This window comes from Asterias rubens, chromosome 21, assembly GCF_902459465.1.
Source record: "Asterias rubens chromosome 21, eAstRub1.3, whole genome shotgun sequence".
NCBI lineage: Eukaryota > Metazoa > Echinodermata > Asteroidea > Forcipulatida > Asteriidae > Asterias > Asterias rubens.
The window spans coordinates 8431625-8503713 of record NC_047082.1 but is presented as its reverse complement, the minus strand read 5'-3'; the positions used below and the strand labels follow the sequence as shown (position 1 = coordinate 8503713).

The following is a 72089-nucleotide window of genomic DNA, read 5'->3' as shown; positions in this document are numbered from 1 at the left end:
TGAACTAGGGACCTTGGGACTGTGTTGACCTAGTGACCTAGGGATAGTGTTGACCTAGGGACCTAGGGAGAGTGTTGACCTAGTGACCCAGGGATAGTGTTGAACTAGGGACCTATGAATAGAGTTGATCTAGGGACCCATGGGAAGTGTTGTCCTAGGAGCTTAGGGACAACGTTGACCTAGGGACATAGGGACTTAGGAAAAGAATTGACCTAGGGACCTAAGGGACCTAGGGAAAGTGTTGACCGAGGGACCTATAGGGATAGTGTTTATGTAGGGACGTAGGGATAGAGTTGACCTAGGGACCTAGGGAAAGTGTTGACATAAGGACCTAGGGAAAGTGTTGACCTAGGGACATATAGGGATAGTGTTGACCTAGGGACCTATAGGGATAGTGTTGAACTAAGGACCTAGGATATAGTTGAACTAGGGACCTAGGGACTGTGTTGACCTAGTGACCTAGGGATAGTGTTGACCTAGGGACCCAGGGATAGTGTTGAACTAGGGACCTATGAATAGAGTTGATCTAGGGACCCATGGGAAGTGTTGTCCTAGGAGCCTAGGGACAACGTTGACCTAGGGACATAGGGACTTAGGAAAAGAATTGACCTAGGGACCTAAGGGACCTAGGGAAAGTGTTGACCGAGGGACCTTTAGGGATAGTGTTTATGTAGGGACGTAGGGATAGAGTTGACCTGGGGACCTAGGGAAAGTGTTGTCCTAGGGACCAAGGGATAGTGTTGTCCTAGGGACTTAGAGACAGAGTTGACCTAGGGACCTAGGGATAGAGTTGAACAAAGGACCTATATAGGTATAGTGTTTATCTAGGGACGCAGGGATAGAGTTGACCTAGGGACCTAGGGAAAGTGTTGACCTAAGGACCTAGGGATAGAGTTGACCTAAGGACCTAGGGAAAGTGTTGACCTAAGGACCTAGGGATAGAGTTGACCTAAGGACCTAGGGATAGAGTTGACCTAAGGACCTAGGGAAAGTGTTGATCTAGGTACCTAGGGATCGAGTTGACCTAAGGACCTAGGGATCGAGTTGACCTAAGGACCTAGGGATAGAGTTGACCTAAGGACCTAGGGATAGAGTTGACCTAAGGACCTAGGGAAAGTGTTGACCTAAGGACCTAGGGATAGAGTTGACCTGAGGACCTAGGGATAGAGTTGACCTAAGGACCTAGGGAAAATGTTGACCTAAGGACCTAGGGATAGAGTTGACCTAAGGACCTAGGGATAGAGTTGACCTAAGGACCTAGGGAAAGTGTGGACCTAGGGACCTAGGGATAGAGTTGACCTAAGGACCTAGGGAAAGTGTGGATCTAGGTACCTATGGATCGAGTTGACCTAAGGACCTATATAGGGAAAGTGTTTATCTAGGGACGTAGGGATAGAGTTGACCTAGGGACCTTGGGCAAGTGTAGACCTAGAGACCTAGGGATATAGTTGACCTAAGGACCTATATAGGGAAAGTGTTTATCTAGGGACGTAGGGATAGAGTTGACCTAGGGACCTGGGGAAAGTGTAGACCTAGAGACCTAGGGATATAGTTGACCTAAGGACCTATATAGGGATAGTGTTTATCTAGGGACGTAGGGATACCAATGGATAGTGTTGAACTAGGGATCGGCAGCTATGAATAGAGTTGACCTACAGTGACCCAGGGATTGTGTTGACCTACGGACCCAGGGATAGAGCTGACTTAGGGACCTAGGGAAGGTCTTGACCTAGGGACATAGGGAAAGTGGGGACCTAGGGAAGGTGACCTAGAGACATAGGAAAAGAGTTGGCATAGTTAGGGAACTAGTGATAGTGCTAACTCAGGGACCTAGGGATATTGTTGACCCGGGGACCATGGGGGTAGTGTTGACCTAGGGACCTATAGGGATAGTGTTCACCTATAGGGACCTAGGGATAGTGTTCACCTAGGAAGAGTGTTGACCTAGGGACCCAGGGATAGACATGACATAGTGATCTTTGGAGAGTGTTGGCCTAGGGACCCAGGGATAGCGTTAACCTAGGTACCTAGGGGGTAGAGTTGACCTAGGGAACCATGGAGAGTGTCTAACTGCCTCTAGTTGGTAAGACACTGCTCTGCAAATGGTCGTGGTCTCGAATCCCACCCGAGTAGCTATGCCTATGGTGATTTTGTTCACAGAGCTCTGGAAAGTATACTGAGTGTACAGTGCTATTAGCACACATCGGTTTATATCGGTCAAACCAAAAATAACCTACAAGGGAACAGCGTCCAACTTTAACTCAGAAAAGCAGATACTTCTTTCCCAATTCAAACCTCATTTTAAAACACATCTATTTCGGAAACCATAGGCCTCGAACTTTTGCTGTATAGTCTTGTGTGTTAGCAGAGTTCTTGTTTCATTGACGTCAGACATGGCTCACTAGAAATCATCAACATTATTATTGTTATTACATAGTCGCATAAAATGGTAATTATGCAACAGCCGTCGGGTGAAGTTGATCCAGCATGCGTGACTCAAGACCCGCTCTCTGCCCGCGTCGTTGTCTTCGTATTTTTGCACCCGGTTTTTCTTCTTCTTCTCCTCTCTTCTCTCCCCTTCTCCTCTCTTCTTCCCTGGCATCGAACTGGGTCCATCTCTACATCCACTCTCAGCCATCACACCCTAGCGTTTCTACACTCTCCCCCGTCTCTTTCCCTCCACACTGAGGCCTAAGGGACGATTCGCCATGGATTAATTTAATAGATTGTACTTAATTAATAAGATCCTTGCCGGGCCGGGGCACTACACTGCGGGGAGAAGGTTCCTTAACAGAACGTCGACCCCACTTTGGTTTGGATTTCTGTTAGTTTTTTTCCTCGATTTTTTTGTTTATTTTTTATCAGGGTCCGGCATTATTAAATCCTCGGCGGTCATAACGCAAGGAGAGTCTGGAACGTCCCAATTGCTGCTCGCTGACTAGGGGTACCAGCGGATATTGTTTTTCCCTAAGCTCCGGGAAATGTCACTGCGATTTTTTTTGTCTTGCTCTCTTTCTCTCAGACTTTCTCTCTCTCTCTCTTTTATTTTGTTTAGTTGCTGTCCTTCTCTAGCTCTACAATTAGGTCTGTCACCAGTTATCTTGATAAAAGGTTTATTTCCGTAAAGTAAAGATTGATTTTGAGCAATGGTTGTACACAGATGATCGTGATCATCCCCTCATACTGAGACGTCGATCCAGCATGTTACTGACCCTACGGTACATCCGTACGATTGCCCCCCCCCCCTGCCCCCTTACCCCCCCCCCCCCGATAACGATCAGGAGGACAAATCTCAATATTTGGGCCAGAGTCTTTGAACTCTTTAAAATCGAATTCTTTCCATCGACTAAGCTTTCTTAAACTATCTCAAATTATTTCTGGCTCTTTTTTCTTCTTCTTTGTAGCCCCGAAACAGGCCAGAGGAGGGTTAGTTTTGCCGAAATTAGGAAATACAAATTAAAGAAAATTGCCAAAACAAACTTACGACGAAGGAGATTGTATCCAGATGACGTATCGATAACGTTCCGGCTACCTTAATGGAATTACTTGCTTGGTTAGTTGATTACTATGCTGGCAAGATTACCGACAATAACCGTCGCGCAGTTCTTAATCAAATATTTTAGAGTATGTTATCGGAAAGAGATAAACTTAATTTGTGGATGACCTCTCATGTTAAAGACACTGGACACTATTAGTAATTGTCAAAGACTATTCTTCACAGTTGGTGTATCTCAACATATGCATAAAATAACCAACCTGTAAAAATGAGAGCTCAATCGGTCGTCGCAAGTTGCGAGATAATAATGAAGGAAAAAACACCCTTGTCACACGAAGTTGTGTGCTTTCTGATGCTTGATTTCGAAACCTCAAATTCTAAACTTGAGGTCTCGAAATCAAATTCGTGGAAAATAACTTCTTTTTCAAAAACGATGTCACTTCAGAGGGAGCTGTTTCTCACAATGTTTTATACTATCAACCTCTCCCCTGTACTCGTAATCAAGAAAGGTTTTATGACGATAATTATTTTGAGTAATTACCAATAGTGTCCACTGCCTTTAAGGGTATTGTACATTGCTTAGCCACGTAGATTTGTATTTATGCTAAATTAAAACAAATCAATGTTATAAAACTAAACAATCTGAATTCGGGTATTTTGCAGCATTCGAATAAAGTATAGATCTACATAAAGATACTGGCAGATGTATTTTGAAATCCTCAAGTAACAACACATTGACAACATGTTAAGTATATTGAAAAACATACGATGTTGTAATCATAGCAATAATAAATTATTAGTTTTTATTTAGTATTCAAAGAATACAAATCTGCGAAATAGAATTTTTGATGTATATCAAATTGATAAAATTTTGGATTATGTTGAAAAATACATGATGCTATTTTCTTAAAGCAATAATATTACCAGCTTTTATTTATAATAAAAAAAATACAAATCAGGGATTGAAATAGATTCTTTGAGGCAAAACAAAATTGATAACATTAAGGATAGTATGTTGAAATATACATGATGTTATTATTATAGCACTATTATTTCATTTGATATTCAAAGCACGCGACATTTACTATTTTTAGATATTCGCAATTTATCAGAACCCCACGGAGCAATCAAATTTGCAAACGTAGTATTTAAAGAAATCTATATTTAACAAAAGTGTTTATTAAATTTACAAGCAAATGTTGTATCTATATTCGAAAGCAGAAGACATGGACTGTATGCAGCAATAGTTCCCTTACTGACCCTCAGAAATATCGGTGTATGGGTAAAAACCAAAATTAATATTCTTTATCCCCGATGCAAATTTACATCTATTACAAATAAGACCAATTGAAACGCAATTAGTCAAAACGAATATTAAAAGAAATACCATTTAAGATATTTTGCATAAGTATTTATTAAATTTACAAGCAAATGTGGTATCTATCTTCAAAAGCAGTAGACATGGACTGTAATATGCATGCAACATTGGCTCCTTTACTTGCCCTCAGAAATAACCAAATCAGAGCAATTGAAACGCACTTAGTCAAAACGCCCCAAACTAAATTTACAGCTCCCGAAAATGACACGCGTGCATCTCGAGTGCATCTGTGTATGGACAACACTCCCGACATTAACAACGCTTGCTGAGTTATTTCTCTAATTTAATATGCAAATTGGCGAGATTTGTAATTTAATATACGATGTGCACATGATAATGTGGTGCGTGATGCATCAGATGTTGTGTACAGACACGCGATACTGCGTATGTATCATCCACTGTGATTTAAAGGAACACGTTGCCTTGGATCACGATTTGGTCTATGAAAAGTGTTTGAAATTGTTTGTTATGAAATGCAAATGGTTGATAAGTTGTTTTAAAAGTTGAATACTATGCCTCGAAATTGCATGTTTTCCGTGCTACGTCGGTAACTAACACGGCCGCTATTTTGTGGAGTCAAATTTTTTACTCACGACCGAGACAATGTCCGACCGCGTAAGTTCGCAAAGTAAAAGGAAAATCATGCAATTTCGAGCCATATTAAATGATGTGGATTGTTATATTCTACTTTTAATACATCTTCAACTATATGCATTTTATAACAAACGGTCACGGATCATCTCACCCGATCCAAAGCAACGTGTCCTTTTAATATACGGTGAAATTTCAGATGAAGACAGACAATGGCGTAGTGCACATCATTTGATTATGATAACGCAGTTGAAATAAAGATAGTTGAATTTTGAGATAAATAGTTTGACGGTAGAGGTAAATACTTGTAGAATCCATGTTTCTATGCATTTGTGTTTAAATAAAAAATGGATAATTCGTTAATTTTGTATCAGATGAATCTAACAGCAGAACGGTATATTTCAAGTAGAGATACGAATTTAATTTCGGTGTAGCAGTTTTGGTTTATTCGAAACAAAGTTTACCAAATCTTCCAAATGTAAATGATTATCAACAAATTTTGCATAAAGATTAACTATTTTAAACTTATACAACTCATTTTACTGTAAATGAAATCATAACAAAATACGCAGGGACCGGTGATATACAAAGTTTTTCACTTTTTTTTTCTTTTCTTTTTCTCCAATTTTAAATAATCATCGACGTTTAAAAATAAAAGTGGACTCGGCAAACCTTTAGATTGATTCTACTCCCCCGTTATGCAATCTTCCACTCCGATGCTCGCTCACCATCTGAGTAACAACCCAAGTAGCACCCTTTGACACAATTACAGAAGCTTTTTCTGCTGCTAAAATCAACATGAACAGATTTATCCCGGCCAAACCAATATTTGCAAACTTCGCCATTCTTCTTAAAGGGTTTAGGCACTAATATGTAGGACACAAAACCCAAAGTCATCAGATTTACATTAAACTTACACGATTTGAAGATCATGTTGAAAGAAAGATTCCCTTAAAATATAACTTGGTGAGGTGCTGCAGTTTTTCTTTAGAAATGAGTAAAACAATGTTACAAAAATGTTTAAAAAAAATCGTACTACGTATTATTACGCGACTCTCCTAAAAACATCGCTCTGTGATTTTCACTTGTTTCCCTCAATAACTTGACAACTATAAATGAAGCTGAAACTTCTACCGGTAAATAATATTACTGCATCTTTATTCACAGTGAGTATGGATTCATTTAATGGCAAACAAATTGATTTACAAAAGGTATCAAGACCCTTTGAAGTGTCAATACGACAGCTTTCTCCCTAGCTCCTTTTCGCACTAGTTTTTGGTTATGTCAATTTTTGGAACAGCGATCACTGTTCGTTTCATTTCATTTCATTTTCATTTACAAAGTCGACCGGAATATTTCTTGATTCGTTGGTACAGGTTTCAGGGTCAACTCGAAACCACTCGACTGTAATTCACTGAGAAAAGTCGACTTACAGTTAAATACAAGGAAGGAAAACAGAAAAAGATAATGAGTTTTCTGTTTGTTAAGTTGAGAAAGGTAGAATGTTATCAGAAGGTAACCATGCGAGTAAATCTATGATAGCTCAACCATGCAAGGACGTCCAGAAACTGGACTTATTGGACAGTGTTGTTTGTGCAAAATCCAAGATTGGTGTACGGTCATCGAGACAACTATGATTATGCTCTTTTCCAGTCTTTTAAAAATGGCAATGTTTTGTGATTTCAGATGCATAAGAAAAGGCTTCAGGCCTGAAGTATTTTAATTGAGTGATCAATTACCTCTGTCTCAAAAAATACGTTACTTCATAGTGAGCCGTTTCTCACAATGTTTTATATTACAGCTCTCCATTGCTCGTTACCAAGTAAGGTTTTATGATAACAATTATTTTGAGTATACCAATAGTCTCATATATCTCCAGTTAGGACAAGTTACTCGTCCTAACTTAGGGTTAGCCTTAAGTTCTCTTAGGACTAGTCATAAGTTAGGACTAGTCCCAACGCTTTGTGAAATCGACCCGATGCCTTTAAGATGCCAGAATCAATGCACATTCAAATCCTGAAGAAGCACATGTAAGACTGGAGGGAGGAAAGTGTTCTCTTTGTTTTTGCTCAGTGAAGTTTTCTTGTGATGGATAAGAAGCTGGAATGACAGACTATCCCCCAATAACACCCTGACGTGTTCACATGATTGACGAGAACCAATATTATTTCAAATCACATCGGGTGCGATGCGTAAACACCCGTCCAATGGATATTTACGTTAGCCTCAGTACCTCGTCAAAACCATACATGCTGTCTAGATCACATCCGACGTAGGGAGGAATATTTCAGGTGCCAGTGTCGAGAGTTTTAATATTGCTGCCATAAAGCCAGCCTTTACCAAACCGGTTCTGAATTTGTCAATCTTTGAAGAAAATTATTATTACAAAAGTCACAGCTCATAATTTAAAACAATACATGAGTATTGTTTCAAGTATACCAAAATCTTAGAGTTTTCGGTTCAGGTTTAAACCGACAAAGTTATCCGCTAATAATAACTGTCAGCCAAATTGTTGATGTAATCCATGTGTGATGGGACCCCCCCCCCCCCGCCCCCGCCCACCCAAAAAGTCAGAATATTATTATAACGATAATAATAATTATCTGTGAAAATTGGCACGAGAATAATGACATAAAAAACTCCCTTGTTGCACAAACAATAATAATGTGCTTTCAGATGCATGAAAAGGGCTTCAGGCCTAAAGTCTTTTATTTGATTCAAATTGAGTGAGATGTTACCTCTTTTCCCATAAACTACGTGTAATACTTCAGAAGGAGCCGTGTTGGGATACACCAAGTGAGAGTACTGGTCTTTGACAATTACTAAAAGTGTCCAGTGCCTTTAAAATCACTATATCTTCTATTACATACAAGTCAAACAAAGTAAGCTGCACTTCAACTCCTTCTACAATATAACCAAGTCACACGTAGACTGACAGTATTGATGACCTACGACTTGAGGTGAAGCATAGTCTCTAATCACAACACACCACAGCGACGCTTCTTATATCGATTGGTAGATTTAGGGTCAGGTATCAGTAGGGATTTTCACACTTTTCTCATGAACAAATTTCCGTTTTGCGATGCCGTCAATTTTAATCCGGAAGACAATTTTGGTTGAATGCAAAAACCCTCAGGAGTTCCACGACAAACTGAAAAACAAATGTCGATTTTACAGTGGTTGTTTTTTAAGTTTTATAACAGAAGTACGGTCACGGGACACGTTGTGTTTTCTTCCACGGGAAGCAGGGGAAGCACGTGCCCCTATGGTACCGCTGTCTCGTGCCCCGGTGCCCCGTCTCCGTTCAACCTCGTCCCCCATCGTACAAATCGACTTTTGTGTTGTCTGTTTATTGACACATGTTTTAGAAACGTGTTTAGGTATATGTGTTTGTTAACGATGAGAAAAAATTTTTTTTGAGACGCAAGAAGCATCACGTGTGATTTTGTTATGGTGCTAGCACAAAACAAATCTTTAAATACCAAACTGGTTCTCAGAGTTACTGTCAGAAACAATTGATCCGTACTGGAACTTCTTGCCTGGTTTATGCCCCCCCCCCCGCCCCCGTCCTGCAATCTAGACGGTTTTAAGAGGAATATAAATTCCTAACTTCACCTCCCTTGAGTTATTTTCACATTAAATAATTTGTTTTTCTTAAAGAGTGGATTTTTAGTTGTTTGGGACGAACTTGCATAACAAAACTCACGAAAAAATACTCACAAAGCACCAAGAGTCAGACGGCTTATGGCACCGAACACAAATTCAAAACTCCCGCGTCAGAATTTACCCGATTTCAGGGTCAAAGAAAAGGGGTTTTCAATTAAATAAAAAAAAAAAATTGCGAATTTTGCGACATTTTGGGCGATATTTATATTATGGATAATAATTTTTACACCGAGTCCCGTTCAAACTGGAAAAAATGGTCAGGCCGCTCAAGACAGGACCTGGGATCAATTCTACCTGGAAGTTTTTAGAGGGTAGAAAAGGTTGCTCCTTTATAGGCTATAGTAATATATGGCCGGATGATTTCGATCCTTAACTAATGTTCATTCCAAAACTACACGGCTATAGATGCTTGAGTTTTTAGACATTACCTTGTTTGTAATAGATGAGCGTTCTATATTTAGTATGTCGTGAAACAATACTGTTTGCAAGTTATCATAATCTTCTAGGTTTCAAGAAACACATCGTACAAAGGGGTGGTATACTATTAATCAATGTGGAAGAGTACATTCATTCCAATCGTGATAGTGACGTCATTGGTTTATGGACGACTGCCTCATCAATCATTTAGTTAAGAAAAAACACCACAAAGGGATATTACATCCTTTGGTAATTCATTGCAATCTTCTAGATTATAAAAATTGTTTTAATATTGGTGATCAGACGACAAATGATTCCAATCACGAAGAATCAACTCGTGAGATGATAATCTTATAATAAAGCGAACTACTCCACGTCTAGCCAAGTTTAATGACGTTCCATCAGGGAATTTTAGCACTGATTATTCCATCACCCTATATTCGATCCGTTTACACCTACTTTCTCAATTTACATGTCATGCATAAAAACTTGATGCATAATCCATCGACTAAAAGGTTGTGTACGTATACACTGTACACCTTGATATAATTCAAGATTTGTTTTTCAAGGGTTTATACCCAAATCAGTTATCGAATCCTTTGGCGAAATCTCTACGATGACACAAACCCAAGTCCGTTCTTCGCCCCCCCCCTCCTTCTACCCTGGTTCAATAACACTCCCAGGACTTGATACATGCAAGGTTTTCTTTTGCAATACAACAATCCGCATACTGTGATATCACCAGGGGTACCTGTTACAACATCCAGGCTGAGATGAGGGCATGGATATACAAACGCGGTTAGAAATATTCATGAGCTGTTTTTCCCCCTACCCTAGCAGGCTTTCTAGATCGTTATGGATTTGTTTTCCTGCCCCTCTACCCCAGCCCATTTCATTATTAAACGAGATGCAGCTACTTCCCACTAAATAGGGACAGTTTCGTGCAGTCCTCGGCCGAGGTCCGAAGGTGTGATATCTAGCGATGGAGCCGTGAAATGAATGCATCAGGGTTTACTGTCGATGAGTGGACCCAGCCCCCTTATTTCCAATTCCGTCGCTAGTGCACTTGTCCCGGCCATCCATCTCTGAGGTTTTTGAAGGGCGTGGAATGCTCCTGGTCATTGAAATTCATCTGATTTGTCCCTGCGTTGATATAAAATTCAACCCGGCGAATTGTTTTTTGTTCTTTTCATTTCGTCCTTCGGATGGGACCATAAAGGCCGTTGGTCCCGTGTTTTGTGTTAATACACGTAAAAGAACCCGGTGCACTTATCGAAAAGAGAAGGGGGCTCGCTCCGGTGTTCCTGATTTGATTGGTAGCATGTTGCGCCTCATCACCTTGTAAACCGATACATGGCACGTATAAAGGATAAGGTCTCATAATTCAAACGTAGTCCCACATAACTTGCAGGACAATACTGAATGTTAATAGGCCTGGAGCATCACTGAGTGACGGATATGAGCTCTATATAAGAAGCCATTATTATTACTAATATTATCATTTATTTTTAGTCTATTCCCTTCACCACTATCCCAAGATGCGTATACGTTTACGAACTCGCCGAGTTCCCGCCAAAACCGCATTAGTCGGATGAATTTCCCGCCAAATCTGATTACTATTCAATCGCGCGTGGTATGCCCGCGTTGTTTGTTCTTGCGAGGCTATCTTGTTAATTGGAATAGTGTCCTGCATGGTCCCCGCCATATAGGAGCAGCCACCGAGAAGGGTGGGGAAATGGGTCAAAGATATTACCTCTTGGATCCCTCCCTCTTGACAGATACCGTCACACACACCCACACACATCCCACGACAGTAATCTTCTTGGCCACAAATCCCCCGGTGCGTGATCAATATTTACCCCGGCTTCTTTCCGAGCGTTAATCAACGGTAATGCTTGACAATGCCCAACCGATCCGATTAGGGGCCCGGATGATCTCATAACACCCTCGGGTGAATCGCGTCGTAGGACGGTATGGGACCGACGACCCGACCGAAGAATTGGAGACACACCGGACCCTCAAGCATAAACAAACCATGAGAGCAAATTGGGAAAGTTTGATAAATATTGGAGGATTTTAAACCTTGCCTGGATTATAATCCACATTTTAGATTTGTTTTTTGGAAGTATCCAGGTATGTAAAGCAAGATGCTTGACGCTCTTTCCATGTTTACTCTTTTGTTCTAGCGGGTTCCTTGGAGCAAGATGCTGGATGCGTTTCCCATCCTTGGGATGTTCTTCTTTTGTTCCAGCTTTCCTCAAATACAAAAGTTTACCATTGGTTTAACTTTTATCAAACCACAGCCATCTTTCTCTGGTTCCATGTATGCTTATAAACTTTGCTAGTTCATATTCCTATTATAACAATGGGGCCATACTTGTTATTGTCTTCTATTGTCTTGGTTATAATTGCTTTTAATTGAGTACATCCGTCTATTTATCAGTCTCATGTAACAGTTCTGGTTTCACCCATATACACCGATGTGTTTTTAGCACTGTATTACTCGGGTTGGATTCTAACTCACGACCTTTGCAAATCTAGAGCAGTGTCATACCAACTAGACCACCGGTTATGCCCGGTGGCTAGAGGCAGTTCGAGTTCAGTCATTATAATTTTAGCAGCGGGTACTGCAACGATTTAATATGTATACACAGATAGTTCATACACTTCAATTTTGTTCTGTCACCATTTTAGCTGTTTCCCAGACGTAACTTACATAAACTCAATCGTACATTGCAGTGGCCTGTCTAATTTGTCCCCAAGCCTCGTTCTGACTGCACGAGCTTAACAGAAAAAACAGGATTGCCACAAAGTTATAAAATAGACATGCTCAATTCTTGTTACACTAACACCGTTCCTGCAGTGAGACTTGATCTATTTAAGAAATCCACGACACTTTTTCAAATAAATATTTTACCCAACTTGCTAGCTTGTCATGTTTGAGACAGGTTTCTCGGTCATTTTTTGTTCCACTTTCATACATTTGTGATAAATGGTATGTTCCTCTTCAGGGGAAGCTGTCATTCAAAACCACTTTGAAGCAAGTGAATTTATAAGTAGCAATATATCCAATTAAATGCATAATTTTGAAGTTCTTTCTCTCCCATGCATTTGAGTTAAAGTGTTTTGCCTCTTCAGCTCAAAGCGTTCTTTAATTTCACTTTGAATCATTTGAATTGTTGTAGCATTATATCCAATTCATGTATTATACGAAGCTCTTTTAAAAAATGCGAAATCGGCATTAAATTTAGCAGAAGGCGCAACTTGACATTTCTATGAAAAGCTGCTACGGATTTGAATGTAGCTCGAGTGGTTCAATGACGGTTCCGAGGACCTTTGAACTTCGCGCGAAATAGAATAATGCAATGATTAAAATTGCCACTTATTTGCTCCTAAATGACCGTATTTGTTCAAGCTACTTGTTGAAATATATTTGGTTGGAGTCAAGCCAAATAATTTCCCAGCATTGTCACTTTGATGTTGAAACAAAAATCCATTTTCTGCTAGATTGCCCATTAAACAACGTCCTTATAGGAATATCATGTTGGTCTTATTATTATTAATCAATGCAACGACTTTGAAATTCTTGGTAGGGAACATGAGTCTATTATTAATTACGTTGCAAAATACATCTTTCTTTTTCTCCGTTTTAAAAGGAAATCAAACCGTGTGATTAGCTTTAGCCAATGTTTGTTTTTGTTCTGAGTTCTTAAAACCACATGAGGGTAATAACAAATAAACAATATGCGCACATTATGCAAAGAAAACAGCAGTAAAGAGTTGCAGACCCCCAGCAGAAAACATTATTAAACAGTATTAATAATTCAGTATAAAAAAAGTGTTGCGAGTACGGTTGGAGTCGGCTCTGTTCACTCATATACCTTTATCATGGTGCAGCCATCTCCCATTGATATCAATTTTACCAAACCGAGGCTGGAAGAACAAAATAGTCTGGTTCCTATTGTCAAAATGACTTTTGGCATTTATTATTGTTATTCGATACGAGGAACATGACCAAGATGGAGGTAGCATGATAAAATTAAATAAACCATTCACAGGGTGAAATTCATCTGACACAGTAAGGTTGGAAATGAATATATGCTCTCACCTTTGATAAGGTACCCATCAAGACTAATTATAAGACAGGAAACCTTCTCTCAATTAAGACGGATTGCTACTTTAAATAGTTTGAATATTCATGAGCGTATCTTTCGGATGGTACTTTAATTCCCCCGCAATCTTCTTTCTTCGAATCCGTGCAGCTGCGTGACGTCATCAGTGTAGCTTCAAGTTTTTTTATACGCAGTTTTTTTTCTTCGGAGATTGTCGCAGAGGTTGCCTCCTTAAAGGAACATTACATAATTGGTAAGAAGAAAAAAACTCGTCTTAGATCACAGATTTACATAAAACTTACACGGTCTAATGATGATAGAAGAAAACATCTCTTGAAATATTTCTGTATGAAATGTCTCAATTTTATGAGAATTAAATAAAACTATAGTTTCCCGTGTTGAGTGTATCGCTTGAATGTATCGCTCAGTGAGTGTTTTATTAAAGAGTCCCCTCTATTTATTAGGGCATTTAGTGAATCGATGATAAGACAGTTTTGTTGATTTGCTCCGGAATCTACGCCGCTCTGTCGAGAGATGGGGAGGGTAATACAATGACGTCGGCCATCTTGGATTTTGTTGCTTTAGTGTCTGACAACAACTACATGTAACTGTGGGAAAATGTTTTACGTGAACATGTCGATTTGTCATGTTTTATCACCAACAAATTAAAATGTCGTGATTCTTTTTTTTAACAGCAACATTTAAATTATGATTGGAAGCTATTTTAGCAGATTAAATGTTTTATGACGTTTTTGAGGGTCTAACAGTTAAATGGCTAATTTTGACGTGGTTTAATATGCCACAATGAAGTGTTTTTTTGTGCCTTGTTCGGTAATTATTATTCATGGTTTATTTATTAAAACACTGCAATACAGCGGCTAAAAAGCCGAAATTGACGTTTACAATAATACAAATGTGTAGATTATTAGTTTACACATTCAACGATTAAGTAAAGTGGTTCGGCTGCACATTGTAATCAACTTCTAGACGAATTGCTGTAAAAAAAATAACTCGACGCTTAAGTTTTCCTGCCAGGGCACTGTTATCTTTCAGATGGGTATTTAACTGGCCCCACGTTGCCTGAAACAAAATCATTTAACGTTGCTTTACTCCTCCCCATTAAAAGCTTATCTAGAAAATGTAGATTCGTTGAAGAACATTAAAGCAACGAATACAAAGAATAATACTGATGCGTAAAGGCAGTGTTTCTCACCCAGTGACTTTAAGCTTGTCTCTCGCGCACCGTTATTAGCAAAACATCCTTAGGTTGTAGATGGCCCTTTGTGTCAACACATACGCCATGATAAAGATATCAAAACTACCAGCTAGCTAACAGGACACTCTGAAGAACAGCCACATATATGGAGAGCATTATGAGCCCATAATAAAAAGCTTCTGCCTGTGTTTTTTAAGGGAGTTTTTTAGTGTTTTTCTCGGCACCCTTCGGGCGAGGGAAGAAGGGGGATTCTTAAGCGAGTCTGCGCAGCAATTAAAACGTTGTTGCGGTACACCTTCTGAGAGACTTGAATGTTATGCTTTGATGAGGCCATATAGACTCCTACAACCCGTGGCACTCTTTTGCCTTCCGTCGAAGAAGGGTGGTTTTTCTGAGACGGTTGTCGCAACCAATTAAGAGATGTCGAAGCCAATCTTATAAAAACGGTTTGTGTTTTTGTAGGGGAGTTTGGGAATACATCGCCCGGCAACCAGGCTTCTTGTGTCGTGTGCATAGACTCTCTTTGGCCCCATTTGTAATCGTACGTCAACATATGTTTTGAACAGCTAGCTCTTATAACATTGTATACTTTAATCATTGAAGTAGAAATATTTGTGAGGTTTGTGTGATATCCAGAAAGCTAATTGAACATGTTTAATTACGCTGCGCAGTTTAGAATCTTGGTAAAGATAAATCCTGTCGAACTTGAAAATAATTCCTGGATCTTCAAACAATAATTATTTGCTTTAGTTTCCAGATAACATTTTATTTCAAAAAGATAAACAATTAATCAATCAGATATGTTGATTTTCCGCAAACTAATGGTTTGTAAAATATGAATATATTTAATAATTTAAATATTTCGGTGGTTTTTACTGTCTTGTTGAGTATATGCCTATACAAATGATATTCCTGTTTTGTTTATAATTGTTTACCTCCCCTCTCTCTCTTTATTTATGCTTGTTCATTACTTTACCTGGCTTTCAGTATCGTAATATTATTATATTGATTTGGAAACAAATGAAATCACATTGTTAAACCAATACTTTGTTTTCTTCAAAAACGCATTCCGTATTCAGATCTTTGAACAAATTAATATGTTTTCCGGTCACGTTTTACTTTCAGGAAAACTAGAAGATTAAATTAATTCGCTCTTGACATCATAATGTTACTCATGCCCATTGAAATCCTATGGCATGACTGACCTCAAGACGACAGTGACAAATAAGACACCGTTACAGGTTTTGTTCTTGTTGTGTTCTTTCTAAATCCGAATGGGGGATTTCCAATCAAAGCTCTCTCTTGAATTTTGATTAAAGGGATGTACACGAATCGTATTTTTAAAAGCTGTGGAAATTATAGTTATCACTAATATCTGAGAAGAAGTGACAGGTTTAACTGAAGAGTTCTCAAATGGTGAATCAAGCTTAATCCCTGACGGGGCTCAGAATCTGTCAAATTAATGTCATTTTTTTGTCTTCTCTCTCTTTTTTGTGTTGACCGGAGAGCCTTTCCACTGTATTGTTAATTTCAAGGTTGCGATTTCTTTCCAATCAGTGATTGAACCTGGCCAGGATTTGACGATGTGAGAGAGATTGTCAGGTACCAATTGATTAAACAAGACAGGTGCGGCCAGGCAGAGCTGACACCAGTCTCCATTCTTTTCTTTTTTCTTTCCTTCTTTTTTTCTCTTTTTATTTCTTCATCTCTGTACCAAATCAGTCCATGCGCGTCTTAAAACAGAACCGCAATTCTTTTTTTTTTCAAATGAAAACAACAACTCTACACTCTACAATGTTTGAGATGCGTCGTACACATTGTGGGTTTTTATGTTAATTTTTCTCCTCGGACCCTTGACATACTTGTAAGGCAGCATAAACAACCGTACACTGCATAATGTCTACATACAAATCACAAATCCACACAAATAATGGCTGGGAAAAAAATTAAGTACAATACAAAAAAGAAAATACGAGAAAAGACGAAGAAAAAAAAAATGAAGAGGAAAACGCACTGTGCCGCTACTTTATTTAATGAATATTCGTTTAACGCGAAGAGGAGAAAAGCAAGCAGGCTAGAAAAGAGCAAGGCCATTTTATATACTCGTCCAGCGAGTGCCCTTACGGGATCCAAGAAATCAATACGTGTAGATCGTAAGTGCACCATTTGCAAAATACCCCAGCACTTGGGCAAAGCAGGCATTGTAACATTTACCAAGAACCCATCGCCGACTTCACTTAAGAGTACCTTGTTTTTACAATGATCATACACTATAACCAATCCATCTGTAACCATCTTACCCTCCGGGGATCAAAGTGCTGCGCCTCTTAGCGGTTTTTTGTTAATAGCACTAAAACAATTTAAAAGTCCTGTTGATTTTTATTTGCCCATGGATATTATAAACGCTATGTAGAGAGGGCTCGTTTTTGCTGTATTTATTTTATATTTGTCAGTAATGGGGGAAACGCCAAAGGTGTTGACAAAATTTAGTCCTGTTTTGTGGACCCTAATGATTCATATTTAAGCTTTGGATTTCAAATGAGTTACATCGAAGTGCTTTCTTAGTCTACTGCTAATATATGGACGGGGGATGAAAGACACTCGCTGACCACTTCTTGGGGGACCGAGGATTAAAAAACAATCGCTAAACTGTCGACAATTAATCGGTTATTGGACGGGGGAGTTTGTGGCATCACTTCACTCGCAGAGAAACTAGGGCAGTTATTGACTAGACCAAAGTTCAGTTACAAGAACTATAGTAAAGAACAACCTCTCTCTACACCCGGTCCCTGTTTTCCATTATTGACATTGCGTGAAATAAGTTTGGTGACACTCTCTGTTGTCGGTCTCGTTGGTGATATAGTTTACACTCTTTTCTTGTTGCAGAGTTCAGAAGGCCTAAATAAATAAATTTGAATGTTAAGTTGCCCCCTGAGCTTTTAGCTGACGACGTCAACAACTGAAGTGTAAAAGTTTAAAAATCGAAACGATTTGTTTAAACTTAGAAATGTATATAGGCCTAGTACTGTTTTTTGCCTGTGCCTCAGTCTTCTACCGTGCAGGACCATATTAAATCAACTTTCGTTTTGGCCAAATATAATTTTAACATTCTTTTAAAGGCAGTGGACACTATTGGTAATATTACTCAAAATAATTTGTTTAGCATAAAAAACTTACTTTGTTACAAGTAATGGAGAGCTGTTGATAGTATAAAACATTGTGCGAAACAGCTCCCTCTGAAGTGACGTAGTTTTCGAGAAAGAAGTAATTTTCCACGAATTTGATTTCGAGACCTCAGATTTAGAATTTGAGGTCTCGAAATCAACCATCTAAACGCACACAACTTCGTGTGACAAGGGTGTTTTTTCTTTTATTATTATCTCGCAACTTCGACTACCGATTGAGCTCAACTTTTCACAAGTTTGTTATTTTATGCATAAATGTTAAGATACACCGAGTGAGAAGACTGGTCATTGACAATTACCAATAGTGTCCAGTGTCTTTAATTTAAAAACGGAATAACCATAAAACAATGGTTGTATCAAAGCGCTTAGGGTTTTGTTTTCCTGCAAAGTATTCGTATGTACGGTTTTGAAGTGTTTATGAGACATAATACTAATGGTTTTACAAGGTGCTATGGCGCAGTATGCTGCTAATATGAAACCAGGTACAAATATTGCTGAATCACAGACATAAATTGTGGTAAATTATGTACCCAATGTCATCACCTTGACCCCAATTTTGACATAGAGACAGCACATTTTATTATTTACATTTGGGAACGCAGTGTGTTCAATCGTATAGCGCCCTCTTAAGTTCGTACAAGGGAGTCGTTACTACATTGGTTTATCCCAACATCATGCACGAACTAACCAATCTGTGACAATTTGGACTCAATATTGGTCATCGAAATTGCAAGAGAATAATGAATTAAGAAAAAACACCATTGTTGCACACATTGTTTGTGCTCTCAGATACCTAATAAAGGGCTTCAAGTCTGAGGTCTTCTAATAATTGAGTGAAAATTACCTCTTTCTCAAAAACTACGTTAGGGAGCATTTTCTCACAAAGTTGTATACTATCAACAGCTCCCCATTGCTCGTTACCAAGTACGTTTTTATTCTAACAAATTATTTTTGAGTAATAACCAATAGTGTCCAGTGCCTTTAAAGCTTAACCTTAAGAAGGTAGACTGCTCCGGGTAACCCACATCTTATAAGACGAAGGAACAAACTTTCATCATCGGCTCGTGAGAGAGGAAGCCGCTCCCCTCGCTTCATTACTACTCTGAACCCCGGGGCTTTCCACCGTAAGTTCAGCGGTGTGATCCGGCAGATGAATTGCTCAAACTCACATCCACTTTTGCCGTTGGCGGGAATTTCGCTTAGATGACCTGGGGTTGGTTTTATAAGACTCAGATTTACCCGTGAGCAGTTTTTTTTCCCCGATTACCGATCACGATGATAGTAATAAAGGCGACGACTGCATGCACGCCAAGTAGGTTTTTTTCTCCTTTCGTCTTCAGAGCTCCATCTTGATTGAGAGCACTGTATGCTCTCCTTAAATTGAGGACACACACGGCTACTGACGTACGTTGCTGACTGTGTCAACAGACGTCTTAAGCCTCGTCTCAGAACTAAAAAATTGTGATTGAACGTTAACGACAAAACGCCTCTACACTTCTCTCCAGCGTTTGTACTGCATTGCCAATCCTCCCCATGTGAAATGAACGTGCTCTTATACACTTAAAATTCCATTAAACCCGGGAAAGCTTTTGTATTAAACCAATTTGAGAGATTCCTGTCGGAGATAAATAAACAAATCTTTGAGGTTATACCTCTTGGCGTTGCCCTATGCTCGTGTTGTCTTTTCACATGTAGGTTCTGTCCGTTTAAATTTCCCGCGTTTTTATAGCAAGGTCTTGTCACTGGACTTAACGTCCGGTGCTTCGCAGATAATCTTACATCTTATCGGTTACACCACTCTATACTAATAATCAAACAGTTACGAGCATCTACTGCAACAAATGTGTACACATTGGTTTCGTAGACATAATGGCTTTTTCTTTTCGTTTAAAGGGTTTGTGTACTTTTTGTACGACACATACTACAATATCCACGTATTTACATTAAACTTACACAGTTTGAAGATAATGATGTTAGAAAGCTTTCCTTAAAATAGCATTTGTTGAGGTGCTGTAGTTATTGAGAAATGAGAAAAAAAAAACAATGTCACAAAAATAATTTTTGTCTCGGGGAAACGTATTTTTCTCCTGAAAACGTTGCTCCGTGTTTTTCATTGCTCCGTGATTTTTTCAAAAAAAATTGACGACTGATGAAGCTAATATTTCTCCAAGTGAATATTCATTCACAGTGAGCAGTAATTCATCTCGCGGACAAATTATTCTTATATAAAATATATCAAACGCATTTAAGGCCTAATATATAACTAGACCGTTGTCTTGTTTCTGCCCATCTTGCGGTAATTTTTGGGTGAAAACTGCGAATTTACAACTGACCAAAAAAACACATTCAAACTTCAATTCATCGTATTACAATAAAGTGTTGTCTCAACCTCGCACGAATCGTGACAACCTCGTATTTGTCGCATCTTTTCAGGTGCTTGTATTTAGCATAATTTCCAACCATCGCTGTATAAAATCAATGGCTTTTTTCCTTGTGTTATTTTTTTCCTTCGTTTTTTCTGAAGCTTTTTCCTCTCCTTTTCTCACGCGCTAAATATTCCGTCGCCCGAAGCCAAAACTTTGCACCGTTGGGACTCTAATAGGCTTCAGCGTTCTTGTTTTAGGAAGGAATCGTTCCGAGATTCAACGGCTGTTACATGTGTGCTCACAGATACTGAAGAAGCTCAATTATTGGATTTGTGTTTCCATTACAAAGAAAAACCATCCAGATAACATTTAATTGCACAGTTACCGTACAATAAAACAGTGTTTTGTGGTTTTGTGACCTGAAATTGTCCCTTAGGAGTGGGGGTAGATTTGTAATTGCGTTTCACGAAATAGCCGTTGATGAATAAACTCAGAGCTGCCACCCTACATGCGAAGTAGCAACACCAAATAGCGCTATGATCGATCTTGCATAAGAAAGTCATCCTTTGCCTGCATCACTCTGAGAGACACCAAGCAACAAAATACAAATTGTGATTATTTAGTTTAACTCTTTATACACAATGATTACAAGTTAAACAGCTGTCAAAGTTACAGAAGTATACAAACTGTCATGTTAAGATGTGTACAACCAGACCCCTGCCAACGATAAAATTTAATTATTTAAGTATACAAAAAAAATGTTTCTTATTTATAATCAGTCAAATAAAATGGACGAAGAAAGCGAGACATGGACCCCCACTACATCGAAGTGTCTGGTTTTTTTTTACCAAACGTCAGCCTATCAAAGCTGTGCATCGTTGTGCATCGAGGGTGTTCATCAAAGTTGTGCATCAAGAGTGTTCTTTCTTTATTTTCTTGCGACTTTGATTACCAATTGGGCCCAAATTTTCACGGGTGATTTTAAGCATAATTATGTTGGGATACACCAAGTGAGAAAACTGGTCTTTGACTATTATTGAACGTGTCCAGTGTCTTTTAGAAAATTATCACGACGTATCTCCAACCAAGATGAAATTGACCTTAACAACGCCATCTTATTGTCCGAAGCCATTGTGTGCACTTCTCCCCTTAAATCACCAACTGCTTGGTCAATAAAACTGATTGTTTAGTTGAAAATATCAGCCCTGGCACTATTGAATCTCATCTATACATAAAACATGCAATTTATTCCTAAATGGATGGTTATTGTCTCCTTCTAAAATCATCTTTGCTATTTTCGACAGAGAAGGGAAAAAGAAGAGGATAATAAACCGCCAGTAAACAGCGTGGTATGAATATGTAATAAAGTGGTGTAATTGTGTGTGCAAAATTTTTCCTTACGATAAATCAAATACTGGTGAAAAAAAAGACTGGTCGTAGTGTAGCCCGAACTGAACATAACACAAACACTGCACTTAAATGTATTTCGAACCGAAAACAAGCCCGAATCCTGTAGTTAAATGTATCACTAAAAGGTGCAATGAAACCATTCAAGGTTCTCATGCTTCCCTTTGAATTATTGTGATTGGTAAATACACAGTCATTTGATCTGAGATTTCAACTTTATACCTTTAACGTGTCAAATTATGCAGCCCCCCCCCCCCCCCCCTCAGACCACTTTATAACTAGTAAATTATACAGATAAATATCAAGATTATACATTCAAGCCAAGATTTATTGAAATGTCAACCGCAGCGTACACATCGGCAATGAGGTGTTAGATTGCTGGTTACCAAATGCCTCGTCGGTATCAAGTTTTTGTCATCAAGTGGAGAGGGTTGGATGGGGTGTCTCTAGCTTGCCCACTATCATTACTGGTTTTTGATTTCCATTTAATTAAGTTGTGACATGTCAATGATCGTTGGACAAAAAATCAGAGTTAAGGAGGACTTCCATTTATCCCCCCATTTTGTTATTGCCTTCAGAGTTGTTCAATAGATGTATTAAATTGTAGCTTTGATAAAGGCTGTAAATTCAGGCAATTGTGGAGAAAGGAGTTTGGGTTAAATGGCAATGTTTAAGCGCAGTAATTGGGGAACTGGAGTAAATAATTAAATTATATAGAGCGCCTAGTTATTATAGTCTGAGGGGGTTTACATTGACTACTATGTGGAGATTTCATTAATAATAGCACTTTGAATTCAACACAATGGTGTCGAATTACGAAACCTGAATTTAGGAAATTCAGACTTTCATATTAGGTGAGAATCAGGTTAGCGGGGGACGATAACTTGCTTTCATTACTGTATTCTTTCTTTTGTAATGGAGCTATATCGCTGCACGTTAACGGATATGATCTAATTAGAAAAGAAAGTGGGGGAAATGTGACAAGAATGACATTCTATCTTTCTTTCTTTTTTTTCGCTGCAAACAGTTATTTGATTTCTCAGTAAAGTTGCAGGTGGTTTGAACAGGAATAATCACTTGAACTATTGCCCTCGGTCATTCCATTTATAAAATGGAATCATTTGTTGTTATTCTATTAAGAGGAACATCTGATGAAATCAAATCCACTAACCATTCATTTTGACAAATTGTTGATTCGTACACGTTATGCCTTGAAGAGCATTTTGAATTGAATGACACTAATAATATACACAGTCGCTGTAGGCATTCGGTGTCAAGTTAAGGAATCTCCTTTATTGAATGAACAATGCTACAACATTCCAATATCATTTCTGTGAAGATTGTTTTATTAAATTGCAAAAATCAATTATCGAAAAGAGTTTTTTTTCTTCTTATGTACTCGACGAGCTTGATGCTTGCGTATGAGGGGACCCAAATCAATACAACGTATCCCTAAGCCAACGCTATCGCCCAAAGAAGCTGATAAGTTCATTACTTAAGTAAACCCTCTCACAAATTACAAAAACCGTTCACGATATTGTCTTATCTTAAGGCGGAACACGATACAGAATGCAAACAAAAAAAGCAGAAAGATAGTAGTGACGTCATGAGGATTGTCTTGCGTTACCAATGGCCCCCCGCGGCACGTGAACCGTAGAATGGGTAAGCGAAGTATTGTATTTCGGAATGGGATAAGGGTGCGGTAACGGTAAGGAGGTTTATCTTCTACCTCCTCTTCTTTTTCTTATTTTTTGTCTTCTTCTTCTTCCTCTACTTCCTCTTTATTTTTGTTTGCACAAAAGCATTTTTTTATTCTTTTTCTATTTTCTTTCTTCTGGAAGTTGCTGGAGGAGTATTCCGGTACAATAGCGCACGGAACACGTGCCTTTATTCCGCGTTGAATCAACCGCCCTGTATTCAACAATACGCCAGGAACCTCCGTAAAATATGAAGTGTGTTTGGACTCCGGACTCTCTGTAACCAACGTGTAATCATCTTGTGTTGTTCTCACTTCTTCACGTCGACTTGATGGGTGTATATTATACCCTCTGTTCAAACATCCCTGGGGCCTGAAAAGCAAACCACGCCCCAAAACCAAGTCCGCAACGAAATTCACTGTCATCGTAAAAGAGGTCTGGCTTGGCACATCGCAAAAAAACAAAACAGACTTAAGGTAAAAAAGGGAACTATATTTGAGGTGGTTTTCTTACACCCCTCGGGCTGAAAGCAAACCATGCCCCAAAACAGAGTAAATTCCATGTTTTCGTCGAATAGGTCGATATTTTGGTTTGACACATTGTAGAACAGAAAGGTTGGAAAATTAACAGTTTTATTTGGTTTTCTTACATCCTCTGGCTAAAATCCAGACCACGCCCAAAAACCTAGTCCGCATGGAAAGGTTAGAAAATTCACTGTCATCGTAAAGAGAGGTCGAGATTGTGGATTTATCGTGTACGTACACGAAAGGTTATCGTGTACGCAAGACGCGGCATCACCTTGTCTTCCTGAACCGAAGCCGCATTTTCTTCAAACAAAGTTCCATCTTCTGAGGTCAAAGAGGAGGTTGATTTTCAACTTTAAGAGAAACTAAACCACGGAAAATGGGAGGAAAACATCGTGTGCTTTCTAAATCTCTCTCTCTCTTTCTCTCCATCTCTCTCTTTATTATGTATGTCTACTTCACTGCGTATGATACACTTAGTTAGCCTTCGTGTGAAGCCCGGTTCATACTTCATGCGAATGCGAATGCGAAGCGAATTTGACGTGAATTTGACGTCACAACTATCCTTTCGCAGCGATATTCGCAAGTGAGTTGAAAAGAGCTGAACTGCTGCGAATATTCGTTGCGACTTTTGATACGTCAACATTCGCTTCGCATTCGCATTCGTAGGAAGTATGAACCGGGCTTAAGACTCTGCTGTGAGTCGAAACGTCAGGCCATTAATTATGTTTTTGAGGAAAACATCAAATAGAACAATCTTCAACGACCTTGTAAACATACTTGTCGAAAGTGTAAGACACCACTTGGTTTTAGTCCGGAGTAACTCAATCTAAGTTGTCTTGAGACATCCATATTCATTTATGCTCCAATTCCATAATCTTTATTAGTCAATGTAAATTAGCCCACAAAAGACGGTGCCGCCACCAATATTTTCCGAAGAACGGGAGTCTAGCTTTTGTAGTCTATTGCGTCCATCTCACATTATTATTTGCCATCTTTTCATAACATTACTGATAACTAATTGCGCTCATTCATTAATCAATTCATGAGTTTTTAATTTCATAATGCAAATATTTAACAACGATTATTAATTACGGCATGATTGGACCCTCTTACCATAGGTAGACGCTCCATGGTTTCGGGACATACATTTTTAATCTGTAAAAATTAGCTTGGGTTAGGTCTCCCCTTTAACCAAACACGAAGGCAGACTGATGTTTATGCTTGATTAATTTCTCTTCTGCCGCATTATACCGTGGACCCATCTTTTTTTTCTGGAGACTGGCCCCACAGTATGGCCTCATATTATCATAGAGTGTTTTAAACCAAGGATTAATTAAGCCGTAATTGCTTTGGGGTGGGACGTCGAGCTCATTGCGCCGTTGAGTGACCGTAAACTACGGTGGTTTTTTTCTCCCGGTAGAGTCCTCACTAATTGGGAAGTCCTGATTTATAGGAAGACGGAATCCCAGGGTCCCGCTTAGAAAAATCTAAGGAGGGATTAAGTTATTTGCGTCAGCCATGATGGTTTTAGGGAAATGGAGGAATTTGATGGAATGTTGACGGACAAATTCTGATGGACTATATGAGGAGGGAAGAGATTGAATAAAACACCAACCGATGAACTTTTCATCTGAGCGGCAAAATCAGCGGGGGTGGTGAAGGCGGAACAAATTTTGATGTTGGAAATTCTTAAATTAACTAATAGTAAATGGAATGGAGAACAAAAGTTTCAATCTAAAAGCTCACTGATTTTCAGTTCATACCAGGGAAATAAATCCGTATTATGAAACTGCAGAAAATAGAATTTAAAGACCCCCCCCCATCATTTTCTTCTTCTTCTTTTTGGTTAATGCAACTTTGCCCAAACAAGGCTTGGTAAGGGCTACAAGAAGAACAATTATCAAAATGTGAAAATAACTGAGGGAGATGAAAGTCGTTCAGAATTCTGGAGACAAACAAACCACACTGTTCAAAACGTCTGGGACAATATCCTCCAATCAGAATCGCTGTTATTTCAAAAAGATGCAACCAAACATTTTGTTCATCGTGATAATCTTTATCATTTTCTAAGATGTCCACTCTGCAAAACCCCAAAGCAATTCTTATTTTAATCTTTCGGAGTAATCTTGGAAGAATCATCTCGGCTTTTTCACCTGGCTTCGAGTTACTGATTGCCGGAATTCTAATTTGTATATATAAATTCTGGAAAAGGTGAATTTTAAAGCCTTAAGTTTCCAAGGCCAGCTGGTCAGGAGAAGCGGAATCGATTAGGAGATTCCCAAAGAGGAAATTACGCTTCTACTTCATTTCAAGATTGTGGTATGCATCGCTTAATAATAACTAATGAATTTAAAAAGGGCGCCCTCTTCTGAATCATGTATGATAAAAACATTACCGATGCCAGCAGGGGTACAGGGCTATGTAAGGTAAAGGTATCTTTAAGTTCTCTGTTTGCGGGACAGACGTACCCCCATGCTGTGGTTTGGCCATTGGCCTGGTGACCAGACTAGTCATTGTCTTTTCTTGTTGCCATTTCTCTTCCATGTTTTAAAATTTTGTCATGAGCTTTTGTTTTTTAATAATGTAAAGGGCGCAATATAACATTTTAAACTGGTATTAGTATTGTTATTATGTAAAAAAAAAAAAAAAAAAAAAAAAAAATTGATGTCGGAAGCTTAACCTGGTGTGAAGAATCAGAATAAACTATGGATAAATGCAAATTTGCTGGTACAACCATGTAATTACTCTCTTTTTGGGTGAGTGTTTGCGCTAAAATTAGCCGTTTTTTGGTTATCGACGTTTCGAACAGTATACTCCGCTCGTCTTCAGGAGAAAAGGAAGGGCTGTTCAAAACTGTTCTTTTCAGAGCCAACACTCCCTTAAAAGATAATTATTACCCAGTTCTCGCAGGTTTACTATTATCTATAGTTTATTCTTATAATATAAGAATATTATGACCCTTGTATACTTATAGACTACCCCTACACCGTCCCCCCCCCCCCCACTTCACATCTTTCTCGATATGCCCGCAGTAAGAAAAGGAAAATGAAGACAAAACAAAAATGTAATTAACGATGAACTGAGTTATTTAAGACCGCGGAAGACTTGCGGCCTTGGATTTATAGGCGTTGAGATGTGAGCTCTTTCTACCGTACCTAAAGTGCAGTGATGAGGTTAGGGTGATGCTAAGACTTATATTCATGGTTTGAATTCTTAAAGGCACTGGACACTGTTGGTAACTACTCAAAATAATTGTTTTGCAAAGAAACTAAATTGGTAACGAGCAATGGAGAGCTGACGATAGTTTAAAACATTGTGAGAAACGTTTACCTCTGACGAAACGTTACTAGTTTTTGAGAAAGAGGTAATTTCTCACTCATAAAAGACTTCTCAGCAGAAGCTTTTTATAGGCATACAATGGTGGTTTTTCTTTCATTATTCTTTTGCAAATTCGATGACCAATTGAGCCCAAATGTTCACAGGTTTGTTATTTTATGCATGTTGGGATACACCAGAAGAGAGAATACTGGTATTTTACGATACAACCAAACCTATCCAGTGCCTTTAAGCCACGTGTGTAAAAATGGTTTCGGTTGAAGGTCAGATTAAAGTGTGATTCAATTCTTGAACTTTAATCATATTAACTTTTCTTTCGTCCACCGATTATCTTTGATTCGTGAAGAATTATTCCATTTGCAATTTCAAAGGATAAAACAGGCATGACCAATCATTAAAACAGTACCTTACCATTTTGATGGGAGGTGTTCATTTTCCTTTTATTTTTTTGAAAAGTCAATGATGTATTTGTGTACTGGAATATGGTACCTTTTCATATTTTGCACAAAATAGTTAATGGCCGGACGTTTCGACCCTAGCAGAGTTTGGGAGAAAGACTCTGTCATTATTTTGCATTTGTACCGTGGTTGGTAAGCAGTTTGCAGCAACACATTCTATGTTTCTATTAATTTTTAATTGTTATGTATGCATAACAAATTGCCATTAGTAAACCCGAAATGTGTTTCCCGTGTTGGTAATAATCAAGTGAATTTGATTTAAAAATGCAGTACTTAGTTGCGTATTGCAGTGACAAACAGGGTCTGCTATGTCGTACTCTAAACCCGCTCTTACCAACCCAGCTTAATGCATACTCGTGATGAGTAAAATCTGATTTTGCTGTAAGGTGGATTTGGACCCATAACGTCTCGTCAAATCTCATGGGAAGTGGCGTATACGACGTCACTATAATTAGCTGCATTGCTTGACTTGCATCTCAAGGTCTAATTAGTCGACTCAACGTTTTCCTCTTTGCGCTTTAATCTACCCATGAGTCCATGCGTTCAGAACGACTGCACCAATACATGCAGTAGTTTTGATCCTCGCTAGCTAAAGAAAACAAAATGGCTGCCGCGTATGTAGTTCAGTCACTGTTCACTGCGACCTCACGTATTGAAACAACACACAGGCAGCACTAATGTACATGTCAGGGATGGAGGTACATGTCATACTCAACATATAAAGAAAAACAGACATGCTCATATACATGAGATGTAACGTAATGACAGGTAATTTCCGGTGAACTGCATCCTGGGAAGATAGATCAGTTCTTAATTAACCTCTTTCAACCCCTACGAGGGACGTATAACGGTTACACACGCCATGCGATCTGGGAGTCCTTTAGTCAAAGAGAGGGAGAGAGAATTTCTGAGACTGATTTCAGTCGTGAGGCGTTCCGAAACCTAATACCTTCTAAGAATAATCACAAGTACCCACGATGTTGCCTGCAGGTTGCAGGTGTAGCAAACGGTGCTGTAGCGGTTCTCTATTATCCATTATTCCTTTTGCAATCCGGATTTCCCCCTCGCGGTTTTTGCCATTTTATCTTTTTCTCTCTCTCTCTCTTTTTTGGAGGGGGTTTGTGACGCAGGGCTGGAAGACAACAGATCTGTGAGAAAGACGTGCGGCCTGAGTACACATCCCGTGGCGGGAAACTTGTTCAGTCATAATTGCTTCTTGGTGATGATGACGGATTTTTATGTGGGTCATGTGACTAATTAGCATAACTGGCAAACGTACGGTATTTTTTGTTGGTAGTGATGATGAGACGTGGTGCATCGGAGAGCTGTTGATGGTACAAAACATTGTGAGGAACGACTTCCTCTGAAGAAACGTATAGGTTTTTAAGAAAGAGGTAATTTCTCGCTCAAATAAAACAACCTTCAGCTGAAGCCTTTAATTGGGCATCTTAAAGCACATAAAGTAATGCAACAAGGGTGTTTTTTCTTTCATTATTCTTTTGCAACTTCGATAACCAATTGAGTCCAAATTGTCAAATCAGGGTTGTTATTTTATGCATACTGTGTTGGGATACACCAAGTGAGAATACTGGTCTTTGACAATTTGCAAAACGTGTCCAGTGCCTTTAAAAGTAATGAAATTGAAATTTTGATTAAGACTCCTGCAGTGAAAGTGTCAGTATTGACAACTGTGGAACTGACATCATTTTGGATGATAGCGGGAGGGATAGGGAAATATAGACTTCTAATATCGCACCCGGGCTCCCCTTTCTGTCACTTCGCCTCGTATTATGATACCCACACTGGCGGGAATGAACCACAATGCACGCAAGTTACCTATATTTTAACCCACTACCGTCACTATCATCAGTTTACGCGCAAAGCATAGCGTCTAAATCAAAATTCGAAATCGAAATTCGAAGAGCGAAGACAAAAGAGTTCTTTTTTTTTTCTTCTTTTTTCTTTTTTTTTTTCGTTGACAGATTCCCGCAATTTGTGTTCTTGCCCGGGCTAGTGTCGTCTGCTTGGCAGGTTTGATAGAGCATCCAAACCAGCACCTGTTCCAGATGGTCTCTGGTCTGTCGACATATCTTTCCTTGTATTCATCGATAAATCTCAGGACTCAGTCCATTCTTTGAAGTCGTTTTACTTCAATTCGAAGTATTTCGACTATGTATATGGCAATGCGGATTCTCATAAGTTTGTAAATGGAAGGTTTATCCAATATTCCTGATTCCAACTTAATTTTCTTCTTGTTTGATTGGCAGGTGTCTAGGCTGCATATAATTGATTAATAAGTATTTGTCAATAATGTGACCCTTTGTGTTAATATCAATACCGTTTGTTTATTATGAAAACAAACAGTAAAATCAGCCTTCATTTGGGTTATTTCTATAATTAAAGTTATATTGACAACATTCTTGGATGACCAAAAAAGTATCACTAAGGGTTGATGCCATTAAAAATTAGTTATTTTGCCACTATGTTTTTAAATAGGGCTAGTTACGCGTAATTTGTCTACTATTTTGAGATGTGACGTTCTGCTTTTGTTATTTTTTTTTTGCAGTCACAAATAATTGCCCTCGTTTTTTGTTCTTCGTGCCATATTTTCGTTCATTCCTATTTATTTTCTATCCATATCGTTCTGTTTTTTTTTTTTCTCTGTTCTGTTTCCGTTCTGGGTTTTTTTTAATCCATAGCTTTCTCGTATATTCTTCCTACACCTCTTATTTGTTTGGCTGCATTTAGCATCTACCTTTGCCTGTTTTTTATTTTGCAATTAATTTTATATCACATAACTCGAGCCGATATCTATATTTCGAGGCAAGGCACTCATAGACCGTGAGATGTGGCAACCATGTACCATTGCTCACTCATGTAGAAACGTGAATTATTTTTGTCGGCTCAGCGCCAGGGTTACCTGTCTTTAAGGAGGATTTATTTCACCTGCCTAGATTTGAAGGTGTTCATTATTTCTTCACCGGTTTAAAGTCGATATAAATTCCCTCACCTCAGCCTGTTTGTGACCTTGTTTACCTTCGCAAGGTTACATAAAGATCACAACCGAGGTGATCATTAAGAAAAATTAATTAAGTAAAGAAACACCGCCCTCAACGTTTCACTGATTCTCATGTCGAGATAAAGATAATTGATTTTACTAGATTGGGGTTTTGGTTTTGTCACTCCTGACTGACCAAATATTGGGATAAGTGCTAAAATCTTATCCTCGGTAGATGAAAAAAAAAAAACTATAAAATCTGGCCCGGGAAATATTATAAGCCTTCGTGTGCGTTATAACACTGGATGCTGGAGCAAAGGCATCTGTATGCTATTATTGACCAGGCGAGCGTTAAATGTGTCCGTCCTTGAATTGTAGATGAATCTTTTCCACCTTGCTGGGAATCTTTCTGCGAAATGTTTCATTACATTTTCGTACCCGGTGTGTGGGGAGGAACAAGAAATGGACAAGAAGAGCGGAGCGGCGGCGTCATTCAGAATGCAAAAAGGTGGGAATTTTGCGGCTTGCACTCGGCTTACGGGAAGGACTTATTATAAAGGTCAGGGCATCAGTGCTAGACGGGTATCGGCAGATGAAGTGATATTGATGCAGCTAGCGTCCTTTTTTGAGAACCCCATTCACCCCCCCCCCCCCCCGTCCTTCACCACTCCCTCCTAACGAGAAAAAGGGCGAAAAACAGGTGAAATGGGAAATAGGATTGGACAATTTGGCGCGAGAGACTCCGAGTAGACGACAACATTGCTGGAGATGATTATAATTATAATTATATAGAAGAAAAAACGCGCCAATAAAGTGAAAAACGTAGCTTGAGTTTGGCTGTTATTGGAATGACAGTCAATGCTGAGTGATTATCGTTATGTGAAATCACGCAGATGCCTTCTTCATCTCGCTGTGGTTTCCTCCCCTCAAGTATATTATATAAAAAGGCGGGAAAAGAATATGCCAAAAATCGTTTTTCACTTTGGTTGTTCTTCTTGTGGTTATTGCCGAGGGAGTGAATGACACCACTTAGAGTGCTAAGTGTTAATGAAGAGATTCGAAGACGGTCATTGGCGCTCCTTTTTCTTCTTCTTCTTCTTTCTTTATCGTGCTATCAAAAGGCGATCGATCAAGCAGTATTGTCCCTGATGAAGTGACCATAAGATTGAGTCAGTCATCAGCTACCACTTCGCTGAGATCTTTCACAAATTACTGCTCAGAAAACTACTGTTCACGTTCTGTTCCCTGTAGGCGTACGGTTTGTAAAGCACGTGGTCCATTTTGTCTACACAGGTTTTTTTGTCAACGAGATTTTACGGTAGTTTTTTTCCTCAGTTATAAAGAGCGCCACCAAGCGTCGACGGTGTTGACCTTGAAAGATATTTAGGTCAAAGTTCATACTATAGACCTATGTCACGGTGTGGTCATCTTGATTTACATTCCCACCTATTGATACCAAACTGAGGCTGGCCGAAATAATAGTCTGGTACCATGCGCAATGAATGTTAGCACTCGTTACTGTTATTGGAAACAGGGAACATGACCAAGGTGGTAACAGCACGATAAAGGTCTTTATTATCCGGTTAGGGAAGTTTATGACTGAGTATTGTACTTTATTTGTGTTGGCAATTATTGAATAAAGCAAATGATTTTGGTTGTGATTTTTGTTAATTCAGAAAAACACAACTGTGTGAAACAGCTTGAGAAGGACATAGATGAACAAATGATTGTTTGGTGACAAATCGTATTAGCTGTCTTTTTAAAATGACATATTTTATCAAATTAAGACAGAAACAAAAATCAACATTTAGAAAAGTTATAGAGCCACTTATTTCTCACCCAGCGGGGGCGGAAGAGAAAGCCGGTCATGCCACTCGAAAAACAGATAAATTCAAGTGAACCTAAAATTTGCATTTGATAAATGTCCCAACACTTCTGAAGTTTGCCGGTAGTTTAGTAGGTTCGTCAAAAACAGCGACGTTTCTGCCACCTTTTGTGATGTATAATTCAGTGCGGAATCGGTTATCGCACACGTGTTGTTAACGAATGGATGAACTCACAGACAAAGTGTCTCTCGGCTTCGAAGTTTGGCACCAGGCAATAATTCATATCTCGTGACAGCTGGAGGGCGCTCTTCGCGTAAATAAATCAATAGTTGTTATTACTATGTGATGGTATTGTATTCATTTATTTAAAAGGTGTTCACAACATTTTGTAAATGAAAGACATTCGTGGTAGTAAATTTCCCTTGAAATGCTATTGTTTGTGAGAAATTAGTAAAACAGTTTAGCCAATTTAAGATATAGTTGACTCATTAATGTGTGATTACTTTGTTTGAGTCATTTAGTTTGCATACACTTTAACCACAGTACACTCGTATAGTACGGTGTCCACCTTACCTCAAAAAGGCCCCATTTCTAATTAGTTTTTAGCTCGCGAGACCAAAAGGGAAAACACTTTGTTGCGTGTTTTACTATATCACAGTTATTTAAATGACCGATTGAGCACACAATTTAACAGGTTTGTTATTTCGTGTATTATGTTGGGTCACTTAACATTTTGGACACTGGTCTTTGATTATTAATGGTTTTGTTAGTATTAAAGAAATCACAACTTATATATAAAATAACAGGCTCAATCGGTCATCGGAGTCGGGAGAAAACAACGGGAAAACCCTCCCTTGTTTCCGCACGTTTCGCCGTGTCATTCATGACGTGTGTTTAAATAAATCTTATCGATATCGAGAATTAATAATTGTTTTAATATTTTCTCAAAAAATAAAGCATTTCATGGAATAACATTTCAAGGGAATGCTTTCACCATTACCTTCTGTAAACCATGTAAGTTATTTGTAAATCTGTGAACTTTTAATTTTTGTTCTGTTCAGAAAGTATCCAATGGTTTTAATTGTGTCGTTAGCAAAACCAGCCATGGTACTATCATTGTCTTTATGGAGAGCCGTGTATGGCTTTATCGGTAAAACTGGCATTGCCATATTTAATTATTCTGCATGTCAAACTATCATAACAATTATTTTGCTTTTTTGCGGTATTGTCGATGGACCGATTGCAAATGGTGTCGCCGCACTTTTGTCTTACTGGTGAGTCGTTTTGTGTGAAATGGTAATATTTTTCTTTGTTTGGGAATATTGTGTGTTCAGTTTTGACTTCAGTAATTGCAAATAGGTATGTCGGATAACACTGAAACATGTACCTACATTGATTCATCACATCATATGAGGAATATTGGAAAAGTCACATCTTTTATAACTCAGAAATACTGGACACCCTTTCCCCGCATAAGTGATTTTTTGTATTCTACGAACACAGCCCGGTTCACTCTAAAACGTGTCATGCTTTATGAGTACCATTTTGTGTTTTTGTTTATTGGAATAATAAAAGAGAACGTTGACCGGGTTTAGAAAGCCCCAGGGTTCGAAACACTGTCCCCACATCATAATGAGATCGTTCGGGTTTCCAGTCGCCAGCCCACATCCATTGCCTCGGGCGCCCTCTCTCGAGCTCATTCCCCTCTATGTGTTTTCATGGCTGTGTTTATGAAGCCTGTGGAGAGGAGAAACCAAGCTGAAACCACCGCTGGTCGCGAACCCCGACGTACCATGTTGCCGTTAACGTTTGTTTCTTACACCCCAGTATTAAATCAATGTAAGACTGGCTTTCCCGCTCCAGTCTGACTTCATATTCTTCTGTACATGGCGCCTAAACACACTCAGTATACAGTTGCAGACGAACGCTCCAATATTCGTAGACACGATCCAGAATCAGATCATTCGTGCCGTGCGTTTCTGTGTCTCCGAGGCAGCCATTTTAACACGCATAGCCTCGTTCAACAATAACACAATTTCGACCGGCCATACATTGTAAATGCCCTAGCCTCGTGCAAGAACCCTATAAATTTACACAACGCAACTATGAATATTTTTATTTTCTGGAGAAGCCATAATCAGCATTGATTACTTGGGCAACGATATCAAGCATCACTCAACGTACGGTGCTAGAGAATTTAGACTCTGGTTCGTGATGCATCAAAGTGGTGATTGCCCTGGGCAGACGAAAAGCACCGTGGTTGCTGAGAGAAATTTGGCGCCAAATACCCCGGTGTGTGCGGTTAGAACGAAGCGTTGAAGAGGGCACCGATAGCTTGGTTGCCTGGAGCATAATATGAAGAAGGAGGTAGCTCAAGAAAATAAACAATCTCAAAAACTTGAAGTTCGTTTTAAGATTGTCCATCGCTGAACATCACGTTGTATCATAGATCATTTAAATGCGTCCCTTTTTGCCGCCATTTTCTCCATTGGGGATGAATTCCCGCGTGGTAATTTGTTGTTGCTGTTTTGAGGTGTTTTTTTTTTAAAGTTATGTTTACTGGTCATTAATTAACCATATCCTTACCATAGACTACTTTGTCGACTGCATACCCCTCTTTACCACCATTGGCGACATCAGTTGTCCAAGTTTACGAACAAAAACAAACATGCAAGCCTGAGCACAAGGGCCATTGGAATAAAGCTGTAGTTTTTGTCCATGTTCAACCTCCATACCTAAGCATTACCATCATTAGAAAGCAAAACATCAGATCTTTGATCAAGAACTGAGTTTTACATCAAGAGGTTCTGGTGTTATTTTTGTTTTATCATCATCATGAAAATACTTGTTGAAAAATGCTCACATTATTATGATATGGGTTTGTTTATGTTTGTGTTTTAAAACTCACACATTTGGAGGAGGAGTAAACAACATTCAAAAGGGACCAATTTCACAGCGCTGCTAAGCACAAATATTTGCTTAGCAAGAAACTTCTCTCTTGATAAAAACAGGAATGCCAACCAAATTTCCACGTGATTTTCAGGACAAGCAAAGAACAGGTGAAAATCAAAAAGAAGCAACATGCAACAAATGAAAATTTGGTTGGTCATGTTTTTATCATGAAAGAAATTTCATGGTAAGCAACTTTTGTGCTTAGCAGCTCTGTGAAACTGGGTCCAGGTCCGATAAACCAAATGCTATGAACTACTTTGTTTGTTTCAATGAGCCACGGTATGGGAGTTGCAAACGCATTGTAAAAAAGCAATCGGTACATCCTTATGGGTTAGGGTTAGGGTTAGGGTTAGGGTTAGGGTTAGGGTTAGGGTTAGGGTTAGGGTTAGGGTTAGGGTTAGGGTTAGGGTTAGGGTTAGGGTTAGGGTTAGGGTTAGGGTTAATGGGTCTTAGGCCGTGTCCGAATTGGCGACTTTGGCTACAGCTTCGTCTAGATCAGCGCGTCTGTCAGTGTTGAAGAATAGCAGACGCGCGCGCCCTAGCCGTAGCTGTAGCCGAAGTCGCCAATTCGGACACGGTCTATTGTAATACGACAAAGTGACCCCACCCCTTTTCAGAAAGGTAACAATGAGGGCGCTGTGAAACTTGTCAGGACGAAGCAAAAGAGAGTGGAACATGGTGGCGCCCTTTTTACACAATAACGAAGTGTCACAATATAATTTATTACCAACTGCCCGATTATGGAATTAAGTTCAGATCCTAGCGGCTGCAGCATAAAGCCTATACGAGTAAAGACTCTATCTCTTCATACATTCGAAAATTCTTGTCTAATATTTAATCATCGGTTCTAAACTCATTCTTTTGAGTCACCAGTAGCATTTTATTTCTTTGTGCGATCAACCATGCTTTATTATTGTAAATATTATTTTTGTGTAGTTTCAGTAAAAGAAGTGTTAACATGTAAATATACCAATATAAACATCACTTACTTTACATCAACGTCTTGTAAATGTCACAATTCTCACTCCGCATAGATGGGTGTCAATTCGTATAGATTTTCTTTGACGTCGCTTTAGGCAGATTCCTTGGCTCCTCAACGTTACGTGAAGAACACTATTCGGGCGTAATTGACCCTTCAAGCACCACACACAGGTCCAGACTTTAAAACGAACCATCGATACACGATAACTGATCATGTGTCTTTATTTCATCTAAACTTAATGTTTATAGCCGACTTGTGATCTTCGTTGAAACCAAACCTCTTTCAACCTCGATCTCCCTGTGAGCTCTCCCTCAGCCTAAAGTCAAGGTGAACACTACACCATGCAAGAAAAGACACACACAGCAGCGAACAATCAAAATTTCGAAGCCAACGTTCACTCGAACCTTATGCCTAATTTCGACTTGCTTGTTTTTCTGCAACATTTTCGGCGATAATTGTTGTTCTTCAAACTAGGTATTATTTTGTGTAGTGCTTATAGAAAAAACTGTAATCATTCTACGTATAGTGCACATCAACCTGGTTATGCGTCTGGAAATGTTAATACAGAGACGACCGCAGCATGATACAAGTCTAAAGCTGGCCCAATGCAGATGTATGAGGGCGTGGGTCACAAATGCAGGGTTATTTTTTTGCAAGAGCTAAATGGTCAGCCCATTGTGCAAACGGCCACTATTGTTTTGTTTTTTTACGTGTTTCGAACATTATCTTAGTATGTTCTTAAATAATGATTTTATTTGTTCATCTGTGCAACTGATCCAGCACGACTGATTGACAGAATCTGTCAAGAACTACACTACTGTGGTATACTGCTAGCAATAATAAGAGCAATGGAGAGCTGTTGATAGTATAAAACGTTGTGAGAAACGTCTCCCTAGTTTGGTGGAAAGAAGTAATTAGTTAGTTTAAATTTTTACTGATTTTTTATTGTTTGCATTAGGGATACGCCAAGAGAGAATAGTTGTCTTTTACAACTTTTCCAGTGCCTTTCATTTTATCATTGTGAAAGGGGTTGCTTTGATTGATGAACACTTAACTCAGTCGTTCCAGAATGTAATATAATAAGGTATCCAATGAATGTCATGCTCTTGTTAGGGTCGAGCTTGCTTTACCTGAAGTGCGCCCTCTTTCGATAATTGCAAAACCTTCTTAACGGAATTTATAAAAAATAAATATCGGTTGCTGTACTTAAAAACATACCATTCACTAAGTAGTGCGCCCTCTCTTTGTCGGTTTTCTCGGCACGAGGCTGTGATCTGAGTATAGTTTTGATTTTTTCCGAAATGTTGACTGCTTATTTGATGTGCTTTATGTTGCGAAAAGGAAATACTTTGAAAACTTTCCTGGCGAAGGTTTATTCTGTCTATGTGTGTAAAACATGATCAGTGGGTGCGGGCGGTGTGTTCTTGGGTGCTTAAAGGCAGTGGACACTATTGGTAATTGTCAAAGACCAGTCTTCTCACTTGGTGTATCTAAACATATGCATAAAATAACAACCCTGTAACAATTTGAGCTCAATTGATTGTCGAGGTTGCGAGATATCAATGAAAAAAAAAACACCCTTGTCAAACGAAGTTGTGTTCGAAGACCTCAAATTTTAAACTTGAGGTCTCGAAATCAAATTTGTGGAAAATTTCTTCTTTCTCGAAAACTACGTCACTTCAGAGGGAGCCGTTTCTCACAATGTTTTATATACTATCAACCGTTTCCCATTACTCGTTACCAATTAAGGTTTTATGCTAATAATTATTTTAAGTAATTACCAATAGTGTCCACTGCCTAGAACATGTAGGTTCACTGTTCATGCATCTTCCACACGAACGATGATGAATAGCGCCATTTTGTACAGTGTTGTTCTAGACAGATCCCTGCTGATCAAAAGGTGGTGTGTGATTGTTCCCGGTGGTGTTTTCGTCGTTCGGGCGTGCGAAAAGCGCACTCGAGCCAAGAACTCACCGCCCGAACTCGCCTGAACCGATGAGTACCGGTGTCGCAGGCAGTGGATTTTATTTAATAGCGCCCTCTCTTGATTCAACGTATTGGCCTATAAAATAATGTTTACCTTATGCGCGCATACCATAATAGCTCTATGGCTCATACACATCACCGGGGTCATAATCACATAGTAATGACGTTGAACCAACTTTGCTCACTGGCTTAACAAGTTATGCAAAATCGGACACTTCTGTTCGGGGGTTACACTAACTGGCGTCTTATTTATTTCACAGAGATTTCTTAACACCATTTTGTCCCTTTTGTACGAATCATCGTCCCACGCACAATATTACTATTAACTTCTCAATCATTAGAGAGATGGCGATTGGCATTTGTTTTATCTTTTTCCATGGGGGATTAGAGGAATCATTTTGATAATAAAAGTTGGGATAATTTCCCCACGGCAAATGGCGGACTATTGTCGAGAGATGCTCCCCTTTGTAGTTAGCAATTATTTATGCAAACGATTCTGTGCATTGAGATAGTTGCAACAACTATTACGATTATGGAAGCCATTTCGGTGCAAAAAAAACATGTGTGCCTATAGGGTGCCAGCCTATACTGCACTTTGGGTTGTGCTTCATTTGGTTAGAAAATGGCGGTAAGCAACCACGTGACCAAAGAACACTCATTCAAATCAAAACACAGAAATCAAAGACATCATACATAGTTTGTTTCCCATATAATACAACTGGAATTTTATTGACTGAAAAATTATTACATTTCTAGACCTACCTACCCCAAACTTCACTTCTTTGATATGTACACAGCCTGGCTTTACAGGCAGTTCGACCGTGTCAGAATTTGCGCTACGGCTATGGCTCCACGTCAACGTGCGTTGATGAAGCACAGGCTACCCTTAGCAACTGCCACAGCCGCACTGCCGTCGATTTGGACACGGCCTTAGTTAAAAAATATAGCCAGTTTTGTATCAACAGAGGGCGTCAATAAGCTATGAAGTAGTCATGACTGGGTACAGTTCTTTCGGTTCACAATTTCATATACCTGTATATTATTGCTAAACATATATCTTGCTTTAACAGAAACACGTCGTTAGCAAAAATGCCATAAAGTTCACATTGTAGGCACTGTTACCGTGCTCATCATTGCAAATTTAATTAGTAGCGACAGCAACACTACCGCTTAGCAATATTACTTTCTGCTAATGAGCTCGTGCCCTAAACCCACCACTTAATTGTAACCAGTACCCTTTCCGTGGGGACATTGTCAGACAACTTTCAACATGCAATTTGGGGCAACCAACCAACTGATCTTTTGTTAATCTATTGTAAATTTATTTGTAGATATCATTGCACTCAAAGGAAGGAATGTTTAGAAGTGGAAGATGAAGGTTTTAGAAAAAACTTATAATAGAGCGTCAATAGGAGACTTTCTGGACGCTTGGTGGTAGCAGACTTACCAGGTAAGGTAAAACAAAATCCATCGTTCTCGATAATGTCCACATGCTCAGAACTACGTAAACAGTGGACTTTTACCTGGTTGGTCTGCTGCCACCAAGCGTTCCAAAGTCTTCACTTAGATATTATGGTACAGGGTTCACATTGTAGTAAAAAAAAAAAAAACTTGCGAGAAATGTATCTTTCAATCTGTGCAATCCGAGTGACCTCATTTGCAAAATTTGCATCGGGGATCAAAAATATTAATTTTGGTTTTTACCCATAATACACCGATTTGTTTTAGCACTGTATACTAAGTACTTTCCCGAGTCGAAGTGGTCCGTATGACACAACCATAGTTTCTTTGTGCTATTTACATGGTTACTGTTTATGCAAAGGTCCGGATCTTCAAAGCTGCTATTCACTTTCGGAACAATCCGATCCGGTAGTTGGTATAGGCCTACATTTCAGAGTTTTTTTTCACAACTGTCAAACTTCTCAAATACCCAGAAAGGCAGCTCTTCCCATTCTTACCCTTCTTATGGACACGATTAAATATGGAGGGTATAATATTAACTTAATATTTCATTTTCATTATATAATATTGCACGTCTTAGTATTGTTTTTTTTGTTATTCTTATTATTACCAATTGAAATACCAGTCAATGAAATAAGTTACCAACGTTTGATGTAATAACCCGCATATCTAATTTAAATGGAGCTATAATTGTAAAAACTTCGATTATAGTCAGAGAGGATTTGTTAATTTATACTTCATCTCCTTCAAGAGCTAAAGGGAAAGTACACGTTTGGCAATCACTCTAAAAATCAATGACAAAAATCCCCTCTCCTTTCAGGGGTCGATTTCACAAAGATCTAAGATCTAATCAAGTGTGATGTCACAATACAAATGATGAACTTGATTGCTTTGTGAAATCGGCCCCAGTTCGTTTTCTCCAAATCAACACAAGAGTTGTGCGAGTGTTGTCTCTCAATAATAACATAATATTAAATACAACAACTCTTTGAATGTTGAATTATACTATTGCACAACATATTCCTCTGTTCATTATACCCCCCCCCCCAAAAAAAAAAAAAAAAAAAAAAAAAAGGTTATTTGTAATTAAAGTCCCCAATTGTTTTTCAGTTTTTTAATTAAAGCACTGTACATAATTGCAACTAAAAATAATTTACATAAACCCACAACACAACATGTGGGTAGTTAAAAAGCTTTAGATGTATTTCTCATCTAACTCAATAACATTACCAAAGCGAGGCTAAGGCTTATGGGAAAGTCTGGTCCCATTCCTGTATAATGATAATTCATATCCATGTTTGCTATTGCATACCAGGGAACACGACATTTGGATAGCAACATGATTGAAGTATACAGCAGTCTTTGTTATCAAAAATACTGTTTTCTAGTCCTCTGTCGGTTTGAGAATCGAACTTTAAAATTTGATTTTTAAACATGTTTAAGCTTCTAAAGGCACTGGACGCCTTTGTTAATTGTCGAAGATCAGTATTCTCACTTGGTAGATCCAACCATACATAAAATAACAAACCTGTGGAAATTTGGGCTCAATTGGTCATCGATGTTGCGAGAGAATGATGAAACAAAAATACTTCTTGCACAAATTTGTCAGAAATCTTTAAATATTTGAGTGAGAAAATTCTCAAAAACCACGCTACTTCAGAGGGAGCTTTTCTCACAATGTTTTATACTATCAACAGCTCTCTATTGCTCGTTATCAAGAAGATGTTTATGCTGTTGAGTAATTACCCATTAATTTTAGTGTCCAGTGCCTTTAAAGATCTAGTAACTCTTATTTTATTAAACATTATTATGGAATGAAATCTCAAACATTATCTCTGGATTTTGCAGACGACTCTCTGTGTACAAGATCCGCATGTTCCTTAGCTTTGAGTCGAAGGGCCGCCACGCTGGAACTACTTACACTATCATCACTACACGAACTGAACGTTCCCTGCATGTCACCGTTCGGGGCGTTCATGACGTCATCCTTGGATTCCTTGGTCACGGTCATGTGACAGCCACATGCCGGTAGAGGGAGCCCCGAGTGCAAGTGTGGGATACCGGTGGCGCCATCTCTTAGAGCGGCAACTGCAAGCATGCTGGGAAAACGGTAAGAAGAAAAAAACAATATTATACAAAACACCAGTTACGATGGCTATGTTTTTTTTTACGCTGACCAAAATGAATATTATTTGGACAGTCAATTTCAAATTTTCAATCTATGTCTGTCTACAAATTTATAAGATGTCCTATCTTGCATGGCCTATTTTTACCCTTCGTCCCTTTTTTATGGTAAAACAGTTTATCTGTTTACTATAACTTTACTCAAAATAATTTTTCGAGTTAGAATACGTTGTTTCCTGGTTGTTTGTTTAATGGAAGGGGCCGAACTCTAAAAAATGCGGTCAACATAAACACCACGATCTCAACCATGCAAACCCCCAAACAGCAAAGCATTATCGTAACGGTCATTCTGCTTGGCCAATACTACTTAGTCTGAAAAAATTCTGACCAAAAGACACAGATTCCATAAAAACAATCACCTTTCTCTGAGCGAGTTATGAGCCGCCCGAGCCATCGTTTCATTATAGAGAAACCCAGCCGAGGTCGGGGGGAGAGCGGGAGGTCTGACCGCCCCCGCTGCGGCAGCGGCTGCGGCCAGCCACGGGTTGCCGGTAAATCCGATGTTTCCACCGCTGTAGGAGTTGGTAATCTGGCGTGATCGCCACGGGTCGATGCCAAGTCGCTGGCGGGCCATCTTGCGCCATTTGGCCCGTCGGTTTTGGAACCAAACCTGAGAATCAAAATAAATATTGTGTGTGTGATGAGTTGATCGGTAGGATTTAAAACGTTGCATGATGGATTTGAAAGTGTAAGAGAGGTTTACGGTTTCACCATGTGAACGGACGGCTTAGACAGTGGCTCTTGCTAGCTCTTTAAAAAAATACTTTTTCTTCAGCGTCGTCCAAGCCATCAGCCACAGCCGTACCGAAGCCAAGTGGCTTATTTGGGTTGTTTTGGGGGTTGTTTATTTACTGGATAATGTTTACCTGTACTCTGGCTTCCGTGAGATTAATACGTAGAGCAAGATCCTCGCGGACGAATACATCCGGGTAATGCGTCTTGGAGAAAAGTGTCTCCAGCTCACTCAGTTGCTGAGGTGTGAATGTAGTGCGATTACGCCGCTGTAAAACAAATACAAAATAGTGCGTTATTACTCGATATTCTGTATTTTAGTTGGGACTGGCTTTCTTTGTCAAGATGGTCTGGGGTCGTCCGTTAGAGCCAGGGTTATACATTTCCCTTTAACTCGTGTTTACGTAAAAATGGTGCTGTTATGTGTAAACAGGCTTTATAAAATTTAGCCCTGTGGTCGATTTCTCAAAGATAGTCATAACTTAGGACCATTCCTGTAGGACTCTTTAGGAGTAATTAAAAACTTTTAGGAGTAACTCGTCCTAACTCGAGATGAGACTAGTTTTAACTCTCTGTGAAATCCACCCCTGGCCTTAGAATGGCATTCATTCCTAAACTTAATGCTAGTCCTTTGTTAAGATGAGTAACTCGCCCTAACTCGAGATAAGACTAGTCTTAACTCTCTGTGACACCCCTGGCTTTAGAATGGCATTCATCGTCCATAAACACCGAATAATATAACAAATGGGATGCTTACTGCATGTACCTGGCGACGACGGTTGTACATCAATTCGTCCATGAATAGCTCCTCACCCAGAGCGGAGGTGATAGAGGGCGTAATCATGCTGTGTGCGCTGCTACCAGATACTGCAACAACAACAAAACGGGAAAAAAATAATTGTTTTTATTTTGAAGATCTTTACTTTAGCATACAAATCACTTCATGACCTAGCAACGGACTACATTAAAGCCAAAATTAATATTCGTTATCCCCGATGCAAATTTAACATCAATTATACATTAAAGCCATTGGACACTTTCGGAACAGAAAACAAATAAAAGTTCACAGATTTACAAGTAAATTGTTTCTAAGCGCACGTATCCTAGACACTATAGATCAAGGGGCTAAATAATAAAGAATCACCAATGGACAATTAATGAGCTCTGAACAGTTCAGTTATAAACAGTTTCAGTCTTTAAAATTTCAAACATTTAATTTTTTAAAGTTAGCTTGACCGGCTCTTTTGTTTTGAATATAATTTATTGTTTTTAATAGAATTATAAATAAATATATATAAATAAACTACGCATTGAAACTATTTGAGAAGATTTTAATTGATGTTATGTGGGCTCGAATCCCACCCAAATTTATTGTAGTTTTTTTCCCTGCCCACTTACAATGCGACTCCCTGCAGACGAAGAAAGTGTGTTCATTTATCCCGCCATAAATATTTATTGATAACCTGTGCTTTATAATTCCATATTGCCGTGAACAAATATTGTAGCCCAATCTCGTCTTGAAGGCCAGCAGCAAATAAAGTATAAAAACAAAATTATATATCGTCGTCATAAACAGTCATCATCGATATTTGTTTGAGCAAATTTAAAGACTAGGGCGACTTCGAGGAAAATAATTGTTTAAATTCTGTGTATAATACCGTACTTATTTAACGCATTTGCATTATATCATTTCTCCATCTCAAACGCCTGATAATTCCTTTGTAAAAAAACAAAAATACATGATTCGAAAGCAATAATACCTTTCTATAGTAACCACATCTACATCTTCACTTTAAGTCTGGCAGTGATTAATTTTACACATCTATTCAATATTTGCTATGAAGTTCCCTCTCGAAAACCAGTGATTACGTTTACCATGTCATTTTAGGTATGTATTTTATTCAAGAGCATTGTCATTATATCATTTACCAACGCTTGCTAATTCCTTTGTGAAAACTGCGTCATTTGGAAACAAATATCTTTCAAACGTTACCAAATCTACATCTTCCCTTTAAAGTCTGATGGCAGTGATTACTTTTACACATCTATTCATCAGGTATTTAATTATTACGATGGGCCCAGTGTGGATATCTTTATTGTAATCAGTCGCTGGAGTGTTCTGTTACCTTGTTTATGGACTAATAGTTTTACCATTGCTCCTTATATGACGACAACTCTAACATCCAGACACACGTTATACACACTACCTCCAAGATTAATCCAAGACAAATTTACGGTCATCGTAGCTTGAGACTGAAACTTGATTACTATTGCATGGAGAGGACTGGCTGGATCTAATCACCGGGACAAATAAACAGAGCAAATCATGATTTATAATATCGAGCTATGATGATATGGTTTACTGCCGGTAACCTGTGTGCGGACCATTGTCTCTTTATTTGTTATGATACGAATCCGGTATTCAAGATCCCCCCCCCCCTACGTCTTCTCCTTTCCTTTGTTTTGGGCGTTGAGTCTTCGACAGATTTGATCACTTTATTATTTATTTCAAGTCGTGTCTGCATTTTTTTTATTATTTGTTTATGAGATATGTTTTGTTGTGCTTGACTGGGTTTTGGTTGGTGTTTATTTGTTTGTGTGTTTGTTTAATTGTTTCTTTGGTTGTTTGTCTGTTGGTTGATGGAGGTAGAAATACCTGTCTGTTTGTTTTGGGTTTTTTTGTTTGTATTTTTTTTTTCGATTGTGTCTATGTTTTAAGTAAAACCATTGTTATGAAATGTTTTGTGTTACTGTGGAGCTTTTATAACATTTCTGACTTGGATGGCACTACTGAAGCTATCATTGGATCATGTCATTATTAACAACGTCTGTAATTCATCCCCAGTACAACAAGTACACAACCCATAAAAGTATTCTTATAATTCGTTTTAATCTCCCTAAAAAAACGATGCTTCCCTCACTAAACTCCCTCGAGACAAAATAGAAGGCAACAAAATCAGCCACTTTTTAAACCGCCGAGAAAATGTGGCGCGAAAGTCATCGTTTCGTCCCCCTCACCAATCTGTCATTGAAGCCATAACAACTCGTCCGTCAGTTATATCGTTAGTTTCTCCCCGAGCGCGGGAAAAAAGTGGGTCGAAAATATGTTTAGAAGTAATTAAGATATTTAATCTCACGGTGCGTTTACACTTTGCGCGCGAAAAGAGTTGATTGTCGAGATTTTAATGTTCACTGTGTTAAAGCGATGGACACGTTTGGTAACAATTGTCAAATACCAGTGTTCTTACTTTGTGTATCTCAACGTATGAATACACAAAAACTGTGAAAGTTTCGAATCAATTGGTCGTTCAAGTTACAAGAGAATAATGAAAGAAAGAAAAAACTTTTGTGCGGTTTCAGACGCCTAATAAAAGGCTTTAGCTAATAGTCTTTTTTTGAGTCTTATTTGAGTGAGAAATTTTCTCTTTCTCAAAAACTATGTTACTTCAGAGGGAGCCGTTTCTCGCAATGTTTTATATTATACCAACGGCTCTCCGTTGCTCGTTACCTAGTAAGTTTCCATGCTCAGAATTATTTTTAGCAATTACCAACAGTGTCCAGTACCTTTTAGACACAATGTCAGTAAGTTGTCTTTGTATTTGTTTCGCATTGCTTTTCAATTTATTGGTTTACATGTGTTCTTTCATAACCGACTTTCAAAATGGAGTGCGAGGGTTTGGCCTGCTTCAATTATTTTGAGTAATTACCAGTAGTGTCCAGAGCCTTTAAACCGAAGTTGAGAAACACATGGGGCGCGTTTATTTAGTAGGGGCGTTTCATGATGATGATGAGAAGCTGACTTGGTCTGTGATGGGCAAAACGGCTTGTCAACCCCCATCTCTAACCCCTCATCTCACCGCAGTCATCCTCTCTCTCTCGGAGTTTTGTGGGCTTGATAATCTACTCGTGATTTATAGTCAATTTTCATTGAGGAAGATTGGTAGTCGACGAAAAACAGACGATCAGCGCTCTCTGTTGTACCTCGACGGAATGAAACTTTTATCATTTCAGTTGATCTGTTTTGGCTCTCTCTTAAATTGAAATAGAAAAAGGTGACAAACCATGTGTTAAAGGCACGTCATCTGATCGTGATAAGAGATGTTTAGTTTAGGAGTTCACGTCATATTCTGTTGTGCATCAAAAAGTTATTCCGACATAATATAGGATTTCCCGCCAATTTCATCAACATTTCGTTAATTTAAAGGGTTTTGTTACTTTTTGTAAGACGCAAGGCACAATATTCACAGATTCACATTAAACTTACACAGTTTGAATATAATGATGGTACAAAACTTCCTTTAAAATATTACTTGCTGAGGTGAGGTAATTTTGAGAAATGAGTAAAACAATGTCATGAAAATAATTTTCGTCTCAGGAGACATAAAATTATTGAACGCGACTCTCGTGAAAACATTGCTCTGTGATTTTCACTTTATAAATGATAGTTTTGAGACAGTAATATAAGATTGGAACTTTAATGACTTCTGTTGTGATGACGTTGATTTTCTATTTTGTTATTCCGTAAACTTACGGCAAAGGGTGCATTATAAACAAAATTCAACTGAATAGTTGAACCATGGAGGGAGGAAAACCTCTTTAAGATCGGCTCCGAAAGATGAATGCTTCGGCACAGTCAAAAGTAGGCCCTAGTAATCAATTGCACTAGTTTAGCATTCACTTGTCACAAAATAACATCTTTCAAATATATTTAGGTCGCAAAGATCATTATTCAATTTCGTCAAAGCCAGCAGCAGGAATTGGGTCAACGATTAAATTTAATCAATGTAATTAGGTAATAGAAATGCAACTGGAGAATGGTTTAAAATGTGGTCTTAAATATATTCTAATGAAATAGAATGACTGAATTGAAAACTGAATGAGAAGAACGAAATCATTTGGGGAAGAAAACGAAACAAAATGTGTAGCTAAAAGGAAACTTTGCCCTATAGTTTAAATGAATTGCAGAAACATGCGTAAATTCGAATGTTTTTTTTTTTAAACCTGGGTACATGTTCCATGAAAAAGCAAACGTATAGAACATAAAACAGTTGCTACTGAATGTACTATTATTGAGATTTGTGCGAAACAATTGTGCCAAATGTATATTATACTTCCATGTTTTGTTTTATATTTTTGCTGTTGTCTCTATTTAATTTTAATGTTTGATCAAAGGTCCCCCCCCCCCCCCAATTTAATGGGCTTGCATGCCTGTTCAGTGTTTCCCTTTTGCTCTGCGATGTATTTTGATGTTTGTGCAATAAAGGTAAACAAAACTAAACTGAGGCCTAACTACTTAAACAAATTATAAAAAAAAACAGGTACAAACAAGGTTTCATCTAATAAGAAAGATGAGTCTCTTTTCTATCATCCTTAAATTCAACTACCTCTTCGTTTTAGAGACAATCAGTTTGCGGGACCAACTAAATGAAGCAGAGATTAGTTTCTCCCGCCTTCCTCGTTTTACGATTACCGCATCCCCATTTAACATAACACCTGTCAACGAGACAGCCAGGCGCTGTGAAGAAGAGACAAGATTCCCAACCCTACAAAAAAACAAATGCCGATCTTTCATCATTTGATTCACACCTTATTGGTATTTATTAATAACAAAACCAGGCGAATTATTTCCTTTAATCAGGTCCCGATTCCTCACATATCCAGGGACAGCTGTGTCGCTCATCGGGCCCCAAGGATTGATTGAAATTAAAGTGGCAATGGGAGGACATAAAATCATTCCAATTTAAGATTTTTTTGGGGGGGGTAGGCAAAAATTGAGTGGGGCACTAGTCACAACAATGGAAAATTTAATGTAATTTTGGCCGGAAACCTGTTTCTGTTACAAGCCATACTTTCATGTGCTTTGCAAGTTTGTGTGCTTACATGCTTTATTAGGCTAATATTGGTAGATGCAAAACAGAGAAGTTGAACAATTTGTTAAGCCATTAGTTTACTTTTATGTGCAAGTTTGTGTGCTTACATGCTTTATGAAATTGTGCCCTGATTGGCGGAAATAAAAAAAGGGGGAACACAATTTCGCCCCCGAGTTGATACTCTTCCATTAAACAGATGAGTTGCGCCTAAGACCGGGGGAAGATTCCAGATGAGCGTGCTCTTACAAGAAGCCAATGGGGAAAACAACCCACTCCTCACGGCAGGGCTGGTTGCTGACGTCCGCTCCATCCAGAATTAACCATTTCTCCCCGTGGGGACAGGAGAACCATAATAAAACAACCACCGGATCTCCGTTTTGAAACGGGCTTTAATTATATATTTTGTATGAGATTGTATCGTGTATTAAATAGATGTATTGCAGGTTATTTCATCGCCTCCCAGCCCCCTGTTGGATATAAACCCTTAATGACCAAGATGACAAAAGAGGAGAGAGGTAATTACTTAACAATGGCAACGTCTTGTAAGGAACTCTGTTGATGATGAGATTGCCATTGATGCACAAGGAGGATGGAAGTAATGATAGATAACGGATGTTCAGTAGTATTGCGAGGATCACCTCGAGCACTCGCGAGATTTTACGAGAAAACAGGCCTCGTGGACACAAACGAATTCAGCTCATTCATCATAATGATGTCTTACTCCCAGGCGTGATATGATGGATTCATGTGCATCGTTAGTATAATTACACGACTATTTGTTGTTTTGTGACATGACGCTTACTTTATAAACCTGGAGGGCGGAGGGAGGGGGAAGGGGGTATCGAAGTATACATCAAGTCAACTTCGTCTGGTTTGATAAATTACTTTGGCCACTTTAATAACTCGTTACAAATATATTTCTTATTTTGTCATTTAGCCTTCGAGAAATACTCTGCTAGGGTCGAAACGTCAGGGCATTAACTATTACTTAGCGTTTTTACCATATTAAGTCCTTTTGGTTGGTAAGAAGTTTGCAACAGCTACTTCTATGTTCTCAAATCTATTTCTTGTATATTATTGAAATTAGAATACTGTCCCAAAGGTTTCTGATCTCTTCAGGAAAGTATCTCTCTCTGTAGAAAAGTAAGAGAAGTGGAGTACACCCACCCCCGATAAGAATAAGTTTTGAAAAATTGAGGTTTGGAATCATGGTTTTCTTTGGGATGAGTCTTATTGTTTAAGTGAGAGTCTGAATGATTGTTTCTTCTTTTATGTTTAAAATCATTCGTGAAAACTGCTTAGAGGCAGTGGACACTATTGGTTATTACTCAAAATGATTATTAGCATAAAACCTTACTTGGTAACGAGTAATGGGGAGAGGTTGATAAAGTATAAAACATTGTGAGAAACGGCTCCCTCTGAAGAGACGTTGTTTTCAAGAAAGAAGTAATTGAGATACCTCAGTTTTAGAATTAAGTCTCGAAATCAAGCATCTGAAAGCACACAACTTCGTGTGACAATGGTGTGTTTCTTCTTTCCTTGTTATCTCGCAACTTCGACGACCGATTGAGCTCAAATTTTCACAGATTTGTTATTTTATGCATATATGTTGAGATACACCATGTGAGAAGACTGATCTTTGGCAGTTACGTTTAATCGACCGAGGTCAGAATAATGTTGAGGTTTGCCCATTTCTTGTCTATCCCTCATTAAGTTGGGCGGGGGGGGGGGGGATCTGATCAATGTGAATAATGTCGCAAGATTAAGAAAATAAAAGAAGAAAACAATGGAAACAAAATGTATAAACAAACGTATTACAGACGAAACAAAAATTACCCTTTGATCTGGCCACCGTATTAATCACTCTCCTCAACTTACACGAAATCCTTAAAAAGGGTCAGAAAGACGAGGCGGTAACCAGACCCAAAATGAAATTCCTTCTCACCCAGATTTGTCAACCTCTTATTCCATGTTTTTCTTCGCCCTAGATAAAGAGGGTTAATCTAAGACTGGCTTAGTTTCATTCCAAACACTGTTGACCTGTTTTTGAGCGCATCAGCCCGAAGCGGCACCTCCCCCGAAGCCGCCCGTCCATCAACCCCTTATTACGGTTCCTTTAAAAAACTCTAAAACATTAATTTGCGCCGCTGAGAGAAAAATTCCTTACGTTTTTGTATCCGACTATCTTGAATTGGCGACTTCCTCCGCTCTCGATTGATGTTTCCTTATTTCTCGGTCTTATTCTTAGACATGTAAATTGTCTCATTCTTAAAGGTTTTTTATACATTTTGTATCAAGTTTTTGACCATGACATGAAACCTACTCACTGTGAATGAAGAGGTTTTGTATCATACAAAAAGTAACCGAACCCTTTAAAGTAAATAGACATCATAGGTTTCAGAAGACTTGTTTCAAATCTTTACATAACTATTTGTATAGGTTTGAGACAGTAATATAAGCTGGGAACTTTAATGACTTCTGTTGTGATGACGTTGATTTTCTATTTTGTTATTCCATAAACATACGGCAAAGGGTGCATTATAAACAATATTCAACTGAATAGTTGAACGAATCATACCAGTAAAAAAACCAGAACCTTTTAGTATCATTTTTGACGAATTCGCAGTAAATAAAACTTGAGATACTGAATGAGTAAAAATGAATAGCCACAATTCATTGACTCGACAAAAATGATTTTCTTTTAACTTGATAAAGGTATCTCAAAAGAAGCTAAGAAGCAACCACGACTGATTTCCGAACGTTGTTTCGTAAACCCCCCCCCTCTCCTCTAATCCCCGCCCCTTTCCAATCACTTCAACTTTACCTTTAGGGGAGTGATGGAAGAGGTTTACTCAAAACTCTTAAAAATAAAATGATGACGTTTTTTTGTTTTCATATTTTTTTTCAGGGGGGGGGGGGGGTGGCCTGAGGACTAGCAATTCGTCAAAGTGTCCATCACGTTCCTTCCCAACTCTAAAGCCTTATTATTTTCTCGTATCGTATGTACATCTATTAATGACCATTACCGTTAATCCAGTATAAAATGCCATGGGGGCTTTATTTCATCTGTTTTTGCCCAACATCGATTACTGTTTTTACTTCACTTGATCTTACTTGCACTGCTGGCTAATGACCCGTACCAAGATCTCGGGGAGGGAGGGAGGGGATGGAGGGAGGGGGGGGGTAGGCTGTTGTCAAGGCATTTGTGGCCCGGAGAGCCGCGATCCCAAGCGACTGGAACGGGAGACTACGCACGCGAGTGGCGAAGCCATGCCCCTAAGCCGCTCGACTCGCGCGCGTGGTCTCCCGTTTCAGTCGCTCCGTTGTTTACGCTATACGAAGGCCTTGACAGAAGGGTATGGGGTGGAGTGTGGGGGGTGGGGGAGACATGTCAAATTTGCAGACGGTTCCGAGATTTAGGAGTGGTCCGAAAGATGTGGGTCCGTGTGTATTGGATCGCCGGACCTTCGAATACATTTTATTACTATACTTTATACAATGGTCACACTACCAAAGACCTTTCCTTATAAATACTTTATCCACTTAACATACTTTACTTTTGTTGTTGTACGTGTTTATTTTAGCATGTTCAAAGGTCGTGGGTTCGAATCCCACAGAGCTCAATATACAGTGCTCTAACACACATCGGTGTATTTGGGTTAAACCAAAATTAATATGTTGTTTCAAGTGTTTTGTTGTATATTTGGTTTGCGGTAGCACCATGTGTGTATCTATATGTGCCAGGTAGAGTTTGTTCTTAGAGAACTGTTTTGCTTTATTCTACTGCCGCGAAGTAGATAATCGGAGGTTCTGGAGACTTCTCAGTTCTGAAAAGAACTGTCCTGCTTTTTAACTGTTACCAGGGCGGATGGTATAGAAAATAGACTGGACTACTACTTTAGCTTATAGGATCGTAATTAACTGTACTACCGCGGAGACAGTTCTGAATTGGTCTCAACGTTTCGATTCGCTTGCTCTAGTCATCGTCAGGAGACTGCTGAAGTGTGATGATTTGTTGTTTCTTTAACGAAGATTCAACGACTTTTCTGAAGGGGATTGCAACCTCCTTTTCTCTCATCCAGAGAAAACCTCTTTCATGAGTTCAATACAATTAGCTCACAGTTACTTTGTTTTTATCCGAAACTAATTTCTCCTAAATGCCCCTTTAACCATAGATTATGAAGTATAGTCTTGTTCCTCTCCCCTCCGGAACTCATTTTGTATCTTGACAGGATTGTCTGGATGAAGTTACACCAAGCTAACTAACTTCAATTACTCTAAAATGGTTAGACTTCACCCAAAATGGACCTCCATTGCGTTGGTCCAATCAGATGTCCATAACCTTATACCTGATCTCCTCAGCTAAGTGTATTGAAAAGAGGATGGGTTTTTGAAACCCAAGACGAGTACTCCAGGACCTGACTAATCTGTTCGTATATATAAAATTACTTGTACTCTCTAGCTGGATGCATATCGCTGTGGCAAGCTGAACGACATACATCTCTCTCTCTCTCTCTCTCTCTCTCTCTCTCTCTCTCTCTCTCTCTCTCTACTCAGCATTTCTTTTGCATTTTGCAGATGGCAAAGAGCTTTTGACCAAATTGAAAAGTCTAATTACTTCTGGAGTTTAGGTTACTTGTAAAGATTCAGTTTAATTACGGTATAAGACAAGATCTTTGCGTCTAACCTTGTAGGATGATATCTTGAACGTCAATGTCAAATAATGTGTTCTGCCGTGTGTCGTCGGATGGGGGGTCCCAAATATGCTAAATTATGATCTTGAATTATAATTAAGCGTCTTTAGGAAGACTTTAAAGAGTATATTGAAGAAGATGTTTTCATGAATGTCACGCTGATGAAGAGTGGGATAAAATCTGGCAGGTGTTTTTTAGCGTTGTTTATTTACATCTCCAGACATAGCTAAGAAAGAGCTTGAAATGCTTACGTGACAAGATTACAAATAAGTTAAGTGTCCTCGAAGACACAACTCGGAAAAGGCTAAATGTTTGTTTGTTTTGATATTTTGTTTATTTTGTTTGTATTTTTTGTTGGTATATTTTGCTTGCTTTGCTTTGGGGCGGGGGTATTTCCGTTAGTTTTGTTTGTATTGCTTGTTGGGTTTATTGCTTTGTTATACTTCGTTTGTTTTGTAAAGTGTAACAACTGGTTCAGTCACTTCTGATCTTCGACTGTTCTAAGTTGTCTTATATTTCAATTAATATTTCATTTACACGTTTATTTTCATTGCTGCCCTACAGTAACACATTTTAACCAAGTTTGTCAATTAGATATACCCCTGAAGACGACCAGTGCACAATTTTATAGAATGTATGCTTACACACCTTTCTGCTTACCAAAAAGTAAGCAGAATACCAGTCACGATTTGTACATGTGTCATGATACGTTGGCGGGTATCCTTATTCTGGTAAGCATAATATCGTTGTGCTTAGCTACTTTTTAAGCAGCTTTATGAAATTGAGTCCAGAGCCAAGTCACATTAGTAGTTTTTGTCATGACTCCAAAATCTGGAACTTTGCGTCACTGTGTTACCACCGCTAACGAGCTAACAGACGTCCTCTCTTCTGTATTGAATTGAAAACTATAAATTAAACCAATTTTTTTGCATCTTCCATTTCATATCCCCGAAGTCAAATTAACCTAATTGCCCTAAGGTTAATGGTTAGTGGGGGTTCCTCAAAACACCAGGCGAGTGGGGTATAACTCCAGTGCGCTGGGCTTAAAGTTAAACCCCGTCGGTCGGGATGTACAAGGCGACCTGGCCAGTTCGCGCTTCGGCACAAACCACCACAACATCATTAACAGCTCTAAAACATTAAAACTTGACGACCGGTCGGGGACTCACAGTCCCTTCCGCTAAAAAATTAATCAGCGTAAAACTTGGGTGTTCGGCAAAAAAAATATATATATATTCACAAGGGGGTTATAGACAGGTGCAAGAAATCGGACATGTCTTCTTGTTTAATAGAAGATGTATCTTTCTAGAAATGTAGTGGTCGCATTTGGTATGTGATGAGAGGGTTGGTATGAGATTTGTTAACGGGACTTGTTTAGGGGGGGGGGGGGTGGAATTGGCAATTGTATCTGAGCTTGAGCTTGGGTCAGCGTGGTGTAGAACTCTTTGTGCACCGTGTGTGTGTGTTATGGAATTGGTTATTGCTTGATCAATTTTATCTGGGTTTTTGAAGAACCAAATTTTTAATTAAATGGTTTGAGTTTATTTCTTTGTGTGAAACCGGTCGGCTTGTTGACGGTTTTAAAAATTTATAGGTTGGCAAAGGGCGGGACACTTTTAGAGAAGTAATTCGTGGATTGAAGAAGACAAAGGGAGTCTTCGCCAATCATAAACTCTCAAACTTGAATGACTATATTCTGAAATATCCAGAGAGATATTTGTATCAATGGAATGCATTCACACACAATGATACGTTTACTCTGTTTGAAAGGAATTTTTCAGGGGAAAGAGATCTTTTAGGGATGTTGTATACAATACTCGTTACCTATTCGGCATTCAAAATAGACAGCAGAGGTTTGTGGCATTGTAAGAGATGTTGTGTACATAGATATGTTCGTTACTTATTTGGCATTCAAATTCGACTGCAGAGATTTGTGGAAGTGGTGTAGGGATGATGTGTGTATATGTTTGTTACTTATTCGGCATTCAAAATATACAGCAGAGATTTGTGGAATTGTTAGGGATGTTGTGTACACATACATATGTTTGTTATACTTATTCGGCATTCGATAGGCAACATTTCTCTCGAAGATTGGTACTGGTATTATGAATTATATATCAGTCTCCTTCAGATTGAAACCAAAACTTTCACCATGGGTATTTTTTCTGTACTCCGAAATTGCCAATGTCGTAGTGCTTTTCAATGGGAAATTGTGTTTTCTGAATCGATTCAAAAAATGGAATCCAAGGAAGAAAAAGAAAATCAGGAATTTTGTTTAGGATGTCAATTCTAAACTGCAGAAGAAATAGCTTCTCGATAATAAGCAACCCATGCACTTTGTCTGTAGTAGAAAAGTGAGAAAGTGCGGCAACCTTGATAAAGACCGTGCCCTCCATAAAAATTTACAATTACACAACAAGGGGATAAAGGTCCTTACACGGACTTCAAACTTAATTTTACCCCCTGACGGAGCTTGTTGAGTGCCGTGTTGATTTGTTTTATCCCCCCTTCGTTACAGCGAGGTAACCGCCTTAAAATATACGCCTAGGGGCTAGACTGTGGTGTGAGTGTGTATTTTACTCTAAACTCAAAACCCCCGTATGTCAGCAGTAGAGCATGTGTAGTTTCTAGACATGCTGAGCTAACGACCGAGCCAAGCTCACTTGTACTTATTGCTAAAAAGCAAAAAAAAAAAAAAAAAAAAAAGATTGACGATGACACACGATCTAAGTTGTCGTAATGGATTTAAATTCATGGTCTTTTTATATTTTGAAGTTACTAGACACAAAATGAGTTGTCATTTCATGTGATGCATTTTGCATGTGTAAATTGATTGGTCGGTTCTGAAGATGATCACTTGTTTTGTTTAATAAAAAAGCACGTTAACCAGATTTTGTTTTTAACTAACAGGGGGGGGGCTATAGTTATTCAAGACCACACTGGCTCTTTTAAGCGCCAACACTCCCTCAAAAGAGATTTACAAATGGTTGTACCCGCAAGTTGACTATTTATTTATAGTTTCTTCCTCAAGTAATTTTACGTTGTCACCTCGCAGACACACTTTTAAATTTGAAGATGGATGGAAATTTGCATCGAGGATACAGACTATTTATTTTGGTTTTACCCAAGTACACCGATGTGTGTTACCACTGTATACTCAATGTTGTTATTGGTTTTGCAAAAGCTCGTTTCTTGTGTCCGGAGGAAAAGATAGTCAACCAAGCACTGCGAGCTGCTTCAATATTCATAGGTTTGTTACAAAAGGTCAGATTTCTTTGTCGTACGGGTGTTTGGCGTTGCGGAATTACGTACTTGACTTTGTAACTGTCGTTGTTGAGTTTTGAGTGAAGAGATTTGTGTACTAAAAGTGCAGTTGCGGCAAATCACAAATGCTGGTCTATAGAAAATGACAACTCAGCCGGACTGGTGGCTTATCAGTGTTTGTAAATCATAATGTAGTGTAATACCATGTATCGATAGCAATTAGATATGGCGTTTGTTTGGGGATCATTTCACCCGTTTTAGCAGCACTTTTGTCGGAGACAATCCAAGCAAAGTTTAGGGTTGCGGTCAGTTGGAGTGAGCCACGTGCCGAGTTAAAGCGTTGAATCGGACGGGCTAATTGAGGCAGCGATTGCCTCGTCAATAGCGGAAAAATAAAAAAAAAAATGTTTGGTTGCTCTCTTCCCGTTTTTAACCCTCCTCTCTCCACTTCTAGTCCCCCATCGATCTTATCTACTGACAATTATAGACTGCCATAACACATCATTCACAATCATTGGTGAGCAACGGGTGGAAAAATCCCTCCACTCCATCTCTCTCGAGAAGAAGAAAACAACCAAGGCAACTGGTCTCGCAGACGACCAAACAATGCTGGTGTATTTAGAGTTTATTCAACTCTCTGTCCACGGCCGGTATTCCCCCCCCCCCCCCTTCTCCAGAGCTGGATTACGCCCGGGGGAAAGCGAGCGCTCCCCTACCCCCGGTAGTAGTTTACTGATAAGACACACAATATCTAACATTGTAATATGTGTCCGTGTTCAGTGTGCATGTATTAGATCATATCGGTTTTTGAGTACAATCGACTGGTGGTTAAAAAAACCGACAGCTCGTCTGAGAGATTTAATTACCTCTTATTTTTTTATGAGTTTTTATTGGAGTGTGTTTGTGTTAATTAAACCATTTTTGCTCTCAGATAAGACCGCAGTCAATAACCAATAATACCAACAATAGTACAGTACTTGTGACTTTGATCATTTACAGTCGGGGCCCATAAAAAGTAAACGAGTTGGTAATGACCCACACATAGGGCTCGATTAGCCATGTGTAAAATTTGATTGAGTAAAATTACGTGACTTTGTTGGCTACGGCTTGTACATACATTGAAGCATTGGATGGCTCAAAGCCATAGCCTTAGTCTTGATAAATTAATGTTACCGATTTTAATGTGTAACATTTTAAAATCGCATTTTTTTATGTTAAATAAATATTAAAATTTCACACAAGGAATATAACTTGAACAGGGGCTTGCTGTCATGTTATACATTAGTATAAAAACTTTCATCGAAATAAGTGTTAGACCAGACACCTGCCAACGATGAAAATGTAATGTGCTTGTGTTACTTTGGACACCACTTCACAAAATATTTCTTTGTTCTCTTTTACACCCATGTAAACAGAAAACTAATTAGGCCTACCTCGTAACATTAATTTGATTCCACTGATCGGCTTCTTCCATTGATAATTATTAAAATGTTAAAGTTAACACCAAAAGGATATTTTCATATAGTTGGGAAGTCAAAACCTAAATAAGTCTAGTGTCATTCATTGTCTTATTCCTTGTGTATTATAATGCGTTTATGGTGCTGCAGAGCCTCGTTCTCAATAAAGGACCATACTATTTCCTTGTTTAACTTCCAGTTTAACAATCGCTGTAAACAACAGAGGAAAATGTCTACGATGTTTAATATATCACACATTCATCAAAACAAATTCTATAAAACTATTATTTAAGTCTAATGTTGAAAATTCCCCTGAAATCATGCAATGATTCTGAGGATGTTGTTTGTTAGTTCATTAGTAAACAAAGGGAAGTTCTATTATAAATCATCAGTCAAGATGTAAAGCTGTCTCTTCAAGACAATGTAAAATCTAAGTAACAATATTAACATCAGACGATGTATTACTAATTTGTTTGTGTTTGTGTTTTTATTTCATCATCAAAAAGAAATATTTGGGGTTTTTAACACACAAACAGAGACACGGTTATAGCATTTGAAAACAAAATGAGACACAAGAATTTTACAATTCCGACTTCCATTAGTAAACCAAGCTGTCTTTCTTTCTTTCTTTCTTTCTGTCTTTCACCAGCACCTGACTTTTACCAAACACAGTGGCCAGTAAAAAGTAAAGAGATTCTCCCACCTCAATAAAAAGAAGTAAAAGGCAATTGAAGAGATAAACGGTCCGTAGGAAGGGAGGATCACACGGCACGTGTCCCGTGATCGTCGGCTCCGATACCCCTAAAGCTCGCCGTCTGACACGGCCCAACGTCCCGAGCTATGCTCGGTGTCAGGGCACGTGCTCCGCTAATCTTACCAAGTGATACAACGATGATGTATTTACATTTATAAGAAAGGACCCGGGCTCGAAATAGTACGGCACAAGTCCAGGTCAAAGTTGAAAGGGTCAGAGTTTAGTCAAGTGAGAAGTTTTTTTAAGGACAAACTACGATATTAGTAGTTTATTGAAAACAATTTCTATGTAAAAACTACAACAAAATCCAATCTGAAAACTAACTGATTAAAAAGTTTAAAGACAGTAGACACTATTGGTAATTGTCAAAGACCAGTCTTCTCACTTGGTGTATCTCAACATATGCATAAAATAACAAGCCTGTGAAAATTCGAGCTCAATTGGTCGTCGAAGTTGCGAGATAATAATGAAAGGAAAAAACAACCTTGTCACACGAAGTTGTGTGCTTTCAGATGCAAGTTGATTTCGAGACCTCATCTAATTCTGAGGTCTCGAAATCAAATTCGTAGAATATTACTTCTTTCTCGAAAACTACGTTACTTCAGAGGGAGCCGTTTCTTACAATGTTTTATACTATCAACCTCTCCCCATTACTTGTTACCAAGTAAGGTTTTATTCTATTAAATATTTTGAGTAATTACCAATAGTGTCTGAAGCAAGATGAGTTTGAGAAACCCCATCAAACCACAAGCGCTAATACCGATTGCAACGATCGAAATAAGCACGAAGCATTAACGTTCACACCATCTATGACAAAACATTTTCAAAACTTGTGTATGTTTTCACTGAAATGTGACCTCCTAATTTGATCAGAATTTGACGGGTTGACTTTTTTTGAAAATTATAGAACAGATTTTAGAACAATCTCACAAAACCCATTTTTTATATTATCCTTTCAGTCATATATAGGTTGGATTTCCTAATAATGACAAAAACGAGGTTACATCAGAATTTTCCCTCTACTTTTCCTCCATCTTCGATGTCTTTTGCTTGCAAAAAAATATCATCACATTGTATAATATGCAGTATGATTATCTTTCGTCGTGTTCCTTGAACATCCATTAATTACATGTATTACTAACTTGGTAAAGGTGCCAGTCTATTTATCCCCTTCCGGCCTCGTTTTGGTGACATCAAGTTGGGTAGAAGAGAAGCAACATGGCTATACTGTTGTATGGGTTTGTTTTCAGGGCGGTCTGGTAAATATATATATATTTTTTGTTAAATTAGTATGTAAGGTCAAGTATCAAACTGATTGACTTCATTTAAATTATTGTTGTACTAATATTTTCACTACCGAGTTCGCTCACTGTTTAAGATTATTGTTCAGCTGTTGTTTGCTTTTGAAATCTTAGTTTCTTTTCAAAAAAAAAATGACTTCTTTGAACTTGAGTACATTATAGGCATTGTTTATGTTCAGTTTTTTGCTGTTTTGTTTATGTTCAGTTTTTTGCTGAATGTTCAGGCCAGTTCAAAGTAACTGAGTTTGTATGGGATTTTACTTTCTGCTGGATGATGTGTACTGCATTATGAGACACAAAGTTGATTTAAAATAGGGAATCACGGCATCGCTTTGTGGCTGATGGGTTTTTTTCGCATTTGAACGAACACACGTAAACAAAATGTGCGTAAAAACGAGTTCACTTTGTTCTTGATCAATTACAAATCCAATTGAAAAGAAAGGTACGGTAGTTTCTTTGTAGAGAAAAAAATATTTTTTGAAAATTCAATATGTTCAAATGCGCTCAAGACAGTTACATGAAATTAATACAGACGATGAAACCTAGATAGTACTTTTGCAAGTTTACAAAAACATCATGACACACCTAACATAATGCACCACTCTCCCCTTCACTGTTCATAAAATTTCACAACAGAAATCTTTGCCTCTTTTCTTAGTTAAATTTCACCCCCAAAATCTTGGTCTCTTTTCTGAGTAACTTTTCAGTCATCACTGTGACTTGGCGTCAACCCTGCCCAGTGGCTTGCAATCAAATCCCCCCACTGTCTTATCAGTCAACAACTGCACCCCCATTGTCTTACGCCTCAACACACGAGTAGGACTTTTACATAACAGTTCTTCACTTAAGAAAATGGAGGTGCTAGAGGTCCGTTTGCTCATCGACATGTAGTATAATAGTTATGCATTGAAATGCTAAGTTCACGCACAATTATAAATGTTTGTATACTTTTTAATTCGAGTGCCGGTACCAATTGATGCGGGTATTTGACGTGCTCCAAAACTTCAAATACAACGTCATACGCGAAGTTTTACGAATAAACAATAACTACTAAAGTGGCATAATTTTTGGCTTTGAGGTATTTCATTATTGGTATTTCTGGAATACAGCTGAGGAACCTTGTTTTAAAAACCAGGTTAGCTGGCCTTATGGACGGGATTCAACACCTCTTGCAGTGGGTGTACCCTACACACCCCTTTGCAGTGGGTGTACCCTCCACACCCCTCTCTGCGATGGGTGTACCCTAAAACACCTCTTTGCAATGGGTGTACCCTCACATAGTTGGTGCATCCTCGCAGTATGTGTACCCTAAAACAACTCGCTACAATGGGTGTTACCTCACATATGTACCCTCACACACCTCTCTGCAATTGTGCACCCTTACCCACCTCTAGGTGTACCCTCATATACTTTTCTGCAATGGGTGTACCCCTAAAGACCTCTCTGCAATGGGTGTACCCTCATATACCTTTCTGCAATGGGTGTACCCTCACACACCTCTCTGCAATGGTGCACCCTTACCCACCTCTAGGTGTACCCTCATATACTTTTCTGCAATGGGTGTACCCTTAAAGACCTCTCTGCAATGGGTGTACCCTCATATACCTTTCTGCAATGGGTGTTACCTCACCCTCGAGGAACACAATGTTCCCTCACACACCTCTCTACAGTGGGTATTCTGACATAAATAATGGAACAAAGGTCCCCCGAACGTTTTCTTTGTTAAACTGGGTCCCCACAAGGCGATTCTTTAGAAAATGGAATTTTAATAGAACAACAATAGCAAGTCCCCACAACTGTGCGCAAAAGTATGTGTGTACCCTGACACACCTCAAAGTATTTGACACAGCTTCATTTTATCCTTGGCTGTAGCTCTCAAAGTTGAGCAAAACTTTCTATTTTAAAATCGATCCGAGGAGAGTTAGACTTTGTGACGGCAAGGAAACTTGGCTCTGTGGTTCTGGTTTTGAGTCGTGGAATTTATTTCGTTTTTAAATCAATTTGAATATTTTAAGTGTGCAAAAATACAATGAATGGTTACACAAATGGGTATTAATGTCAAACAAAACTTTTAACAGACTTTGATAACGCGAGTTTCACTTAAGCACAAGATAACATTCGACTTGAGATTAGAGAAAAAGTTGTTGAAATCTTTAAAGGGAGATATTTATATTGAAGTAAGAAACTTACCACTTGGTGTGACTACGCTGACAGGCAGTGACTTGGAAACAGACGATGGGGGAAGAAGACCGAAGACTGCCGCGGCTGCCGCAGCGGACTGCTGCTGGTGATGTGATGGGGCAAGAAGAGGCGATGACCCGGCGGAGAGGATGGATTCAGACGAGGGGAAACTTGTCGGCGAACCCGGTGAAGCTGAGAGGGCTCTATCTACATTCTTCGGCATGACTGAACCCAGATGAAAAACTAACAATTCTTCCGACGTGACTGATTTGAATAATGTTGTTCTTTTTGTTGTACTGCAGTCCGTACCTCTCGACCGTAAAACTAGTTTCGAAAAAATTAGTTTGCGTTTTTTAAAACTATATTTGTAAGACACTCTTGCTTTATTCTTTACCAGTTCGTCAAAAGAAAACTTCTTTACTCTTGATCAACAATGTTTCTCATTTCATCATTTTACCCGCCGAAGGTAAAATCTTCAGAAAGTCAAATGATGAGTTTCTAAGAATGGCGCACCGTCGAGTTTTATTTCCCGCGTTTTCCCTTTTTTTAGCTGAGGGGGGAACAGACACCCGGTGCTCAGAAAGATGGACAATCCTTCAGCGCATGACAATTTGTGTTTTCACAGACGAGTAGTCGGGAAGACGTGCTGGATGCTTGTGGTGTCACTGTCTTAGTGCGACCGGCGGGTCCGTGGCATTATATACCTGCGGGCATAACAGGCAACAGATGCACGTTTGTTAAACAGCTAGCTAGGACGGGTGGGTAGGGATCTCTGCCTGGTTATATACGTCTAAAACTTAAGCAGGCAACATCTGCGCCGCTGGCGAGTACCGGTGAATCGACATCTAACGTACAAAACACAACCCCAGCGGAAACAAAAAACTGTCCATGCATAGGTAACCAGTTAAACAGAGCAGAGCTATGAATTGCAATGGCTGGATCCCCCGTCAGTGTTTTCCCCACTGTTTGTAGCTGAATCAGCTTTTGTAAACTGAGATGGGAAACACTGGGGCCCTAATTGATTTTTACGCCACGCGATTGGTCAAAAACCACGAGTAGCTCGGTTAAAGGTAGCTATAGTCGGAGTTACAGAGCAAATTGCCTCCTCTGACAAACCGGTCCAAGAGGTTTGAAAAGACCACCATGAGGGAGCATTTCAATGCGGCAATTCATTACATTAAGCCGCACGTGGCCACAAAGCCTGATTGAGCACCATATGTCAGAAAAATCCGCAAAGAAACGCACAAACATCGCTCCAAAATTCACCATCTCCAGAGCGCGCCAAACAACGCTGCTTGCGAGGGGGTTCAAACCGCGCGCCGTGCTAACAGGTGGTGTCTACGCATGCGCAGAGTCTCTAGCCTATTGTTAATTCTGACTGGTGACCCAAGTTAGTGACACTTGTCGAGTGAATTAAGTGGCAATCGTGTCTGACGGTGGCAAGGAACACAGATTTTGTGCGGCGGGTGGCACTTGGTCTGGACGCTGTTCATCTTTATAAAAAAGAGTAGTCACTTCTTTGGAGAATAATCTAGCAAATTGACTTGGAGAGTTCGAGTCAATGGCTGGTGCACAGCCAAACCACATGGAGGCAACCATAGAAAAGTCAAACACTGTCTTGTAAATTAATCAGAACTAATTCATTTTTTTTTTTTACCAGTCGCAATTCATTAGTTAAACCCACGGCATCAAATAACTCGGGAGGCACCGTCGTGGCGAGAACTGACGCCCTTCCGTATCGCATGCCTTGCTCATGCCGGCCGCCTCGGACGCGTAACGTGGGGCGCATCCAACAACAGCGAGACGGAAAAAGTTATTAACTAATTTACCACTTGGATTTAAATTAAGAAAGTAGCTATACGCATGGCTTGATTGTTACAGGACATCATGAACCCATTTCTTTACTTAGCTAAATGAGAAACTTTGATGCGATTTCGGTATCCGTGAGTGCCCTCAGTTTGGAAACTTCGCTCACTTGTTGTTGTTCTTAGCAACCGTCCAGCTCGCGTCTGCAGATGCCGAAATATGAGCAGACGATGAGGCAATTGCGGAAACAACCAAACTCGCGAGAAATCAGAGCGCCTTATCACGTATATGACTCGTGAAACAGATGAACCGAAAGTGGATCATTAAAGTTCTGTTATAATGTTACACTGCGCATCAAGTCGGACTGACTGCTGGAGAAAGTTTTGTTGTCGGCAATATGCCGGCTCTCCATGTCTCGTGCGCCTAACCCAATGGGACGTTGCAGTGACGCGTAGTGTGTTCGTTGATTGAGTCAACTCGTCCGGACGAGATGGTCACGAGGTTAACGCACAATCAGATCGGGCTTATTCCGCTCCATTACAAGACGTCACAAACCATGAAGATCAAAATAAGTTTGCAAAATAAATCGAGTACAAAAGAACAATTGACTGTATTTTGTCTGGTTTTTTTTTCACGTATACTTATTCGTATAATAATTCAGGATGAATGAAAGATAATATAGCAATGTGAATTTTTATTCGCGAGTGTCAACTGTGAAACATGTAATATGTGGTAGATTTAAGTCAAACAACCGAAGAATTTTCCAGTTGACTTAAAATGCAAGGTTTTGTCTCACGTAATTAAAGGCACAATTTATGTGCTTTCAGTTGCCTATTAAGGGCTCCAAGCCTAAGTTCTTTTAATATTTGTGTGAAAAATTACCCTTTTTTCTTCAAAAACTGCGTTACCTCAGAGGGAGCCGTTTCTCACAATGTTGTATACTATCAACAGCTCTCAATTTCTCGTTAATACCAAGTAAGATTTTATGCTAACATTTATTTTGAGATGTAACCAATAGTGTTTGGTGCCTAAAATCATCTTGCGCAAGCTTGCCCCGCATAGTATTGTTTTAGTCCTTTTGTTTGGTATTTTTCTTGTTACCTTTCCAAATTGTCTTCTAGTACTTGCTTGCTCCCCCATACACTCATTTTCCATTGTTCTAGTCGCCCTCGTGTCATCATTATTTGTGTATTTTACTATTCAGTCTGTTTTAGGGATGGGTCTGACTATGTATTGTTTGAAGCTTTGCATGATGTGTAGAAATAAGAAGAAACTATAAATAAATAGTGAACTTGAAGGTACAACCATGAGTAAATCTCTTAGGGTGAGTGTTGGCTCTGAAAAGAGCCGGTTGGGTCTCGACGTTTCGAACAGTATACTCCATTCTCCTGAAGACGAGCAGAGTATACTGTTCGAAACGTCAATACCAAACCGGCTATTTTCAGAGCCACACTCACCCTAAGAGATTTACACACGTTGTACCCGCAAGTTTACTATTTATTTATAGTTTCTTCTGTTTTATTGTATTTTTGAGGTCGAATATAAAGGGAATAGCTCTTTTCTCTTGCTCACTTTGAGCAAGAGTTCGATATCGACGTGACTAAAGCAAGTCTTAGGGTTTTTATTTGATAAAGTGGATGTGTAGTAAAAGTAAAACAAAGTAATCGCACTTCAAGAAAAAGTTTGGATTGTTGTCGTTGATGTCCTCGTTGTCGTTGTTGTTCTTGTTGTCGTTGTTGTCCTCGTTGTCGTTGTTGTCCTCGTTGTCGTTGTTGTCCTCGTTGTCGTTGTTGTCCTTGTTGTCGTTGTTGTCCTCGTTGTCATTGTTGTCCTCGTTTTCGTTGTTGTCCTCGTTTTCGTTGTTTTCCTCGTTGTCGTTGTTGTCCTCGTTGTCGTTGTTGTCCTCGTTGTCGTTGATGTCCTCGTTGTCGTTGTTGTCCTCTTTGTCGTTGATGTCCTCGTTGTAGTTGTTGTCCTCGTTGTAGTTGTTGTCCTCGTTGTCGTTGATGTCCTCGTTGCCGTTGTTGTCCTCTTTGTCGTTGATGTCCTCGTTGTCGTTGATGTCCTCGTTGTCGTTGATGTCCTCGTTGTCGTTGATGTCCTCGTTGCCGTTGTTGTCCTCTTTGTCGTTGATGTCCTCGTTGCCGTTGTTGTCCTCGTTGTCGTTGTTGTCCTAGTTGTCCTCGGCCCATCAGTACATTCGTCATTAAACGCCTACAACAATGTTTTGTTGACGATGAAATTGTGCTATCTCTACAACGATCATCATTTTACTTTCATAGTAGAGGGCAGTTCTTAACCCCCCCCCCCCCTACCCCGTCTTAAGGCTACGCCTTTTGCGGTGAATTAACACTAATAGCGTTCGGGCCAATACGATGCCTGTTTACAGCGATGATCATCCATCTGCGTTCACTCATCCGTTCTGGAGGGGACACACCTCCATCTACATTCTTGTTAACTCATTGTTCTTCCATTCCCCGGGGACCACCCTTCGCCTTTAGCGTCTTTCTGACCATTCCTGCCGCCGATCATCTCGTCATTTCAATGGCACACCTCGCCCGGCTATGTCCGCTTCGTCCACAAAGTCATCACTGATTAATTCCTATAGATCCCAAGGGATAATTTCTGAAAAAGCCTCTTTGTACCATAAACTTAAAAGTCACCTAATATGTTAGGGTTTGGTTTTTCATTAGAGCGCAATTTCGCTATCGTTTAATTTAATTACAGCCGTAAAACTTTTTCCATGTTTGAATTTTACTAGATGCGACCAGCGGATTCCGTGCACGGTTGGACCAGCGCTAGCACAGCACGACGACTATTAGAGTATGCACTTGAAGTAATAAAGACTAACGAGACACAAGTACTGAAGCATCAGTGCGGGAAAACATCAAATAGCTACCGGCGATTTAGTCACGTGCTCCTCTCTACAAGAGAGATTTGGTGGGAAGATGCAAAATCAGGGAGGGGTGTGGGTGTTGAAGTTTGACGTCTCATTCTTTGGACTTTTTGCTTGACAGTCTTTATTATGATCAAATAGAGAACGTAATCAAAGGGAAAGTTTCTGTCTGTTTGTTGAGCTGTCTGTGTGTTTGAACTGTGGATTTAACCTGTCCTCGCTCTATGGTGTAACTCAATAGTCCCCTCTGGAAGTTGAAGAAGCACCGGACCTTCGGTTACAAGTCTCTTGGTCTGTTTGTTCTTGTGGTGGGTTGCTGTCTGGCTCTCTTTCGGTTGGTTGTCATAATATTATTTTCACTTTAGTAGCCTTTAAAATTGTAACTGTTCTTTTTTTTTTCGACACCCCCGTATTCCGAAAACCCCTGGTAATTAACGCTAGGGTTAGGGTTAGGGCTATGGTTAGGAAATTACACTGGGGATGCCAGAACATAATGTTGTCTAGACGTACCGGTGTAACCCACTAAAAATGGTGCCTCCGACAGTCATAGAAGAGGTCGTAGTCAACCCCCCCCCCCCCTCCCTTTTCGGGGGTTTTGTATTTTTGTTCATAGCTTTGATGACGTACCTAGCGATAGCCCTGTACAACCACAAACAAGTCCTTGGAAGAACGTATTATTTTATATTTCAGTAGTCTTTGGATACACAGCTCCTGCCCCTACCGAAGTTACAGCCCTCTAGCGGCGAGATTGCTTCTAGTCGATGAGTCAAGGCAAGTATAGATACATTTTTGCTGAGCGTGTTTACAGCTGCGTATAATAAGGCTAGTTTCCTGATCGATTCGGTGCATTATTATTACTGTTAAAAAAAGTGTTAAATGCGTTTGTTTTCCTAATCTACACTACATCAAAGAAAATGTAAAATCTTGAGTACGGCGGTATGACTTGTCGAGCGTGTCCGAATGATCAGACGTGCCCGGCTGTTGGGCTCATCAGCCCCGCACGGGGAGACGCTTGACTGAGTGTGCACCCGTTCAGATGATCATAACGGTTAACTGCCCATTGCCTTGACGCTCTGGCTTACTCAAAATCATGAAAAATTACAGAAACAATTTTAAAGTGTTAGATTAAGCTCTGATTTGTCGTCTTAAAAAAAACTGATTTACGACACCGTTTTTGGAATCTGATTTTAGGTTTAATTACGGGTTTGTTCCCACGCCTATCTTAGCACAGAGTGAGTGATTTGTGAGTAGTCGTAACCCATTGCAACCGATTGGCGATGTCATTATGTGTAGGGGGAAACAGGTGTATCCATACAACGATACCATTGGTACGGTTTCAAATCATACGGAACTCACAGGTGCAAGATTCACTTCAATATCTACATACACAAATGAATTATTAGACTTATTGTAAAACAAAACTTGTTTGAATAATGATTAGAAGGAACATTTCACATCCCTTGCTATGCAACAAACGGTTGGCTTCTGACAGGCACCCCGGACAAAGATAATTGACTATATAGAGAGACCGCCAACTTAGGGCTGGGTAGCTAAGTTGGTAGAGCGCCGGTAAACCGGAAGTCGTTGGTCCAAGTCCAGCTCCAGTTTTGTATGTCTTTGCTGCAAATAGACATTCGTTATAACCAGCGATAAAACAAACACATTCTAAATTAGAGATGTGGCTGAGAAACACCAAAATAATATACGAAGCCTGTAAGCACAGTTCTTTTTAAACAAGATTGAGTTCCATCAAAGTTTGCTTGGTCCCCTAAAACTTCGAAATTCTACCCCCTTCAAAAATAGATTGTCGAGGAACCGACTCAAACAAAATTAAACCCTTTACGGCTAAACTACTAGGATGTAACAGTATGCACCACAATGCGATCTCCATCATGTTTATCTTCATAGGAATTCCACCAAACTGCGGTATTAAATAGATACAACTTCTATTTCTTGATTTTCAAAACAATCTTGTAAATAACCATAAATTTCCGTATTTTTACGAGCTTTTTGTTTAACTATCTGGTTACCGAGTGATTTCTGTGAATGTTTATATTTAAGAGTGATCTTTCCTCGATGTTGGAAGTGGGGTCATAGATGTAATAGTAAATCACTAAACAGGAAATAGTTTCACAAATTTAAAGGCAAAATACCTTTGGTTTTTGGACTGTTCGATTGCTTTAATCCTATATAAATATATTTGTACACAATAAAATTAAACTGTGAACATTTCATTTCAAAAGATGGTCGCATTTTTTTCCCCGTTTCTCTTTTTTAGATAATCGCCGAAAATCCGGCCGGAGCGCATAATGTCCACGCAGGACATAAGAAAATAAGATCTGATAAGCGTTACTGCAGTAACGCTTCTCAATTCAAAATTTGGGGGCATGGGTGCATTACTATGCACAGTTCTTATTATATAAAAGATTGAGTAAAACATTCGAAAACTAAAGGGTTTATAAAAACAACTATTTAATTCGTCATACAACTCGAATCTAACCGCAGACGGATGAAACAAAGGAGTCGACCCCCCTCCATCCCTCTAAGTCTATCCCTTTCTCCGTCTAGTCTCCACACTAAACTTAAAGACCCCACTATTTATTTGTACATGTATCTCACGACAAACTTTTCCCCTGATTTATACCCTAAAACAGCTGCCAGCGAGACTATACACAAACCCAAAACCCACGCCGCCACGCATTTCGTATGCCAATAGTTTTTGTATCAAAACCAACAGTCTATTATAACTGTCTTTGTTGAACAGTTTTAATGGCACTTTTTCCCCCTAAACTACCAACCGTTGATAAATTGGCAATTTCTTAAATCGATGTTGACTTTTAACAAACGTTGGTTTGTTTCAAAATATAGGCGAGCGGCCATAACTCACGCACTTGCGTGGTTTTATACCACCCCACTGCGTTATTGTCGATTAGCCTGGTTTTTGGAGTTAAACAAAGTCGAAATAGGTTACAGAAATAAATACCTACTAGCGTTCATTTTGTTGAGATTGCACTTTTGTTGATTTATTGGCCGTCCACGCGATAGGGTTTGGAGGCAGAAGGCCAATGCCCGTAGATGTACACAAATCACCGACATTTACGGTAAAATAATTTGTGTAGTGATGGACACTTTTCAAACCCGTCAACGGTCTGGTCGATCCATTCTGGTACATGGGCGTTTAGAGAAAGCTGGAATGAGGGATATCACCACTGTTTCTTTAGAATACAGAGGCGTTTTCCAAAAGGGTGTATTAAAGAACATAAAATCACCTCTAGAGAAAAACAACGTTAACAGTTCAATCACTTGTATTCAGTAATAATAGCAGGAATATTATTGTTCTTTAAACAATACATAGATAAATTACACACATTTTTTTTCGTTCTTCTTGTTCAGCCCGTTGTATGTTTAGCTCTGTATTGGGTTGCTTTCTCCCATTTAACAATTTTTGAGGAAACGCTGTCGCAAAGGGTTTTGATACCTTGTGTAGATGAAGTTGCTGGCTATGACATGTGTACCTACCCACTGTGAATGAAGATGTATGTACTACAATTTACCTGTAGAAGTTTCAGCTTCATTAGTCATCAAGTTTTTGAGAACAAAGTGAAAACCACAACGCAATGATTTCAGGAGAGTCGCGTTAATATGTTGTGCATTCTAAACAAATGTTCGTCTCCGGAGACGAACATTATTTTCGTGACATTGTTTTACTCATGTCTCAAAAACTACATCACCTCAGCAAGTAATATTTTAATCGAAGCTTTCTATCATCATTCTCTTTAAACCGTGTAAGTTTAATGTAAATCTATGGACATTGTGTTACAAAAAGTACCCAAACCAAAACAGCCCAAAGGTTGTTCACTGTGTCGGGTATTTTGGTATCAATTTATACACACGCTCACTGGAAGGTAAAACTAATGGCGGCATCTACCCGTTCATAATCAGCATCAAACGTAACAGATACCCTCACGTAAAAACTTACCCACAGTAAAACAAATCTCCCGAAACTAAAAACAAAATGCCGCATTTATAGAAGAAACCAAACTAAATGAGAAATATTTATGACTTTTCGAATCAAAGAAAGGCTTTGGGCAACAATCGCGGTCCCCTTTTCGGCAATACGACAAATTTGGTCTTGCAAGTAACTTAAGATCTTTGTGATCGCGCCGCCATCAAAGGGCTAAGGACGGCATTCTCTTTGTCTTACGCAGGGTCGCTTCATCAGCGAATTTTACCAGTTATCATAAAAGCTTTGGATAATCTCTTCCAGTAAGGACCCCTAACAAACACGTAAGTACTTCTGACGGGTAGAGATGTTCTTGAAACAGATTCTTTGGAGAGACATTTTTTTTTTCTTTTCTTTTTCTTCGACTTCGAAGGTTGTAGTAACCTTGGTTTATAGTGGGAAATTACTTTTTGTTGGATTATAACCTTTTGCAGTATAGTTATGCTCAGTTTGCTCAATAAGTCACGTCAGACCATTACGATCTGTACGACATTTTCCACGCTTGGGAAGCATTTTTTTTTAGTATTTATTTCTTTTATTGAGTCAAGATATAAGGTACGTCACGTTTGCATCATAACTGTACTTCTATTGGTTATGTTTTTCCTCTTGTTGAATCAACAACAAACGATACAACCCTATAGGCCTACATAACTGCTGTGAATATTTGTACAAACAATAACATTTGAATTTTAAATGCCTTTTTGAATCACTGTGTCTTGAATAGTGTCTGACTATTTTTTTCTTTTCCTATTTCTCTTATTGAGTCAATATAAGGTACGTCGCAACTGCATCATAACTGTTGTTTAAACTTGTACAAACAATTAAACTTAAAACTTAAATGCCTTTTGAAAAAATTGGTTTAAATTATGTTTATACAAGTTTGAATCACT

General features: G+C 39.0%; 2 protein-coding genes across 3 annotated transcripts; both read right to left on the bottom strand.

The window, feature by feature from the left end:
* Nucleotides 1-41761: 41761 nt before the first annotated feature.
* On the bottom strand, nt 41762-63438 carry LOC117304621 (dorsal root ganglia homeobox protein-like). Of its 2 annotated transcripts, none has more exons than XM_033789163.1 (5): nt 62504-63438; nt 43731-43840; nt 43108-43242; nt 42601-42851; nt 41762-42156 (listed from the first exon to the last, which is right to left on the bottom strand). In XM_033789163.1, the coding sequence occupies exons 1-5, from the start codon at nt 62715-62717 to the stop codon at nt 41880-41882; spliced, it is 987 nt and encodes a 328-aa protein (XP_033645054.1). In that variant the 5' UTR covers nt 62718-63438; the 3' UTR covers nt 41762-41879. The 2 variants fall into 2 exon arrangements, with proteins under 2 accessions (XP_033645054.1, XP_033645055.1); XM_033789164.1 differs by having other exon boundaries at nt 43740-43840.
* Nucleotides 63439-66120: 2682 nt separating this feature from the next.
* Nucleotides 66121-66507, bottom strand: LOC117304805 (octapeptide-repeat protein T2-like). Its single transcript, XM_033789418.1, has one exon. The coding sequence runs from the start codon at nt 66505-66507 to the stop codon at nt 66121-66123; it is 387 nt and encodes a 128-aa protein (XP_033645309.1).
* Between the last annotated feature and the right edge of the window lie 5582 nt (nt 66508-72089).

What these genes read in the sequence shown, in the direction of transcription:
- LOC117304621 (XM_033789163.1), bottom strand. Translation starts at nt 62,717, where the DNA reads ATGCCGAAGAATGTAGATAGAGCCCTCTCAGCTTCACCGGGTTCGCCG. An exon ending in GTCGTCGCCAGGTACATGCA is followed by an intron (nt 43,243 to 43,730) that starts GTAAGCATCCCA and finishes TTTGTTTTACAG; the next exon opens with CGGCGTAATCGCACTACATT. An exon ending in TCACGGAAGCCAGAGTACAG is followed by an intron (nt 42,852 to 43,107) that starts GTAAACATTATC and finishes TTTGATTCTCAG; the next exon opens with GTTTGGTTCCAAAACCGACG.
- LOC117304805 (XM_033789418.1), bottom strand. Translation starts at nt 66,507, where the DNA reads ATGACGAATGTACTGATGGGCCGAGGACAACTAGGACAACAACGACAA.